The sequence below is a fragment of the Vidua chalybeata genome, chromosome 4, assembly GCF_026979565.1.
Source record: "Vidua chalybeata isolate OUT-0048 chromosome 4, bVidCha1 merged haplotype, whole genome shotgun sequence".
Lineage (NCBI taxonomy): Eukaryota > Metazoa > Chordata > Aves > Passeriformes > Viduidae > Vidua > Vidua chalybeata.
Window position 1 is genome coordinate 51,386,980 of NC_071533.1, and position 72,089 is coordinate 51,459,068.

The window sequence follows — 72,089 nt, forward strand, 5'->3', positions numbered from 1 at the left end:
CAACCTCTGCATGCATCTGAGTGGATTAACCATTTCAGATTTTTACTAGTTTAAGAATTTATGTAATACTCTGTTTCAGTGTGTGATACTTTCAGTGTGTGATCTATGGCCACAAGAAACAGCAAATCAATTTTGAGGATAACTTGTTTTCAGGCATCTGAGGAGAAGTGAGATTCCATTAACTCCATCAATCACCTCCTGAATCATTTTTCCCTTAGGAATGGTGAAATAACTTGGTGTCCTGATAGATGCTTAGGGCCAACACAGAAATAAACAGAAGGGAAAACCCAGAATGGAACATTTCTGTGTTCATTATTATTAGAGGAAAAATGACTCATTAGCTTTCTGATCCACACTTTTTTTCCCTCACATTTCTGTTGAGATCTGAGGTCATTTTTGCACATACCTCATGTCAGTTAGAATTAATAATCCAGGATTTTTTCAACCTATTTTTCTTCTCCATTATTGTTTTCTGTTAGGGAAAGGCTATTCACAAACTCTTTACAATCTACCTGATCACAGGTAGCTGTCATTGTGTGGAGAGAGGAGGAATGAAGAAACAAGAATAGTTAGGATGTCTGGAAGACATAGTCGATTCTTAATGAAAAGGCTGCTTCTGTGTCTGCATTTCAATGATTTTTTTAAATTACTGCATAGGATTGGAAAAAGTGATATATAGAGATGCTCTCAACTTCAGCTGATGACAAGAAGCAACAAAAGTGAGTGAAAGAAAAATAAGAGAAGCATTTCTTTATAATTTTATTTGTTCAGATAGCATCTTACATTGAAAGAGATTACTCAAGGAAGAAATAGTATCAATAGAAATAAATATTTCTAAGAAGGACAATTTATAGTAATTATCGAAAGGACTGGAGAGACCATGCTGACAGATTTTCTTCTACTGAATTTCATATTTTTCACTTCTGAATTAAATTTTCTCCTGCATGCCTTTCTTGCATTTTATTGATCAACCATGATTAAATTTTTCAAAGGCAAATTTACATTAATTTCAAACAATTGCTAACCCAGCAAATAGATGATAATGTCTTGCTGTAATGCTAAGACACTCACAAAAGCTTATTCTTTAAAATATAGTGCAAACTTTCATGCTATCGCTTGATAAACAGGTGAACACCGCATTTTTTACTAGGACAACTTTGACACTTTTGTTTTAATCAGAGAATTGGAGAGGAATGGAAAGTTGAAACATTGGAATGGTCAATGACTCATCAATTACTACAGAGCTTAAGCTTTTATGAATTATATAATTTGGCTTATACTCAAAGCAAAACATATAGAAATTGATAAATCAAGCTATGTGAAATTCACCCTTAACCAGAGATTTTTAGAGAGACCAGTGAAAAACTGGTTAGGAAGATGGGAATTATATATTTTTTTAATAATAACCAATTGCCTACTTTATAAAGAGGTTTTCTTTTTGGGAGCAAGCTTATATAACTGGATAAAAGACATGTCTAGGAAAAAATACTAACAAAAAAATGGAAAACAATACAGATACTAGGGAAACCCTACAGGTACTAGGGAAAACCCTACAGATACTGAAATAGGACACTGAAGCATTTTATTTGGTAGGATTATTGAAGAATTAAATTTCAATATGTCTGTGAACCAGTAAATTGCAGATACTATAAAACAAAAGCTGCAAGCTAAAGAAATTAACAGTAAACTACTGAGCTAATTTCTGTGACTGTAAAGACAAATGGACAAAAATACTATAACAACTTCCACCATTGAAATTACTCCATGCCAATTTTGTGGTAAACTATACTTCACTTTCATGTCTTTATCTTTCTCTTATGCCTTCCTTTTCTCTTCTTTACTCTGATTCTTTTTTTTTTCCATAATAATTTTTTGTCTAGTTTCTGAGTTTTTTGTATGCAACCACAAAAGAACCCTTTCATTAGAATTCCTCCTTCTGAAGCAGCCCTTCCTGCTCACAGTTAATAATACCTACAGCTCTTCCTTCTAAGCCATTTGGCCTTGATCTTGCCTGCACCTTCTCTTTAACTCAATTGAGGACAATGACCACATTTGACATGTCTTACCAGTCACAAAATGGATTCAGCAAGAGGTGGAGCCTGGATTTTAGCTGTTTGTTGATGACATTATCTGACCAGCTTTGTAGGGGTTGTTCTGTAGGAGCAAGGGGTTGCCTTACTCCAAAGGGGTAAAGATGTGTGAGGAAGATATGGTAAACAATACCTGTCTCTAACAGACCTTCTGGGGATGCTACCCAAGATGCTGCTATGAAAGGCAAAATGTTGATATTCAGTGTAAAGCATGTGTGAGTGACAAAGGAAAAGTTATTTTGCCAATAAGTGTGAATCAGAGAACACTCCTCTTGAGAGATCAAAAGAGGTCTGAAATGGTACCAATCAGAAGAATTTAGAGCATTCAGATAGAGAGCAGTGGGATGAAGATATGTACAGTACTGATGTTTGCAAAATTCGCACAGCAGCTATCTAAGCACATGCATATTTCCACAGAATGAATTCAACACATCTAAACCCTCACTGGGTCCTACTTTGCATCAGTAGGACTGTGCAAAGCATATGTCAGACGCTGACTTTGCATATGTATAATGGCTTATTCAATCTTTTACGATAGAGGGGAAGAATGAGATGGCATCTATCATGACTTAACTAAGGCTTTGTCACAATCACAGTGCTATCCTCATTAGCAATCTAGGGAAACATGGTAACTGTTTCTTAACAGAACGTAAAGCTGATTGGATGCCAACAGGCCTAGTTACTGGGGGTTGCTGTCAAAGCAGAAAATTGTATTGAATAACACTTGATCCTTGCCTTTGGAAAAAGTACGATGCAGAAGGCGTGCAGAGTGTTTCTACACCTAGATGCAGCAGTGATGACAAAGAAAAAAGCAGCAAAGGCAAAATAGCAAAAGCTGGCTATCATTAAATTCCCTCTGCAGATTTACTGTATGTTTTGTTCTTCCTCACAACAGAAGCTGACAGAGACATTTAGCTACTAGTTCACCAGCTGAAGGGAAAAAATAAAGACCCAGCATTTAATGAGTCTGTCTTCAGTATCTCTCTAGTGTACCATTAGAACATTTTGATGTTCTTTTAACTTGGTGAAATTTTTGTTCTTCATTGCAAAATTGGAGTTGAAATTAAATAAATGGAAGCATCAACAAATAGTTATTAAATTACTCTTTTCTTATTTTTGGAGTTAAGAGGAAATGAAAAATTGGTCTGAAGATTTGGAATTTTTTTCCCTGATGTAAAGATTGAACAAGTTTGGAGCTCTGCAATGTTATTGGTTTTTTTTTGTTTGTTTGTTTTTTGTTTTTTTTTACCAGTTCTAAAACATATGCACAAAACATGGTGAAATTCTGTTGTAGGTCCTGTACTTCCCACAGTTTAACAGACTTTCTATGGTCATCTTAAAATGCAGTTAGAGTTGGTTTCCAAATGTTTAATTTTATTTTGCCAGATGTATGAAAACAATTTACTGGTTGCTTACAGCATGTAAAAGTATGACGACATCCCTGTTCTCAGTTATTAGGAAGGTGGGATATGTAAGAGGAGGTATGACATGAAAAAAACCTGAGTTTTGTCATGTGACTCAATTATAAAGGTGGTTTTGACTGCTGGATACTAAATAATGATTTAAATGAAAGTGGAGCTTGATAAGAGGAAAGAAAAGACTTGGCTAAACTAGATCTGTGTAAAGATGATATTTGAGCATGGAGAAATTAACTGTCTAATTGGAATAGCAAAATAACTCATTAAAAAAGATTAAAACCACTTTTCTAATTTTCCAAGTATGACCAATGGATTATGAGATATCACAATGTTATTACTGGGATAGAAGGATGGGAAGAAAGATTTACCTGGATTACAGCAGAAAAAGGCTGAATTATATAAAATGCAATAGTTCTACAGCACTTAAATATTTTTGCCAGATATATTTTTAGTACATACTTTCTACTGTTTCAGCAGAAGTTAGTTAAAAATACAGATGCTATCACAGGTGTTTAAGTGTAACTTACTACCTTAAACTGAGTTAACAGGTTTGGGATAATATCTCAAAACTTGCAGAGCTCTGCAAACAATAACCAGATGAAATCACCTCTTGCTTAATGGAATACTGTTGAAAAAAGCACACAAAATCTCTGTACAGGCAGAATACTGCAATATATCTTACAGAAATCAGAAGGGATCTACTGGAAATCCGGTTTCAGTTATAAAATCTGTGTTTATTTATCAAGTAGTATTAAAAAAACCCTTTGTATATTTTTTACCAAAAATTTATATCTTCCTCAGAATTTTGTTTGTGCACAGGAATATTTTGAAAAAGACATTATTTTTCAACAAGCCATTAGACCAGGCTTAGATGGATCTTTGTAGAGGTGAAATAGCTCCTGGTTTTGTCTCTGGATGCATCTTGGGAGGTACCCCTAACCTAGTTGTTATATCAGTTCTTTTACTACAGAGTGAAGAATCCCAAATCTTTTGGGAAAACAGGTGACAGAGGGGAGCGGTGAGGGTAGAAATATTTTTAAACAGTCAGAAAGAAATGAAAGATGACCTGACAGTCATAGGATTTCACAGGCTGCTGGAAAGTAAGCAGTGTTTTTGTTTGGTTTGGACTTTTTGTCCCCCTTCAGCAGATAGGTAGAAAAAATGCCTGGCAAGTGCAGCTCATTTTTCTCAGAATTCATGCTATATATTGTATTACTTCATCAATTTTCCTATTTGAACTCCCAATTTAGGGGTTTAAAACTGTTCTATCTCTAGTTTAATAATGGTTTATTAATGTGTGAATGTGCCATTATTTCCAAGGCCAAGAGTAGCAAAGGCACCATCAGTTTTGTTTCTCCCCACCCCTCTTTCCCTCTGTACAGCACCATCCCCAAGGATCACCATGTGCCTGAGGGCATTGCCCAAACACTGCTTGAACTCTGTCAGTCTCGGTGCTGTGACCACTTCTCTGGGGAGCCTGTTCCAGTGCCCACTCACCCTCAGACGGATAAAACATTTTCTAATATCCAACCCAAACCTCCCCTGACACGTCAGGCCATTCCCTCATGCCCTGTCACTGGTCACCACAGAGAAGAGATCAGTATCTGCCCCTCCTCTTCCTCTCAGAAGGAAGCTGCAGACTGTAGTGAAGTCTCCCCTCAGTCTCCTTCAGGCTGAACAGACCAAGTGCCCTCAGCCACTTCTCGCACAGCTTCCCCTCAAGGTCCTTCATCATCTTTGTTGCCCTCCTTTGGACAGCCTCTAATAGCTTTATTTCCTTCTTATATTGTGGTTCCCAAAACTGTCCCCAGCACTGGAGGTAAGGCCGCCCTGGTACAGAGCACAGCAGGACAATCCCCTCCCTTGCTCAGCTGGTGATGCTGTGCCTGATGCCCCCCAGGACAGGGTTGTCCCTCCTGGCTGCCAGGGCACTGCTGACTCATGTTCAACTTGCCACCTACTGGGACCCTCTGGTCCCTTTCTATTGTGCTGCTTTCTAGCACCTCATTCCCCAGTCTGTTGAGGAACCCAAGGTTGCTCTGTCCCAGGTGCAGAATCCAGCACTTTCTCTTGTTGAGCTTTATACAGCTGATGATTACATAGATGGAGCCATTGTTTCACTATATTATTATAATTGTGTCCTAATGCTTTCACTACTTTCACTTTTCACTTTCTCAACTTTCACTATGAACTCATGCAGCCTTTCCACAGTAAAAGAATCATAGAATCACAGAATGGTCTGGGTTGGAAGGGACAGTAAAGATCATCAAGTTCCAATATCCCACCCCTGGGCAGGGACCCTTTTAACAAAACCAGGTTGCTAACAGCTCCGTCTAACCTGGCCTGTACACTTTGAGGGATGGGTCATGTGCATCACCTCTGGGCAACCTGTGCCAGTGCCTCTTCACCCTAAAAGTAAAGAATTTTTTTCCTAGCATCTAATCTAAACCTACTCTTTCAGATTAAAACCATTCCCCCTTGTCCTGTCATTACATGCCCTTGTAAAAAGTGACAGTCCTCTCTATTAGCTGTGCAGAAGAGCTTTCTTTCTGACAATCATACTGAGCAGCTCATCTTCCTGATCCCTTGAGGCAACGGTGCTCACAATATGGCTTTGTTTTCCTCATATAAGAGGTATATAAAGATTACTTATTTTCATCACTTGTAATTGGTATCTTGTAGAATTTGCTGCCTATATTCATTAGAGGAAAAAAAGTAAACAGGATTATATGCTTAAATTCCTCAAAATATTTATTAGATTTTTATTATTAGGAACTTATTAGTTCCTAATAATACAAACTTTACAAATGCCATTTTTGTTTCTGCTCTGTGTTCTAGAGCTTCTGGTATTCCATGCCTGTAAGAATTTTCTTGCTTGTCCCCCCAAATGACATATTTCTGTGGTTTATTCTTTTGTTTTTTTTTCATTAAGTGGCTATCAGTACACAGATATATGTAAATTTAACAAAGATAAACAAAAAAAAAAAGAGAATATAATATTTTTCATGTTTAGTTAATATTTTCAGTATTTAATTTTCAATTATTTGTCTTTCTTTAGACAGCTAATGTATTTTCAGTGTATTTTTTTAAGCTTTTGTCAATAATCTCTGTAGGGATTTTTTGTCCTGAATGGCATAACTTGAGAAAGACATGTTTTGAAGGGCAAAATCCTCCAAGTGTGTTTTGCAGTGTGTTGTTGTTTAATTTTATTTAGTCAGTTGTTTTATTAATGTTAGTTAGGTTTGTTCCTTGTACTCCCCCATTTTTCCCCTCACAGTGGTTTGTTTCAAGTTGTTTACCCCGAGAGTTCCCGTCACTTGGATCCCCAGGTACCTGTCAATCTCCTCACCTCTCCCTGTTTTCTCCTTGTTTGGTCCCATCAGTCAGGGTTTATTCACTCCCTGTTGGTTGTTGATCCTGTAACTACCCCAGCTTCTTCAAGAAAGTTCTGTATCAATCACCCCACCTTAGCCTTTCTATTTGTCCCAGGACTTTGTGCCCACCTCTGTTATGTTACTGTTGGTTGTTATAATCGACGTCATCCCTCTCTTGTTTGTCCCCATTGGGCGAAACAGGTTTCCACCTCTGTCCGCCCACTCCCTATTTAATCTGCTGCCATCTTTTGTTTCTCTGGCATTTGTCACTGCACCCACCCAGAGAGCACCTTTGTTCCTGCGCCGCCTGGGGGAATAAAGACTCTTTGGGCTCGCAAACAAGTGTCCTTCTCTCATCTCTTCATCTCTTCTCAGCGTGTGAAGCTACCAAAGCTGTGTAACCCATGCCGCAGCACTCAGCACTACCAGCGTGGCAGACGCCATTCCCCTGGAGTGCCCGCTCACGTGGCGGCCACCCGGCCTCGCACGGGCAGAGCTAGCCAGCGCACCTTGTCTGCTTGAGGTCATAGCAGGTAGCTGCCTCAGCAGTGCTGTTGTCTACATAAAATTAAATTTGTCATCTCATTCTTCAGTTACCTATTGTCATGATCACTGGTTGGAATTTTTCATTGGAAGACTAAAAATTATTATGTATTACTTTACAATTTTGCCATGTCACTTTTCCCTATCTTTAGTGTTTCCCTAATGTTAGATCTTTTTAAAGGTTGAAAACTACCTCTTATTTTCCTCTTCCCTCTATGTAATGTGGCCTATTAACCCAATTGGTAAACAAGTATAAGTGGCTCCATTTTGAATTTAAGGTAATTTTAAGGAATATAGTCCTTCTTGTTTTATTGACAAAAATTACAAAAAATGTTAGAATTGCCTTTAAAAATAATTTTTCCATCTAATTATACAGTTTATATATAGGAAGTATTTGGTATTGAAGTTATTGGATCCATAAACTCATTAATATCCAAGGGCTCAGTATTGGATCCTTTAATATCTTTACCAATGATCTGGACTAGGGAATTGGGTGCACCCTCAGTAAATTCACACATGACATCGAGTTGGTTGAGAGTGTTGATATTCTGGAGGACTTGGAGGCTCTGCAGAAGGACCTGGACAGGACAAACTGGTGGGCCAAGGCCAGCACTATGAGGTTCAACAAGGCCCTCTGCCAGGTTCTGCACTTGGATCACAAGGCAGTGCTACAGGCTGGGGCAGAGTGGATGGAAAACTGCCCAGCAGAAAAGGACCTGGGAGTGCTGGTCCACAGGCGGCTGAACATGAGCCAGGGTGTGCGCAGGTGGCCAAGGAGGCCAATGGCATCCTGGCCTGTGTCAGCAACAATGGGGCCAGCAGGACCAGGGCAGTGATTCCCCTGCACTTGGCACTGATGAGGCCACAACTCAAATCTGGTGTTCAGTTTTGGCCCCTCACTAGAGGAAAGATATTGAGACAGTTTTCTTCAGCACAAATTCTTGGAAATGTTATGCAGATGTATACTTTAGCATTAACATTCAAGATGCTAATACACAGTAAGAGTACAGAATATGGTTGCTGCATCTGAGAACAAGTCCAAGGAATGCCAAAGGGGAGCTTATTTTCTGTGTTACATGGGAGTGTTTCTACCATAAATTTTGACAATTCTTACAAAACTAGTCTTCCATAGATATCAGCACACATTAGTGTGAAATTGCAGACTAGTAAGTCCATTTTTAGCATGATTCACATGGCAGTAAGAGCACAGATATAGATTAACTTTAATGGTGCTTTTAAAAATATTAGAAAGCACTTATATAGGTTTTTACATGTGCGTTAGGGAATTAGATTTATTTGGTCTGACAAGTAGATAGGTGCCAAATGTAGCGAATAGTAGGTGTATAATATGTACAAAAATGATTACTTTCCCCTTTGGAATCCTTTTTCCAAATATCCTGGAAACTAGTAAACAAAAAAGTCCCCTTAGATCATAATTTAAGCACATAATTTAACATATGTACTATTTGAAGGCAGCTTGAAAGTTTTAAATTTTTATGGAAGCTGAGATCAAACTAGTTACAGAATAATCATGCAGTTCTCCATTTTACTTGCTTCTAAGACCATTATTTAAACCATCCTATGTTTTCATGGCTAATAGTGATTAACTGATTAAATGCACTGCAAAAAGAAACTATAGTTAAACCAGCTGATCATTATCTTAAAAAGTGCATAAAGAAACTCAGCAACTCCTAAAAAGCACAGTTGATTTCATAACCTCTACTTGTACTAGAAGATCCTTTTTAAATGTTGAAATCTCCAGAAATTTGCTTTGCTGGGTCTGGCAGTGATGATGTAATGGAGGGGAAAGGTACATACAATTTCCCTTTTTCTTTATCTTCTTTGTAAGCAATGTGAAGACAAATCTGAAACAGAAATACTTGGGTAAATGCATCAGCTCAACTGCAAATATTTGTCAGTTCTACTTCAGTGTGGCTCCAAATGACATCAAGACCTTGCTCTTCTCAGTGTAAATACACAAGAGGTGATGTAAGAAATGGCCCTGTCCCTAGATAATTGACATTTTACAGATAGGTTTGCAAACAAACACCACTTTCAGTGTCATTCTAACAGCAAGATGCTCTACTGAACCAGAGGTTCCATTGCTGTACTGGCTTCATGTTGTGCCTGCTGGAATAACCCTCATTGAGATCCCATCTCTGGACTCCTCTGCATTTTACCCTAAGAAGAAGACAAGAGAAAACTTTCCCCGGACAAAAACTGCCCTGTGTTCTGGAACAGCTGTAATAACCCTTGTTGATCCTAGAATGGAGCAACTATTTTATGAGGAACATGTGAGAGACTTGGGGCTGTAGTCTGGAGGAGAGGAGACTCCATGAGACACTACTGTGGCCTTTCAGCACTTTGAGAGGGACTATGAAAAAGATGGGAAAAAGTTTTTTTCAGGGCCTGTTGTTCTAAGACAAGGGGTAATGGTTTTAATCTAAAAGAAGGTCAACTTAGGTAGTGGGTTTTCTGGGGGTTTTAGGGGGTTTTTGTTTGTTTGTTTTACAATTAGTGTGGTAAGACACTGGAACAAGTTGTCCAGACAGGTTGTGGATGCCCTATCCACATCCAGTGGAGGCATTCAAGGTCAGCTTGAATGAAGGTCTAACAAACCTGATCTAATTGAAGGTGTCCCTGCTCATCACAGAAGGTTTGGACTAGATAACCTTTAAAAGGCCCTTTCAATTCAAACTAGTTTATTATTCTAGGACACAACAATTTGTTCTAGAAGCTTTTTTTTTTTTTTTTAAGTAGCTCATCAAATAGATTTTTTTCATCCGAAGATGAATCCTGCATTGATTTGTTTATATTTGTCATGAATACCTTTTTCTACTTCCAGGGAACAGAGACAATGGAGCATCTATTATTTTGCAATATCACCTGCTAAAAAGATTATTGAAAGTTTTATTTGTGTAATACAAATAGAAGTAAAAGCAGTGAATGGTTCATCAATAAGATTATACTAATCATCCTACAATCAGGAGCATAGCTCATTAAGTGTATAAAGATTAAGCACTTAGTAAAAGGTACATTCCTTAATTTTTTGCAGATGATAATGCATATTAAAAAAAAATTTCTACATAAACAAGACAAAATCACATGTCACCTTACTAATTTTGTTTCTACATCTATAGTCTGAAGAATAATTTTAAGGGAATTCAAGCTATATATAGTCTGTAGATAAGATTTAATTTTAAATTGCTTTTAGTCTACTTATCTTCACAAGCACTAGAACAACTCTTATAATAATTATGAATTCAAATATACATCAAATGATATTTATGTACCTAATTTAAAAGATTTTTAAAAGCCAAACACAGTTTAAAACTTGCATCCTAGTAAATGATGTCATCATGTGTCCATTCTAGTAATTTTTATAAGGCAGATGGTTTGTAAACTTACACTCCAGTATTCACGCTAAAATTGTAAAAGACAAGATGAAACATGATTTGAGTCCTACTGACCAGAAAAAACATACGTACTGGGAATGGATTATTTCCAAGTTATACAACACAATTTAAAATCTATGGGACAAGTGCAAGGTTCACTTATTTCTTTTACAGTGGCAGCACTTACTTCAGAAAAGTGAACATAAAATGTGATTTGTTAAATCTGCACTGCTAGGATAGCATACCTGCTGTCACCAATTTGTAACCTGCTGTCATCAATTTGTTATCTATTTCTCCTATGTTTAGGATCCTCTGCCAGCCCACGAAATATTTCCTTTTTTTTCCAAAGCAAATATATTCAATGCAATAGAGCTTTTTATCCTTCAACTCAAGCATTGGATAAATTGAAAGTAAAAATCCTCAAAAGCCAAATTACCAAAATAGTGTTTGTTTCCATTCTCAGCTTCATCTCATTCCATCCTTTTTTTTTTTCTCTTTTTTTTTTTTTCTTTTTCTTTTTTTTTGCACTTTGCCATTATCTTGTGTCTTGCAGGTTGTTTTAAAAGCCCTCTGAGAAGCATGCCAGGGAGTCCTTTATAGTATATGAAAAAAATCCTAACCAGCAGCTGAAAATATCTTTAGTTCGTGCTGTTATTTCAGTCTCATGATGTGCTATTTAAACATTACAAAAAAAAAAAAAAAAAAAAAAAAAAAAATTAGGTACTCAGTCTGATGGATCAGAAAGGGGTTACAGTCAAAATTAATTCCTGATATGTTAGTTTGGAATAAATTTTTTTAACTACTTCAGTACTTGAAAGGCAGATCCTTAAATGGACAATGGTTGCAACAGCAAACACAATCTTCATGTTATACACTGTGAAAAAAAAAAAGTAAAAGGTTTTGTGCAGGAGAGAAGGTCAAGCAATACTGAAAGAGGAGAGATATGCTTAACCCTGCCCTTACCCGGAAGAAAGAGGTGTGGCTTATGCCACCTACCAGTGTTACGGGAGTGCAATTAAAATGTTTTCCCAGTTACAAAGTTTCCCTATATATGCCCTTGTGGCTTACATTTTTCTGAACTATGCATTTTTCACAGTTTTAATGGTCTTTTTATTTAAAATATTGTCAGTTTGGGTTTTTATTTGCTGTTTTTGTTTGGGTTTAATTTTGTGTTTGTTTGTTTACTTGTTTGTGGGTGGGTTTTTTCTGTTTGTTATTTTTTGTTTATTTGCTTGTTTTATTTTGGTTGTTTCCCCAAAATATGGTACCAATTACAAAAGAAAAAGCTGGGTAATAGTAAAAGCAGATGTAGTGACATTTTTGTTAAAAACTGTAGCTTCGAGAAAAGGCCATAAATTAACTTATTAATAATAATTTTAAAAAAGATAAATTGATTAGCTTTATTAATTTTGATTTGAATGCACTTTTTCTAGCTTATATTCACACTTAGGGCAATACAACTCATTAAGGAAAAGGTAACAGCTCAAAAAAAAGAAAACCCTGCTCTTGAATTTGAAAATGGGTAGGAATTAAAACCACAAGTCTCCTCTAAGGTTATGACAGGTAGCATAGATATTTCATATGTACAGTTTATAGCATGAGGAAATTCATCAGATGGTGTAGTTGCTTCAGTGGGAAATCTGCCCCCACATACAAGCTGGTAAAATCAGGACAAGCTGCTAAAGGTGCTTCTTTCCAATATGTCATAGCATCACATCAGCCACCCTGGGAAAGATTTTTGCCTCTGTACAAAGAACTTAATTTTATTACTGCCAGATTATAAACATAAAAATGCCTCTGTTGTTTTTGTGCCCAACTTACCTCCTAAAAGACAGTTTATTTCACTGGTGTCACAGATTTCTTTCTTGTCCAAGTGGATAATGCCTTTATTTGCCTGGGTAGAATAGAAGGAAGTGTATGGAAAGGACATGCTGGTAATTTTCCAAACCAAGACATATCATAAGGAAGACTTCCTTAATTTGTATGCTAATTATGCTAATTACTTTTATTGTGGAAAAACATTTGTCAGATGCCTGTGGTGACAGAATAGAAGAAAGGACCTGTGAAGATGACATGCAGCAAGAAAGAAGTATGAAGTGGAACATAAACTGGCAATAGCAGCTGAAGATATGGAGCACCCAAAAACTGTAGAGCACGAAAAAATGGACAAGATTTATGTCTTTCTTTCAGCCATTTTATGGCATATTTTTGCTATTGTCATACACCATACACAAGAGAGTATCAGCAGCAAGTAACAGAAAGCATTTGATACTTTATCCATCTTGTACTCACTTCATGCTTTGCTATCAGTTACATGATTACATCAGCATGTCTGTCACCATTCCATACATTCAAAAGGCTATTTCTGCCTTAAAACTGATGAAGGCAGATTAGATTCTCCCGCAACTGAATCAGTTCTCTGTGGGTAAAATGGGCAATGGGACATATCTCTCCCTCACACACACCTATTGCTGTCATTACCTATCAGTAATTACCTATTACAGTGCTAGTTATACTTGCACAATGCTACAAAATATATATACTTATTTTAAGTAAAATGGCTGTAATTTTGACAGAACAGTTATTTTTTTGTGTGTTCATTATCCACATTACATATACAATCTTTCCACAATGCACAATGGTATGTCACTGAAAGTTTTTGAATTCTTTTGGCATAAAACTAGCTGGCCATGGTCTTGCCATATATATTTACCACAAGTTATAGAGCAGTTTATTAGTTAGCAAGAACTTAGGATGATCTGAAATGCTGGGTTCTATCTTCAGGTTATAGAAAAAAAATCCCCTGAAGTTGTTAGTAGGAACATTAGCTTATAGAACAATAGTCTTAAAAACTATTTGGTACAATGAGTGAGATGATAGTTTTTCAGTAAAGGAGGGTAAGGGATGTCACTCAGAAGCTAAGTGGCCCCCCAGACGGCCACTTACTGCAGTTCCCCAAGCACTCACTGGTATTGAGGGGAGCAATACTAGCATTCAAAGCAAATATTTCATCCAAATTGTAGATCCTGAAGGTCCTGTAGGTCCTGCTACTATTAAGTCTCTTGTTTTGCAAATCCCCATGGTATTATTGGGACCATGACATGCCGTCACAGATGGGAGTCAGAATTGGGTCTGATTTTTTGTAGGGGTCACTGATTTGTGCACTACCCTGAAATTGACCTGGAAAATTAATGAGCCGGTATGGGTAGGTCAGTGGCTCCTGAAAGCTGAAAAAGTGCACGCCTTACAAAACCTGGTTAATGAACAATTGCAAGCAGGACATATTGTCCCCTCCACAAGCCAGTGGAACTCTCCTGTATTTGTCATTCAGAAAAGAAGTGGTAACTGGCATTTGCTGCATGATTTCAGAGAAACAAATGCAGCCATGGAAGACATAGGAGTCCTGCAGCCAGGCCTCCCATCACCTACCATGATTCCTCAAAATTGGCATTTGACAATCATTGATTTGAAAGATTGTTTTTTCACAATTCCTCTGTACCCAGAGGAAGCACCAAAATTTGCCTTTTCAGTGCCCAGTTTAAATATGCAAGAACCTTTGCAAAGATTCCTCTGGGCAGTTTTACCCCTCAAGCCTGCAGATGTGAATTTCAGAAGGTAAATATATCACATTGGTAATATGGACATGTACTTAATTAACATGAAAATTGTACAACTCACCTTTATTTTTTGTATGTGCATATGTACATAATAAAAGCACCTTTTGTTTTAGGTTTTTTTTTTTTAAACAGACTCTTCAACAAAACACCTTTTAAAAATTTTATTTTTAAATATAATTTTTCACTGGACTAGACAGAAATATTTGCATACCTATTCAATATAGTTTACCCAGAAAATTCATAACTGGGATGCTGCATCTCATTGCAAGTCTATTTCTACAAGCAGATGATGTCACTATGTAGAAAATACTGTGCAAAATTATAATATGTATTGGCTACATTTAGTATAAACTATAATAGTAGATGGTAGAGATTTTGAGCCTTAGGCCATAAAATTCAACAAATGCAATCATTCTTCTGGTAACACTAACATTAACTCAGTTTTGGAAAGCTGAGTAACTGGGCACACTGGTCAACTCTTAAAATTCAGTATATTTTGACAGTCACCACATAATTGAATCTGAAATGTTTCATTTATTCTCCATTCTGCATGGATGAAATGTCAAATCAGAATGACTTAACTGTGCATAAATTCTGACATTTTAGGGAGAATGACTATGGAAAAGTCTCATTTAACTATATGGTATATTTCAAGTTTGGTAGTAGCCTCTTCTAGGTTTGACTACAGACCTGTGGATGGAGTAATGCCACAGCAGCAGATCAGTTGGTGGAAAAGGTGAGGAGACAGGGCATCACAATAAATTCACTGAAAATACTCCCCAAAAGGCAAAGTTTAATTGCTAGGTTGTTCTCTTGGAAGAACTTACCTCCTTTTCATACAGTCAGCCAGAAATGTAAAAGGTCACAAGTTCATAGAGAAGTGTGACTAGATTCCCTTTACTGCTACCATGGCATTTGGAGTCAGTTGTTTAAAATAATAAATAATAAATAATAAATAATAAATAATAAATAATCTTCATGTCTGGACATGAAGATGGACACCTGCTAGGATGTGTACAAAGGCACACTCTTGGTGAAGAGCTCATAGGAGAACTGCTTACCTCCTAGTTCTTTACTGGTGGCTTCAATTCCCACACTTGGACCATGTATGCGTGTCAAATGAGGGAACTGCCAGGACAAAAAAGCTGCAAAGAGAGATAAAGATCAGAGCTAGGAAAAATACATATTCCTACCTCTTCCTTCTTACTTGACAGAAAACCTGTGCTGAACAGAATTGCATGAGATGAAAAGAGAGTAGACAGAAGAAAAAATACCTCTGGACACAGCAGAGAGATTATTGTCAGGGATATGTCTATTCCAAAATGAGGACTGAAATGTGACCATGAAGGGGGCATATGTCACTGCAGTAAGGCAAATATATTTGAACATTTCCAAACATATGACCAGATAACTGGTAAACAGCTAAATATTTAAAAATAATCAAATGGCTAACTAAGGAATAAAAGGTGGAGAGTAAAAAAGTAAACATGTCCTTTTTACAAAGTGGTTTTAGTTATTTATTTAGTTATACATTTCACAAGGCTGTGAGTTCTCTGAAACACAGCAATGTGAGTTAGATGAGAGCCTACCTGGGCACTGTCAGGAGAAACCTGTGTTTTGGCAGTATCCAGCAGGTAAACAAAGGGAAGGCACTAGCACTGTATGAACTGGCTGTAACCTTTGGCAGCTGGTTGTGCAGAGTGGGCCCAGCAGCACCAATGCCACCCCCCCCCACCCCCAGACACTGCTTGCTGTGATTCAGTGCACTTACTGCAGTCATCCCTGTGTCTCAGAATGCATTAGCTGGAAGAATAGGATTTGACTCTATGACTAAGATATTTATAGTCCTGTCAAAACCCTGATTTTTTTTTTTTTTTTTTGTACTATTACGAAGAAGTAAGTATCCTTTGGGAGGGTAGAGTGCTCTATATGAAAATTATTAACTCAACAGAAAGATGCAGCAATGAAAAATGGGCAGTGAAGAGAAATTATACTGGTGAATCATAGCTTTTTGTGGTGGAAACTGATAGCTGTCAGGTTGGTCAGTGATGATGACAATGGCCACAGGTCTATGTAAAGGTCTCCCAGAGCTTGCATCACTCTCAGTATCTCAGTGACTTGACAAGTATGTGGTCTTTGATACCTCCCCATGTACAACTCTGGAGGTAATTGAACAACTTATTTGAAATATCAGTCTTTGGTGAACAGTGGGAATTATTCAGGTAGCCTAGAGAAAGAGAAGTTTTTATTTAAGCTTTCCAGATTCCTGACATAGTCCATCAAAGTTACCCTAATTTTTAACTGTCAATATATTTTAAATGTTTTATTTCACTCATATTCCTATACACAAACGAAAAACTAAAAATATTTTAATTACTCTACTTGAGAAAAATAGGCAAGACAGCATATATTTTATCTTTCTTCCTTTAACAGTATCATATTCCCAATGATCACTTTCCTATCTAATTTTTCTCAGCTTAGTAATAAAACAACAATTAACTTGCATAGTTATGAAAAATGCTGTTGGGGCCCCAATTCCACTAAGGGGTTTTCAGCTGACTAGCCCCACCGGGGGTCCCCGTATGCACCCCTGGACACCCAGTCCCTTCCAGAGCTCTGCTACAGGCATTTCTGTCCTTTACCCAGTCACCAGTCATTTCTGCCCTTGTCCTGTCCTCAGACCTCTGGTGTTGACCTGTTTCTTGCTGGTAGTCGAGGGACTGGAGTCCCTAGAAGGATCCAGAGCTCAACTCTACCTTGCCTGGGAGAGTCTGGGCCTGTCAGCAGACCTTGCTGATGGCACGGTGCCCTGCCCACTCTGCTCAGCCCCACACTGAGGAGCTGTGTGCTGGCCCGCAGGAGCACTGCCTCTGCTGTCCTTACTTCATCTCCAGGCTTGTATTCCCTCATGGAACAGCCCCATGCTTGCTGCACCTTGGCAAGGTTTTAGGCATGACAAAAAAGCAGTCTGCTGCTCTGCTGTGTTGTGCTGTTGAATTGATCTAATTTCAGTGCAAGTTAACTATGGGTTACTTTAAGTATTAGAAAATACTACATAAAATATCTATTATATTCCCATCTTTCACGTGTAAGTACTTGGAATTAAACACAGTAGTAGCTTAGGGAATTACATGGATTTTGTGAAACAGCATCTTTTTTAGATATTTAGTTTTGAATGAGGGGTACCAAATAAAAATTTATACAAAATGCAGAAGTCCAAGAAAGTTTCTGCATAATGAAGGTTAAAGAAAATATGCTGATTTGTGCAACAGAACTGTAATAATTCTTTAGCAATGCAAGTAAAATCTTCTTGGGGGTGTCTTCAGGAGTCACAGAATATTGTCTATGCTGTGGTATTTTATTATGTATCAGGAATTCTTGATGCAAAATGATGGTGTAGGAAAGACAAAAGACCTGAGAGACTCCTTTAAAGAAAGAACACATAAAATCAAAATAGAAGCAGACATATCGCTTGAGAAAGCAGGGGCCAGCTGAACTTTTAGGGATTCTGGAAATACAGCATTCCATCCTGGTGGTTCCAATACAGGGTTAGTGCTCACAGAAGTGAATTCAGCAGAGGACCCCAAGCTGGCCAGGGGCTGGAGAAGTTTTTCTGCCAATTGGGCTGAAGAGCTGGGCTTGTCCAGCATGGAAGAGAGTTTCAGGGGGACCTAAAAGCAGCCCTTCAGCATCTACATGTGGTGATCAAGAAAACAGAAAGATATACTGTGAAGAAAGTTAATTCTACCCCGGACAAAGCCAGCACACTACTGCTTGCAGAAGTTTCCTTTCCTTAGGTGCTGAAAGCTGGAGCGCTAGTGAAAAATACAGCAGAGAATTGGGGAAGGCTGAAAGTCAAAAATTGTGAAGAGAGATAGTCAGGTCAGATGCAAGGAAAATGTGGTCCCTCCTGAGGACAGCCAAGCTGCATAACAGACTGCCCAGAGAGGTTGGCAGTTTTTGAGATTGCCCTGAGCAATCTGGTCTGACCTCAGAGCTGGACATGCTGTGAGCAGGAGATTGGCCTGGAGACTTCCTGGGGTCCCATCCAACCTGGACACTGCTTTGATCACTCCTCATTTAATGCAGTAATAATGGTAGAGTTGGAAACAATATGGTTCATAATATATTGAACAAATTCATAATTATATGGCTTATATAAATCAATAAGGTGGATGTAGGTATCAGAGAAATGTTTCATTTCCAACAGAACTGACCAATGTTGCTTTAAGCCTATTAGTCTAACACAGGGACAGAGAATGGGCAGGAAGGAGATTGAATGAAAAACTAAGTACACACTCAAAATCACAGCTGGATAAAAAAAAAAAGTCTATCTTTGTTTTTTTTTGCTGGAGAAAATTTAAAAATAGTTAAAAAAAAATTGAAGTCTAAGGAGAGTACTTTTCAAGACAGATAAAATATGACTTGGAATTTTCAAAAGTCATATCCTAGATTTAAAGTGAAGTGTCTGCAGTGTCATTTTAGGTTTAAAGAACTAGAGAAGATTTTTTTTTTTTTTTTCAGAAAAGGGGTGCTTTACACATAACAAGCAGAGTGTGACAGTCTAACACTTGAAATTTCTAAGCAAATATTTCCTAAGGATTATGTCAGGGATAGCAATCAAACAATATTACTCTCCCTATAAACATTAGATATATATTTAATATATTTATAGATGTAGTGGTCTCTAAAACAGGGTTTGGGCATTAAAAAAACTTGCAGCAGTTTGTTCACTCACGACTTCTAAAAGATGGAAAGTTTTTCTTTTCCTCAGTGCCCCCAAAAAGCATTAACCTGCTGCTCTGGGTGACTTTCTAAAGCTTATAATTGGCCCATTCCCAGGAGCTGGTCAGCAATCACAGAATCCACGCAGAGGGAGGTCAGGGAGCCAAGTCCATGTCTCAAAAGCACACGTTCGAGAAACCCAGTTCCCTTTTTAAAATAACAAACCGGCAATTAAAGCCGTGCGAGCAGTTTGACGCCGTCCTCTCGGGAAGGCCTCAGGCCCCGCTCGGCCCCGCGCGGTGCCAGGGCGGCGCGAGCGCCAGGGGGCGCTGCAGCCCCGCGCACGAGGCGCGGCCGAGCCCCGCCCGCGGCCCGCGCGGCACCGCGCACCGCCCGCTGCTCCGGACAGCGCCGCACGGACACACGGACACAAACACACACACAGGCACACAGACACACGGACACACAGACACACGGACACACAGACACACACAGACACACAGACACACGGACACACAGACACACAGGCACACAGACACACGGACACACAGACACACATTCACACAGACACACAGACACACAGGCACACAGGCACACGGACACACGGACACACAGACACACGGACACGGACACACAGAGACACGGACACGGACACACAGAGACACGGACACACGGACACACGGACACACAGACACACGGACACGGACACACAGAGACACGGACACGGACACACAGAGACACGGACACACGGACACACAGACACACGGACACACACACAGGCACGCACAGACACACACAGACGGACAGGCACACGAACACACAGACATACACAGACAGGCACACACACAGACACAGACACGGACACACAGACAGACAGACACACAGACACACAGGCACACAGATACACACAGACACACAGGCACACACACAGACACAGACACACGGACACAGACACACAGAGACACAGAGACAGACGGACGCACACACAGACACACAGACACAGGGACACAAACACACAGACACACGCAGAACCCTCTGACTCCTCACACCGGCAGCAGTGGAGGGTGGGGGGAGAAGAAAAAGCACTCTGAAATCTTTATTTTTGCAGAATCTGCCCTCGAGCTTATTGCAGCTTTCTTGTCCTCCCAGTGCTCATGCCTGATGCAATTTAAGAGGCAGAATTAAGTTCAAGGCTTTTACTGTAGCTACCGCCATTAAATGGTGCAAGCTTTTCTGGAACAGGACAAAGACAAAAATTGACTTTGTCTCTTGATTTATTTCTGTCTTGATTTTAAAAATAATGTCATATTTTATTTTGGCAATGGAGTGCCATCTTTTCTGATGAGAGCACAAAGTAATATATTTTTTTTAAAGTGCCATTTGAGTGAGTGTATCATTTGGGTTACTTTCTATCTTAAGACTTTGTTAATGTAAAAAGCAAATCCTGTGCAGAAGCTGAATTGGTATGATTGACAAAAAAGCTGCTGTATTACAATCCTTTAAAAAAAACAAAACAAAACAAAACAAAACAAAAAAAACAACCTTTTTTGCAAGTACACTGCCTCCCAAAGAGGCATTGCATTTGCAAACAACTCGCAATTGCAGCCCTGAAAATAAATTGCCAATCCAGATATTCTGTTTCTTCAAACAACAGTGTATTTATTCAGTTGACAAATAGTATCACAAATTTCCTGGTGACTGTGAAACAGTAGGAGATCATCAGGATACAGAATTTGTGGCAATATTCTTTTTTTTTCCATTTTTTTCTTCATGCCAGGAGTCTTCATTTTCTTCCAAGTTTGCCTCACTGCTGTAAGATGCAACATAAGCAGCAGACATACAGTGCGGCATATTCCAGTTTGAATTTTGTATGATTCAGATTTTCATGGTTTGTTCAAACACACTGTGTTGCAAAGAATGGACATTAAACACCCACGGCTTTCAAGCAGCTCTGTACAAATTTCTTTATTCAGATCAGTAAAATAAATTAGGCTCAGTCCTGATATGTAACAATGCAGATTAATATGAAAATCAAGATTTCATCCAACCTGCCTTCCCTTTACTTGTCTTCAGCTACCCAAATGCAGTGTCAGTACATCTGCTTGTGGATTGTCTGATTCAATTTTGCAGCTTCAGTGCCTAGAGAAAGCTAATTATCCACTTGAAACTCTGTACCCCACTGAGGTGGTGCCAAGAAAGCAGAGATCTATGACACTGGTTCCACAGCCATACCATCTTGCCATGCACAAATCAAAAAGTCAGTCTTAGAGTACCTGCTGGTGTTCACCCACGCTCAGAGCAGAGAACACAAATGCTTGCTGAATGCTATGTACTAACAAATGGAGGTGAGTGCTATCTCTGATCCCAGAGTAATTACAGTGCTCTTTTTTGATTTAAGATCAGAACTGAAAACTGATTGATTAATGCACGTATTCCCTTAGCATTTAAACATAGTCATTTCCTGTGTGCTAGCACACAGTAATAAGTGTTAGGAAGTCAATGTAGTCTTTCAGAAAGGAGGTGTAACTACCATCCTTGACTTACAGTAGTTACGAGAAATTATTCAAGCTTATTTGACAGACTACTTAGATGAAAAAATACTGTCTTCACTTTCTGTGTTCAACTGAACATTCATGGGCTAATGAATACATATTCCTTCATTTATATGAAACTTTGAATGTAGGCCTGTATACCTGGGAAAACAAAGTGCCTAAGAGAGGAAACGTGATATACAATAAGGTAAAGGAGAACGGCACTGAGAGTTGTAAAATCACAGAAATTAGACCCAGAAAGGATGGTGAGTTATTTATCCTTTTCCACTTGATAAATGTTTACATCTAAGAAAGAAAATTTGCTCTGGGTGCCAGCTTGAAAGATTTTTGGTGGAATGATCAAGGAAACTGTTGTTTGCTTTCTGCAGTGGTTCAGAAGCTGCTTCATTCTTTGATAGTAAACAGATGACATCAAAGACATCTGACTCCATCACCACCTTCCTCCTCACAGAATCAATACACAGTGCCCTGAGCTTTGACCAATTACTCTGGTCAAAGACAGTAAATTTACTCTGTGAAACTTCATCTTTACCTTGATTCCACCAGATGACTATTTCGCTATTTTTCTGCCAGACAAAGGTGACTGGTCATCTTCACATCTCAGGAGAGATGTCATAGTTGCCAGTCATGGATAAATGAAAACTACAGGGTAGTGATAATTCCTGGCATTAACTAGATCCTGGCTTTGGAGCAAAATCCTTCAACTCTATCTCTCTTGCATCATCAACAGATTAGAACTGAACTATACTTTATAATGTAGTATGCAAGGATTTACTTGATGCTACTGCTTTTAGATAAGGTGACTTCTATTTGTGTAAAGAGTATGCCTCCACTAGCAATTTCAGCGGAAAATGTTAGTATGCCTCTTCATATTATAATATGTGAAATTTGTGAAACTAGTATTATAAGAATATTTCATATATGAGAAATATGTGAAGCTAGTATTCCACATGTGTTAAAAGCAGATAGCAGATGGGAAAACTTCTATCATGATTTTAATGAAAACTAGGGGAGTTAATTCTGCCTTGTCTAAAAAAAAAAAAAAAAGGAAAAAAATGCTCTTTGTTAAATAATAACTTTTCTTGATTCCATAAGACTGCTTTAAAATTAATTATTAGTTTGACAACAATCTCCTGTTTCTGTGTACACTTCTTTTTCAACAAAGCAGTTACTTGTACCAGTAATGTGCTAACCTGGTGCAGGTGGCTCAGTTTTTCATCTCTGTATTGCTTGCATAACTTCTTTCTCCTGACATAGCTGCAGTTTGGAAAATACTGGTTCATTAACTCTCCACCTCTTTTGAATATGACAGTTCCACAAGGTATCCTCATGATCTTACAGCTGTTATAATCCTTTGACTGCTGCTTTCACAGATTCATGCTATTAAATAAAGCCTACAGTAGGTGTTGTTCCTATACCCCACAACTGCATGTGTGTTATAAGAGCCTGGCTATACCTTCTGCCATACGGAGCACTGCAAGCTGTTCATGAGCAGCACTGCTGTCCGTGAAAAATCGTTTCAAAGATGCATTCTTTTGAACATATATTAAATGTTCTAGGACAGGAAAAGCATCAGATTAGAATTTCAAATTGTGGAATTGAACTGATGTACCCCAGTGGGGCATCAAATGCTGTGGGCTTTTCTTTTGTTTGTTTTTTAACATGTATCTATTCCCAATTACCTAGCAACCAAGATAAACTTACCCGAGTGTTCAGTGTCTAATAAAACTTGCAACTTCCATTACTGCCAGGAAGAAACATGGTTCTCAACTACAGTAGATCCTGGTATAAGCTGCACAGAAAATTCCTCCTTTATATTTTTTTCTAATCTGCAAAGTCTTACATCACAAAAAGTGATATTATGATTCCAAACATAAATGTAAAAATCAGCAAGCAAGTTCTAAAATGATACTGGTCTTAGTCTTCTATACTTTATGTCAGAATCAAAAGCATCGTGTTGAGGGAAAAATGGTGGGAGAGCATTCTGTAATTAATTATTAATATGATTTAAATAATGGTGACTCATGTTCTAAACTCATGTTAAAATTGTCAAATTTTAGCTTCAGGGGAGCTATTGTTTCACCTTTATTATGTATGGGCTGCCTTTCTTTTTCTTTGCTCCTATAGTATATCTTGTTTCCTTTTCTGTCTTATTTCATTTTTATGTGTGTGCAGCAAAATGAGTATAGAGGATCCAGAGATATTATATCTTCATTAATATTAAAAAGACTAAACAGTAATAAACAGAAAAATCAGGAGGATTAAATGAGAGGAAAGATAAAAAGACAATCAAATGTGTATTTTTCTAAGAAAAAATGCATGCCCAGTGGAAAAATCAATAATTACATAGAATTTAATCTTATGGTGTTATGCAAATTAGGGGAAAAAAATCTTAAGCTATATAAATTAACAAGAAAGACCAGGTGTTGAGCACTAAATAGCTAAGTCCAAAGGAACTGTGCTGATACATGCTGCAAATATCACTGAAATTTATTTTCACAGACGTATATAATTTAATTTGGTAATTAGGAAGGGCATTTGCATCGATCTGTCAGTTGCCATTGGCACAGACAGATTTTGTGATGCAGAGGGCTAAAGTTGCTTTTATTGTTGATTCTGAAAATGTGGTCTGTGTGCTAGTGAGTTGTCTGCAAGGTCGTAGTAAGTGGTCTGTATTTATTCTGTGCATGCTACTCTTCAAGAAACTTTAAAGCTGCAATTGATGCCTGTCATTTTTCAGAAAGTTTTACTGATCTAGCCTTATTTCTTTTGCATATCCTGAGCCATGATATTTCACTGACATTCATTACTTGACACGTTGTGTTAATGCATATCCTTTAAAAAGACAACAACTTTGGTTTTGAAAACTTAAACTGAAGGGCAACCATCATATCCCAAAGTCATTTGATTCAGTGTTTAATTATCCCCACAAGTAGGAACAAATCACCAAGGAAATAAACCTATGCTGTGCAGGAAGTCTATTGTGTATGTGATGAAAGGCATTACTCCCTGAGGAAATAAAGTGATCTAAGGAGAAATAAATGGAAGATGATATCTGCTTTATACAAAGTTCTTGTTCATTGGTACTTACTGATCCATGATATATTATTTACTACTACTACTATTTTCTATTATTTTATTATTATTATTATTATTATTATTATTATTATTATTTTATATTGTGTTGGACAAAATACTGTCAATGGTTGATTGTGGACATTTTAAGTAACAGCTTTCTTCAAGTTCCTAAAAGTTAGGTTAATGACTATACTTTGTTTTCCACTGAATCTTATTATTTTACAATATATGTGCAATGTGTATATTGTAGTATTATATGTATATGTTTTATTTATACTGTATAGAGGTCTTAAGAAGGGGAAGGAAGAGGGGAAGAGAGAAGGAGGGATGCTGTGTATGTTGAAGGATGACAGAGAATTCAAAGTAAAGAACAAAAGTGTTATTATGGTGTTATTAATTTCTGAATTTTTAACACAATTGTCTGAATATAACATATATCTTTGTCATTTATATGTGGCATATTTTGGAAATGAAGGAAAGGATTTAATTTGTATTTTCTTATCCAGCTTGGAAGCTAATCTCACTAATAGGACTCTTGCCATTTATTCCTAAATGAGCCAAATAAAGTTTTTAGCTATTCTTCGCTAAAATGGCTCTAAATTTCTAATAATTATGCCATTTCTTACAATAGATTCTGGAAAAACCAAATATTTTGAAATATGCACTTCATTATTAAAATAGGTTAAAAATCACCAAATGTATATTAGTATTTATTCCATGAGTGGGACCATCACTGTTTTTTCATTTGTTTACTGTCTTCTAATAAATTCCTTTGGAGTTCCTTCATACTTTTACAGCTGGTTTGTCTTTAGGTGTTAGTGGGTCAGGATGTCCAAGGGCACCTTCACAAAATAGTATAAATCTGCAATATGTGACTGTGTGGTGATAAACCAGCTTGACAGAAATCATAGTTTGGAATTAATTGTGTCACTTTGTTTGAGAATGATTTAAAACTTTATACCTTACTCTTGTGGGGAGTTCATACTCTATGCACTGGCAAATAGACACTACAAACAGAAAATCCCAGATGATGAATCCTTCGTTCTGCAAATGAATTTCATCTTGCAAAAACTCACAAACTTTTCTAAGTATCTATTTTTAAAATATTTCTTAGTAGGAATGAATGCAATAAAACTAATTTTGCCAACACTTTGAACAGTCTGTATTTATCTTTTAAAAGAAATTACTGAAATAATTGCAGTATGGTATTGCTCACATATGTTTAATTAAAGCTTTTAAATATGCCAGTCTAACTCATCCTTTCTTGCTGACCATTAGATAAGGACATAGTTTTGTTGTTTCTGAAACACTAGAAACTTATAGGAGAGAATGCACTCAGTACCTTATAAGCAATACAAAATGTCTAAAAGTCTGAAGAAGTTTTTTCATGGCTGGTCATCTGGAGAAACAGACATATTTTCCAATTTTTTTAAGTTTTTGAAATATTATAAAAACAAGTTATTGTGGCTAAAAGGATGCTGCATAGCAGCTGGGCCATGAAAATATGGATTTGCTAATGTGTGATGGTAAGTGTAAGCAATTCAAGTTTCTTTTAATCTTTCACAGTAGATTGAAGTACTTCCAATTACTTTGGGGTGTTTTTTTGTGGTGGACTGCTACTACATACCTTAAAATTTACCATTTGTAAACTGGTATTGATAAATTATTCATGTAGCTAAGCCATAAACTATGTTCAAGGTCAGATGGGGCTAGATGGGGCTTTGAGCAACCTCATCTACTGAAAGATACCCACAGCAGAGGGGCTGGACAAGATACCTCTCCCTAAAGATCCCTCCCAACCCAAATCAGTCTGTGAGTCTGTATAATGACTCTTGGTTTTAAATTAAAAAAAAATGTAAAAAAAACCACTTGTGGTTTTCATCACGCAACCCAGGCATTGTTATAGTCCTCTCCTAGTGTCTCTTAGGAAACACAGAATTAAAGCCCTGGTTTGGGTGCAAATTAGGAGACTGAAATTATTTAATATTTGTTGATTTAGGCTGCGGTAAAATTAACTGGACTTGTTTCCAGTCATGCAATCTCACAAGCCATATTAGAAGATAATGGCACACTGTCACCATTGGCTGTAGTTTAAAGCAAAAATTGGCATGTGGAGTGAGGGAGGAGGGAAATATCTTGACCATAAAAGTCAAGCTAAAAATAAAATCATAAATTAATCTAATCATACTGCACTCAGCATCTGTATGCAAAATGCAGTCAAGAGAATTTTCAATTTTGCTTTTAAGATATATTCTATTTTAAATTCATTTGATTATAAATGGAGTTTGATTAACGTGTTCTATGACATGGTACCTCATCTTGTTGTCACAGGAACTGACATGAGTTGTTGTTCAGAAGTTCTAAAATAAGACAAGGTGATTTTCCTGGAAATGAAATTTTCATTTTAATTTCATTAGCGTTTGAGTAGTGTTTATTAACCAACACTAAGCATTCCTCTATATGCTAACTACATCATCCCTCCAAAATATGTGTATTTTTGTAAAAAAAAAACTTGAGCAATGTTCTTCCCAATGGCATTCTGAGGGATTCAAGTTTTCTTTCTAAGTATTGTAGCCATTTGTAGAACAAATGGTTATTTGTTCCCTCAGATATGACAGAAAATTATTGTACACCAATCAATTCCTGTACACAAATGCATGGGGCATGGGGAACACTGACCCCATGATCTTATTGGAGTTATGGGATGTGATGGGATTGCTCCAATGACGAGAGTGTGATGGATATAAGCTCATTAGGAAGGACTGAGCAGGATGGTGAGGAGAGGGATCTACTCTTGGTGTGAGACCAGTGAAGTTGCCTGGAGTTCTGTCTGTGGGTGGATGATGAATCATCTGGGAAATTACAGTTAAAGATTAATTATCTGGGGTACAGTTTTGGTCATGTGGAATTTCCAATAACTCTATGGAATACAGTCTTTGAAAACAAAGGAGATCCAGAAGAGTTGGATGATTTTCAAGGATCACCTCCTGCAAGCTTAGTTAAACAGGGAGTTCCTGTCTAAACACCGACATGAAAAGGAAGCAAGAACAAATGACACAATAAAAAACCCAGATACTACCAAATAATGGAGGAGTGGGATCAGGAAAGTTAAAGCCCATCTGGAGTTGATGCTGAGGTGAAAGACAACAAGTAAAACTTCTACAGGTGTATCAGCAGCAAGAAAAAATATCAAAAATGTAGGTCTGCTGTTAAATGGGACAAGGCATCTAATGACAAAGGAGATGGAAAAGGACAAGATTTCTAATGTCACCTTGTCCTCTTTATCAGAGTGTATGGTCTTGAGGCCCCCTGAAACTGGAGGTGAAGTCTGGAGCAAGGAAGACTTACCCTCAGTGGAGGAGTTTGCTGATGATACAAACTGGGAGAAGTTGCTGATGCACCAGATGGCTGCCCAAAGATGTGCTGTCTCCACCCTTGAAGATATTCAAAAGCCATCTGTGCACTGCTGTGGACAACCTGCTGTCGGTGACTCTGTTGAGCAGGGAAGCTGGACTAGATGATCTCAAGAGATCCCTTCCAACTGCCACTGCTCTGTGTTTCTTTTTCAGTTAAGTTACTTTCTTATGTAGATCTTCTACTACGGGCTAATGCTGACCTTTACAGGCCTGGATTTCCATTTGAGCATCTTGTTCTTAAATGTTATGGTCAAGCAAGGTTGGTTATCTAGTTTTGCAGGAATTTTGCAATAATAAAAAACAAGCTTATTTATTCCAAAAAACTTTCTGTAAAAATCTGAGTCTGAACAGAAATTCATCCTAGGCTTATATATCAACAATTCTTAGTGTGTGATGCTACCACTCTTTGCAGTAACAGGCAGAGAAATGGGTTCATATAGAGAAAGAAATCTGCCTAAACCTCCAAGGAAAAAACCGTAATGTTTGAATAAAAAATTATTCCCTGCTACCTTAGGTTTTCAAAACCTAAGAGCACACAGATCTCAAAAGGCTGTGTCGTGGAGGTGTAGATACTTCTTCTAAAGTATCCAGTATACATGTGTAATAGAACATTTATTCTGAGGAAGCTCCATTTTGAAATATGCTGTACTACAAGTGAATTCAGACTCTTCTCTGGCAGGCTGATACTCTTTATGACTAGAAAATGCATTTAATGCACCTGCTTTACTGTCATATGACCCAGCATAATGGAGAGGCTTGAAAGAAATGGTACTAAGAATTATTTCAGAAATGAAACATCATCTGCAACTCCCTACCAAAAGTTTAATTCAACTTGAATGGCTGTAAAACCCCCTTTTCCCCAGGAATGAAACAGAAACCACTGACAGTAGTTGAAGCATGTAATAAGGATACAGAAAACAGTTACTTTTCATCATGGTTGTGATCCTTACTTTCCCATTAAAATGAATTCTGCTTAGTTCAGACTTTTTTTATGTCATTGTTCCAACTGTTTCTTAGTCTGTATATTCTCTGGTGATACAATTACTATTTTCGTAGCTGGTCAGACTGAACATTCATGTTGGACTTGTGTCATTTCAGCTAATACCTATTCTAGAGGAAAATAACATTGACCACAGGTTCATACCTTTTCTGGTGATAACCACACAAAATAGCATAATGTTCAGTGCCACTGATTTTTATTCTCTAAGCAGCCTGGACCTATGCAAAAGCCATTGGAAAACTACAAAAAGTAACATGGGTCAGCAGCTGCCTCAGATAGGAATAGAGAGGGGGAAAATAGCATAGTGCAATGGTCCCCTTTCCAAGCTTCTGCAGCTGACTGATTTTTGAGGTTATTTGATAAAAACAGACACAATTTCTTACAGTGTTATTTGATGCATGTGATACACTTGCAATTTTATTGGAACCTGATATGTTATTGTTTGTTTCACAGTTTAATATTACATCAGGTTTTGTTCTTGTTTTGCGAAACATAGAATGCAGGAATAGGACAATTGCAAATTGTAATTAGATTTTTGGCAAAAGAAACCACATCTGCTTGGTTTTTTTGTGGAATGAGAAACGATTACCGTAATTTGATAGAATATCACAATTCTCTTTCATTATGAAAAGCATCAGCGATAAAGGTTTTGGTTATTGTAACCACATTTGTTTTTGTCTTTGGGGAAGAATTTTTTAACAGATTTCACATGAAATCCCATAGCATGTGATCCAGCTTAGTTGACAAATGGAGTTTCCATAGGTCACGGCATTATCCTTTGGGATATAACTCAAGATTGACCCAGATCCTTTATGATTTTAGACTTCTGTTTCAGATCAGGTTATATTCCTTTCATATTGCAATGGCAAGGGGGAAATTCTTTTTGCACCCGATGCAGTAAATTTAGATTTCACTAAGCCCATCATACCTGAGTAATCCAGTGACTTGTTCCAATTCATTAGAAAAAAATGATGATGCTATGTGGCTGGACTTGTAATATTTTCATGCAGTTAAAAAAAATATGGTAATACAGGGAAAAATTGTATTGTGCCATTTGACACAGAACATGAATATAATAATATCAACCTGAAGCTATTTAGCAGCTTTAAGAATTGGAGATATTTGAGAAGAGCACCAGTCCTGCTTTGTCTTTCCACTGTAGGTATGAATAGACAATCTCATATGCAAAATCCCTATACCAAGACATTCAGGTCCCATTCCCAAATGGGATATAATTTGCCCAGAAGTAACAGTTTTGACTCATCTTTGCAGTATTTGTAGTAATCTTGTTTATTTTGATTGTAAACCTTTGGCAGCAAGAACTATCTGTGGAGGTAGATTATAGTCTCACTGGGGCTTAGAGGTACCATCTGTGATATAAACAACCCATAACACACTCCATTCAGAACCAGTGACTACAGGGAGATGGAAAATGAGCATATTTTGACATGGAAATCTTCCCTGATGTATTTATATCTTATGTGTGTACCACTTTGTGCAATTTGGTAAAATAGTTTTCTTTTCAAATAGACCTTGTTTTCAGAGGACTAAAAGAATGAATATGAATAAATGAATATTCATTTACTTTGAGCTTATGGAGCATTCTACTTCTATGCTTACTTGTTTGCCTAGCTGTGGTCAATTGTGTTCCAAAAAGCATGGTGAAAATTATTTTAAATACTTAGTGAGAGACAAGAAAATTAAATTCTGTGTTGATGATGATCACATCACATGATTTTGTATGGCAGATCCCTATTTAGTTATTAATAATTCGTATTCCTTTGGATTGAGGCTGGCTACCTCTAGACAAATGGATTAGATGAGTAATAACTTTTACCTAGGATTTAACCTAATTCCCTTTCACTTAGTAAAATACCCTCACCAATGACTATGCTATGTTAAAATATTTGATACTTCTAGTTTTCCAGTGAATTAGGCTAACTAGCCTATTATGTTAATACGGGAGTTATTAAGTCATTAATTCTGTCTGCAAGTATGACATCAAGGAAGCAATCTGTGGGGTTTTTTTTGTAATTGTTGTCATGTGAAAAGCCAATTTTATAAAGGAAATCATTAACACATTCACTTCCTTATAATCAATCTCATAACTGATACAATTTTCTACCTGCTTAGCCACCTCATCTCCCAGGCTGAAGATTAAATCATGCTAAGCTATCAACTAACTTCTTTCCTTGAGCTATACCTTGCCTTCTGATATTAATTCAGCTTGTAAGATACTATACCTTTTGCATGTCCTTGCCAGGCTAGATAGCATCACAATCTTAATGTTATAAAAACATAAGATCATTCAGCACCAATTAGAGTTGTAGAAGTCTGTAAGGTAGCTCTGACTGATCAATAAAGACTTTCTATTTGGAGTTGCTTGACGAAAGAAATATCTTGGCTCTTGACCATGCACTTCACACTTCATTCTGTGATATATTACTATGTCACCTATAGCAGATGGTGAGGGATGCAATGGGAGGTGAGTACATTACACCATATTCTCGACTGCCTTTGACTTTAACTGCAGCGTTTATGTTACTCTGCCTTTGCCTCATCAGCTTGAAAACTGAGATGTTTTGACTGGCTCTTTATCACCTCTGACCATATTTTTTTTTTCCAGGAGACTCATTTCCTTTTCTATCTTTATCTACCTTTTTTTTTTTTTCTTTTTTTCCCAACAAAGCATTTCCCCAATGCATTGTCTTTCTTCTGCTAAAAAATACTGCAGTGCCTTCTCCCTCAAGGGGATTTTTTTACTGTTGTGAAATTTGGTTATATTTTGGGAATCAGCTTGCTGCTTCTTCAGAGAAAAGGTTCTTAGGATGGTGAAGGGGCAAGTCACAGATTAGCGCTAGCTGTATAATCCAGCAGGAGAACCGACAGTGAAAATTAAAACAAAAAAAAAAAAACCTGAAAAAGTCTAAAATGCAGGTTTCCAGTATGCTTTGTCTCCTGCAGCTGAGAAAAGGGAACTGCAGACAGTTCACAGTCTGAACTTCAAGTTAAATGAAGGATACAGAGTAAATAGACTTTTTTCAGGAGCATATGGATTGAGCCCAGATACCCCTTTTATTTAGATTTTGAAATAAATGAAACTGCAGTTCTTAATGAAACTGAGATACTGCTATTATAGTAAAAGTGTCTGCCAAGCATGAATTGAATTAGGGGCATTTTCACAGATGATGTTATTATCACACTATTGTTTTCTAAAAACAAAGTTTGTCTCTCTTCCCATTCATCATGAGTAGTTAAGTAACCAAGTGAAATTTATTCAACCTGCTGCAGGATGTGGGTTTTCGAAACTAAGTCCCAGAATTAGGCTCTACTACCTCCAGTAACATCATGCACATGGTTAAATCCTCAATTATCACTTTGAAAATGTACCCACTTGGTGTCACACTTATGAGCATGATTATACTTGAGGTGCTGAAGAGGGAAGGTGATCATACCATTTCATAATTGGTTTTCTCTGATATGGATGGCACTGGGTTTTAAGTCACACATTAATCAAATGCCTGATGTATCCCTTTTTAAAGGGAAAGTAAATCTTCAGCAGATTGATACTCATATTGGGGCATAGTTTTTAGAAGAATTAAGAATTAGTTCTTGTGCCACTGTAAACACAGATTAGGTCTCAATATCTTAAAAGAAAAAAAAAAAAAAAAGAAAAAATCCTACTGTAAAATGACACTTTGGCCACCAAGCCAAGAGAATCCTTCAAATGTTCTCAACAAGAAAGAAGTGGAATATAGTAATATTGTAAAATGATGCAATCTGTAGGGGGAGGGCAGAAAAAAGATCCCTCTTTAACTAAGGCTTAGGAATTTGATTATGTCTGTGCATGCAAAATGGATATCAGGCTAAAACACCTGAGGGAGAATATCAGTCCACATTACATAGTTTGAAAATCACCCACTGTGCAAAATTGTGACAAATGCATAATTTCATTTGCTTTCATTCATAAATAACTAAATAGCTCATTCTTCATAAACATCCTTGCAAGTAACAGATATCTCTGAAAGCATGCATTTGTTTGCAAAAATCTGAGAATACCGGAAAATTAGGTGCAGAATTTTGAGAATAAATATCTAAGACTTTATAATCTTTAAAGAAGAAATCTCATGTATCCCATCAGAAACAGGTGCAGTTCTGTATTGCTAAAATAATGCAGAAAAAAATAGCAGAAAAGGTAAAATCCTGCCCACTGAATGTCAAGAATAAAACTCATTTTGGCTGTATTGGAACCAATACTAGCCAGTGATTATATGAAAGATACATTATGGAAAGTAAGAAACATTTGTATGTTGAAGGAGATATATAATTTGCTGACAGCATTGGCTACATGTAATCATGGCCTAATCACAGGCAAGAAATATGTATTAGAAAAGAAAGAACAAGGGGACAAAACTTGTGCATTATCCAGACAATTGGTTATATTCATAGTAAATGCTCCCTGGAACAAGGTCTGTCAGTACATAAAGGAATACACATTTCTCACTTAAAAATATATTTCCATTACAAAACATTCTGGTAAACAAGAATTTATGTTCCATGAATGTAGAAGTTCCATTTATTTCACTGGGATTATCCATAGAATATGCTGTTTCAAAAAAGTGAGTTTGAAAAAGAAAATTATATTTTAAGTATGTTTATGTATCTGAATCTCTTTTTGACTTTTTTCCTAGTAACATTTTTAATTGTCTGGACATTCAAGATTTTCTTTGAATATAGAAAGTACATTTAATGTAATGTTTTAAAAGATGAGAACAATATGTGCATAATGATGTATTTTGACCTAGAGTGCTGATACTATTCTCACAAGAGAATTAATGATTTGTTCTACACACTTGTTTGTTTGTCTGCTTTGTATTTGACCATACCTAATTAACCCTTGAAGAATATACAATCCCCAGGGCTTCTTTTAAGATGTACTTTGAACTTCTAGCTAACCTTAGCAAATTATCAGAATATTCATGGCATTTACTAACAAGCAAAATCAGAACTGCAACAGGGATGTATGTGATTCCACACAGTTCACCTTCAAGGAGTACATCACCTTTGAATGAAAGCTGACTTTTAAGTGAACCTAAGCAGCACTTGATCTTGTTTTGACAGCTTGTCTTTGATGGCAAGCACATATATATCCTTCAGGAAGCTAATATAGGGTACTTACTTTCAGGTAAGCAGTGGATTTAAAATAATGGAATTATCCTTCCTTAAGGATCTTCCTTGCAAAATTACTCTCCAGTCACTTATAAATACTTTTGCTATAGGCACTAAAATCAAGTGACCTAACAGCCAATTAAAACTTTAAAAAAATAATTAAAGAAAATGTAGCACTTCTGATTTGCAGTGAGTGCAGAAGATTTCTTATTGATTTCATTAGAAGTAAGGTTAGGTGCTTTGTGATCAGTACATGTCAAAGGGAATAAATTCCAAACTCAAATGGGAGTTATATTTCTATACATGTTTGAAGACTAAGTTATTTGGCTTGAGGTGACTCTGCTTATGACCTTATGTATATCGATTTGAGCAAACTATGCTTGAGCGAACTATGCAAAAAGTCTTTGTAACACATTTTCTTTTTGAATGAAAATATACTGAAGAGATAAAGTTACTCTGATTCATGTTACAGAAAAGTAAGTAATTGCAGATTTAACAAGACTACTGGTCCTGTTAAAGGGTTTTCAGAGAGTATATTGATGTTTTCTAAGAGTCAAGCTCTTTACGAGTCAAGTCTCTTCTCTTTTTTAGCACAGGTTTTAGTGCTAGTATTAAAAAAAAAAAAAAGTCATGGCCTCAGTTTTTTGCTGGTACTTGCTAGTTAACTTTCTGGTTAAGGATGACCACTTCAGCACATGATGCCTTATTGTACATGGCTCAAGCTTTTCAAAGTAATCATTACAGACATCTAGGAGGAGGAAAAAAAATCTCATTCTTGAAATAGTGAGCCTTTCAGAGACTGGCATGTATTACTTTAAAACACTTCTGCTTATGAAATGCAGTCCAGGGCCAAAACCAGGGTATAATAAATTGTTAATTGTGGGAAGTAGCCTTGATTTCCCTTTCACTACTCTAAACTGTTAGAGAGGGACCAATCTCTGCCCTGTTTTGCTAGTAATTTATTTTTAATAATATGAGAAATGCTACCTTAAATCTCTGATGGAGATTTTCTGAAGTCAGGGAAGAAAGTTAATTTGAACACATCTGCAGCATCAAACATAATTGCTTCATAACATACTTGCATGCTGATTCAGTACATCATTCTGTCATTCCATTTATGTGAAATAGATGGTGTTGTACTATGCAACAGCAAGCCACAGGAATGGGCATTTGCAGCAGGGGAAAATTCAGAAAGATTTATAAGTAATTACAAAGATTGATAGATAACAAACACATTTTTTGTAAAACAAACAGAAAATTTTAAAATAAATAAAATTGAATTATGATTACAAAAATAAAAGTTTAGTGAAAGTTGACTCAAGAAATGTCAACTCCTGTAAGAATACATTTTTGCTTCTATATATTTGGGGATAATATTTCAGCTGAAGGTCAGATAGGGCCCAGTTTGAGAGAAAATGTAGATACCAGAAAATATTTTTTCCTTTGAATTCCATATTATTCCTTGCCTCCCTGAATACAGATGATGATTTGCTGACCCTGAAGGGACAGGGTTATTTTCTCCTGTATGCTCCTGACATGTGCTATGGCATACAACGAGGGATGCAGCAGAGAATTTATCATGATTCGACTTCTATATAGGAAAATCCTTCCTAGGGATTCTTTTGATACAAATTCCCAGAAGAAATAATTAAGGTACACACATAAATATAACTTTTTCTTTAACTATGTTGTGGATATTTTCCTTAGATACTAATTTTTATGTTGTACACTCCTCTTGCATTTTCTGGGCATGGCATCATAACACTATTTTTTTTTTTTTTTGAAATCATGAGTTGAACTTCATTAACAGAAGATTATTGTTTCCATTAGACATAATAACAACAAATGGCACTTGGTTGCTGCACTGCTATAGAATTGTCCCTTAGAAGTGCAAGAAGTCCCGCCTGGCATCTCTGTAAATGGCACTATGATTCCCTGTTGGTTAAATAAGTCTGACAAGGATTGCTCTTCATAATTTGAAATCCTTTAAGTGCAGATGGAATAAACTGGTTCAGTGAGCATGAGTTACCTGTAACTATGTAAGCTGCTGGAAACCCATGCCTGGCTTGGTAAGTCATGGAAGTATGAGTGAAGCTGTTCAGGGTGTCAGTCCACCCAGAGAGGTCTGTACTGCTAAATGGATGCAGAGGAGTTTGACTTGCCCCCCAGTAAGTGATTTCTTTTGACTGTGCTGCTTTGTAGAAGGCAAGATATATTTTTAAAAACATAGACTTCCAGCTGGGCCCACCTATTTGAACAACAGATGTTTTTATGACTCATGTAGCCATTGTGGTTTACCAATATTTTACAGGGTTACACATAACTAAAGATCATGGAGCCATCTGTGCTTAGCACATTTTAATGGTATCTGCTGGTTCAAAGAACCTGTATACTCTATTTAAAAAGCCTCTAGGTAGTTATCTAACTAAAGGCATGACGAAAGAAATATAGAAAGGCATGTATATGGAATTCCTACCCTGTGATTTGGTTGAATACCTGAAGATCCCATTTCCTGGTTAGCTTAAATGTCAGACTAAATTTCTGAGCCATGAACTAGGTACAGAACAAAAAAAAGAAAAAAAAAAAAAGAAAAAAGAAAAAAAGAAACCCAGTAAACCTTCTTCACAAGAACAATTCAGACTAGTAGGTGGAAAAAGATTGCATCATAAAATTTCAATATTCAGCAATTTAGTAAATGTACATATAACACCTAGTTTACCATATTTTAACACTTTTTATACAAGAAATTGTCTTCTAGAGAAACAGAATTCTGAAAGATCTCTCTTAGGGAACACATATGTCTTTAGAAATACCATAGTAAAGAACTTTTCAACAATGTAGGCTTTTCCTAAATACCACAGTAGTAGGTGTTGTGGTAGCAGCAATATTTGTAGGCTGTGAGTGCTTTCTAATTCACTGAGGAGTGAAACCAATAGACTTGGTTTCACTGTGGGTGAAAACAATATACAATGCTAGTATCAACTTCCAGCAATTGGAAAAATACAGGGGGCAAGACCTCTTAGAAGTACAAAAAACAGATACAGTCATGTTGTGGTTTAACCCCAGCTGGGCACTAAGCACCATGCAGCCCCTCCCTCACTGCCCAATTTCCTCCCCTGAGGGGAGGAGAATCAGAAAGAAAAGGTAAACTTTGTGGGTTAAGATAAGAACAGTTTAATAATTACAGCAAAATAAAGCACAACAATAATATACTACTACTACTAATTGTAATGATAATGGAAAGTAGAGAGAGGAATAAAACACAAGAGAAAAAAGTGATACACCATTCAGTTGCTCAGCACATGCTGACTGATGTCTATCCCTGAGCAGGGACTGATGGCCCATCTCTTCCCCAGTTTCTATAGTGAGTGTGACATTCTATGAGATGGAACTTCCCTTTGGCCAGTTTGGGTCAGCTGTCCTGGCCATGCACCCTCCTGGCTTCTTGTGCACCTTCTTGCTGGCAGAGCGTGGGAAACTGGGAAGTCCTTGGCTTAAGTAAGCTGTACCCAGCAACATCAGTGTGTTATCAACATTATTCTCATACTAAACCCCAAAAACACAGCACTGTACCAGCTACTAGGAAGAAAATTAACTCTTTCCCAGGTAAAACTTGGATCCCAAAGCATGAAGATAAACCAGTAAATTACATTCAGCTGCCATAAAAACCCCCCAGGTGTTAGAGGATCTACCAGAGGAAACTCATTGAGCCATTGGATGAATTCATTGCAGGATCATTATTTTTTACATGGAAGAATTTAATTCCCTAAGAACAAACAGGAGCATAGAGATGATAGAACGTGATTTTTTTAGCAGCTCTTTTACCTAATTTTGCATACAGATATTCAGTACCATCTAAATCCTTGCTTTTACCTTTCACTACGTTTCAGGTGTCTTGTGATGCTGTATTGCTTGAAAATATATATCCATATATGTGTATGTATGTTTATATGATAAATTTTCACAGCCAGTGAATTATATTATGCATTATATATGCAAATTGTATAATAAATTTCACAGCCACAGTACAATGCTGTACAGTGGTATTGTAACAATTAGTATTGAGAAATAGTCTTGAAACCTAAGCACTTACTATCCACACATTTTGAAAAGTAACAGAAAAGCTGTGTAATTAAGGAAAAGTAGATTCCTTTCATCCATAATTATTCCTTTGAATAACCAGATGAGCTCTGTAAACTAAACACAGAAGGCTGAAGAAGGTGGATTATACAATAATATCTGGTCCTTATAGTTGAGTTCATTCATGTCAAAAAAACACAGTGTGGGTAATGCCACCGTTTTATGGATTGCTTTTCCTGATACCGAATTGTACTTGTGTACTCTAGGTGTAGAGCTCCACAAGCTAACACCAGCACTCACCACCACCTCTGTAACCACGTAATTTCAACTTTGAATGTCTTCACTGCAGAGTGCAAAGAAGCAAAGAGTGCATTCTACATGGCACACATTTTTTGTGTCACAGCTATTCAGTCATTTTTGTTTGCTTTTTTTTCTTGACAGAACCATGAACACTTTTCTGTTTGTCTCATGTTTTAATTTGAAATTAGGCCTGTAAAGATGCTAAAGGAAAAAAAAAAATAAATGAATCATACTAGAGGGCAAACACTCTGACAGCAATACTTTGGGTATTGTGCACTTGAATATCATGCCCTATCACTCAGATTTAATTCACTGTAACTAAATTTGTGTTCTCCTGGTTTACACTGGAGGAAAAATCAGGACCTTGGAGACAATCTAAAGCATAACAATCAATATTTGCAACTCTAAAAGTCCCCAAATGTATTCTGTGAACTTAATTTTCTTCTATAAAGCTACTGTTGGCACAGTTTGCAGCATAGCTTTCTAGCTACTGCTACATTATATTGCTGGCATGGTCCTGTAATTTTTCATTAGCTAGTGATTCAATATTCCCACTTTATACTAAAATAGAAGGGATGTTCTTCAGTTATTGCACTGAAAAATACTCTTGGGTATATTGTACCTAAAGGGAACAAATTCATTATATAGCAGCACATTATAAAACTGCAGTTACTCCAAACTGACAATTATATTTTGAAATATTAAAGTTTGCTAAGGTTTTTTTTTTTTTAATAGCCCTAGTTTGAACAGATAGAGCAACATGAACAATTTCATAATAGTATGCAAGATATTCAATTTACATTCTTCCTTGTTGAATTTACAGTGACTCTTCAACAAAAGATAAAATATAATAAAAAGATGTTAAACAATATTAAAGTTCAAACCGATTTTGGATGTTTGCTAAGTGTAATTCCACATGCTAATATTTCCAATAGAGAAGTGTCTTTTTAATTTATGATATAATCTTACACAAAAATGTACCAGATTTAAACTTGGATCTTCATGTGTTTTAATAGACAGAGGGCTTGAGGGATGAAGATGTTTTTAGAAAGCAGGAAAAAAAATACAGCAGGATGGATGAATCAGGTCAGGGTGTAAAATAGCTACAGGTGAATGTATATGTGCTGGGGGGGTTGAGGAGTGCTGCCCACCCCAGTGGGTGGCACTTCCAGTACGCTTCTATTTGGGTTAAACACTCCTCGGGTCTGCTACAGAACAGTTTATTTTGAATGAAACGTCAGCTTGTAGGAGCCACTTGCAGCTAAGTAGAAGCTAAGTACTGGCCTAATGTAAACAGATTAGTGTTTGTTATAGTGTTTACAATACCGTAACAGATTGTTGAGCCCTAAAAGATAACAGGGGAAAAATGCTTACCTTAAAATGTGTCTGTTTTATTTCCTTAAGTCCTTTCCACCTCCTTACATGAAAATACTTCCTATCATGCAGAGAGATTTGATGGAAAACTGTCTCTCCTGATGCAGCTGTTCCATTTTTTATAGGTGAGTACGCATTGACTTGGTACATAAGAATAACCTTATGCAGGTTTGTCTTATGGCTTTTATTTGAGAATCCATCTGGGGTGTAGGCCTTGCAAGGAGGGAAAAGTTTACTTTATAATAGCTGCAACAGCTACTGATTAGGATACTCTTTATGAAGCTGAAAGTCTCCAGCTCAGTCACAGTTCTGAGCAAGACATTAATAAAATCTGAGGTTCCAGCAGCCCAGCAAGCACTTAATTACTAAAAGCTAAGGTATACAGAAAGATGTCTGTTTTATCAATGGTAGTTGTCCTATTCTGAGTTTAGTGATTTTAAAAATATGTCTTTTTTCTTAAAAATACGTAACTGTGAAAAAAAATTTCAATTTGACATGCCATACTTTCCCACAATATGAGAAAACAAGCAAAATATATTTTTATCTCTTTCCAAATGTGTCAGGGACAAATTAATATCAAAGTATGTGTTAAACTCAGCATCTTCATATTGCAAACTTGAAAATAGTTTTTAAGAAATTTATGTGGTAAAATACTATCTCTTATTAGAACACTTGGCAGTGTAAGAATAGGTTTGAGACAATACCTGCCACTTCTGCTTGCTGATTGGTTGAGGGTCTGTTAAGTGCTCAGAAATACACAAGGAGTCATACATTTAGATGATGAACTTATCTTGTCATATACTTGTGTCCAAGATAGTATGACCTGCTAACTCTGGTGTATTTTATTTGGTTTTATAACCAGGTGTTATGATTTGCCTCTGAAACCTGAAGATTCAGAGAGAAGATGAAAAACATACCAGATAATGCATGAATTAGTAGTCATATTTTTAAGTCTGCTGCTGTTTATCAAAGTTATTCTTCTTATCCCCTGAATGCTCATCATAAAATGAATAAAAATATTAGAATGCAAGGATGTAGTCTTCTCTGACAGAATGGCTGGCTTGGCATATGAGGGCACTGCAGTAGATGTTGCTTATCCTTACTTTTGATACTTTGATGCTCTCTCCCACAACACCCTCACAGATAAGTTGATTAAAAATGGGCTAGTGAACAGTTAGATGAGCCAAATACTGAAAGAATTAGCAGACTGAAACTGTGAGCAACAGGACAAAGGCCACCTGAAGGCCAGTCACCAGTGGTATACCACAAGAGTCTGCATGGGTCCAGTACAGTTTGACCTCCTTATTTATAACCTGGATGATGGGGACAAAGTGCATACTCAGCAAGTTTACTGATGATACAAAACTGGAAGAAGTGTTTGATGCACAGATTGTTTTGCTGTCCATCCTTCCTGGACATCTTTGTTTTTAAGGGCTCTTTCCCAATGTAATCTCCAAATCAGCATCCTGGATGGGCTGAAGTCTGCCTTCCAAAAGTGCAAAGTAGAAATTTTCTTGATGCCCCCCCTTATTTCACTGAATATTGAGAATTGTATTCCATGATCACTGTACCCCAGAGCACCTCCCACTGCCTCATCTCCCACTATCCCTTGTTTCTTTGTAAACAGGAGGTCTAGTGGAGCCCCTACCCAGTAGCTGTGACAGGTGTGACAAGAAGCTCTCCTGCACACACTCTAAGAACTTCCTAGACTGCCACTTCTCTGCTGGGCCAAGTTTCCAGCAGATGTCTGGCAGGTTAAAGTCGCTCACAAGAAATAAAGTTGGAAATAACCTTCAGTACCCAATATTTTCAGGCAGTCTCCCATCCAAATACTAACCAGGCTCGACCCAGCTAAACTTCTGAGATCATATGAAATCAGGTGTTCTCAGGGTGGTTTGGCCATAGGCTTATACTGATATATTGATTATAACTATACCCTGGAGACATTTTTGAAGACACGTCTCAAAATACCCCTTTACTGCTGGCAGTAAGCACATGATCATTACTCTTGAGCAGTGCTGTGCAATCTGTCTTATACTGTGAGAGACTGGAGGGATTGCCTGCCGGCTCGAAACATTTCTTCATTTGCACGTGTAGGGGAAGAGGCAGATCAGGCCTTGCTTTTGGTGAGGTGAGGCACTGCCCCATACACCTTCCTCCTCTGGGCTGCTGTCCCAGCCCCCAGTGGCCACTTACCACCAGGAGACTGGAGGCAACGCTCCACACCCCACCTCTGGAGCCCCAACCCGGCTCCTAAGAGGGGTGATGACTGCAAGTCCTACATGGGGGATGGACCCAGGAGAGCCAAGGGGTGTTTAAACTGGAAAACAAGGGGAGCACATGTCTTGAGTTTACCTCCTCTTGGAACTTCCATCAGCTGAGCACTGCTGGAACCAGGAGTGGTAGTTATGTTTGTTCTTTTCTAAATCTTTTCTGTCTATTTCCCTTTCTTCTTCTAATTCCCTCTGAGAATTTTTGAGTAACTTAAAATTGAATGGGCTTAGAGTTTGCTAAGTAGAATGGGCTAAGTCAATATGTTGAGTAGTGTTTTATGTTGATTGAATGCTGCTTTAAACCTTTTGCCAAAGTTCTTTGATTTTCTGAAGTTGCAAGTAAAGTTTGTTGTTTTAACCACTTGAGAATATCTTGTCAATATTTCTCTCATGCATCTGAGAGTATGTGAACAGCCATAAACCCTTTTAAAAGTCTTGTTGAGAGGGGTTGTCTGGGGTCTTGCATATACATTACATGTAAGACATCTCTTTTTATGATTGTTCTCTTTCCAAATTTCATTTTTTTATCTTGCTTTTTCTATTTTTACCAGGATTTTATAGGGAAAGAAATACACCTCTTATACACCTCAGCAAGATCAAGAGACAACACATTGAGAAAATGCAATGTTTAGAATGTCCATCTCTCTTCTATGAATGACAATGAAACCCAATTGTATTCCAGTCTTCTACTTTTTACTGTCTGGACGCTATGCATGTAATTCCCTTGTGTTTAGACACTTTTAAACAAGACACAGGAATTACAGGAATGACAATATTTTTAACCAGAATTTTGTTTTTCAATTTAGTAAATCTAGATTCAAAATGCCCAAACTACCATCACATCTTTAATTTAAAAAGTTTCTTCCCCCTAGTTTTAAACATTACAGGGGAAAGTATTTAACTTATATATTTAACAAATTAACGTGTATAAAAATGAATTAATTGTACTGTTTTTAACATCAATCTATATCAGAAAATGTCATCTTCTCAACTGTAGTTTTTTACTTTAGTATCATTACCTAGAACTGAAAGTTTGTAGTGTGAAAGCAATGTCTCCCAATGAGGTTTTATTGCAAGCATTTGAGACATCACATTTCTAGTAGTTATATAAATTATTGATTTTCTTGAAGTCTTACCTTTCTCATACAATCTTAAGTTCATCACATAGAAGTACATTAATTTCACAAGGAAAGCACAGCAGCTGCAAAAGAACTGTGTTTTTTAAAACCTGAAATGTAAGCTTCAACTCATTAGAACATTGAAAATTCAGTTTTTATTTTTACTGCAACTCAAATCACCTTGCTATTTCTCTACTAGTCAAACATGCATCAGACATTAGCATTTCTATGTAAAATTGTTTCCTTTCACAAAAATTTAATTTTCATGCAATATGCTGGGGAAAAAAAATCTTGTTTTTCATTGTTGAAGAATATAGGCATAAAAGTGTTCTCCTGCAATGTCAAATAATCTTAGTATTTTACTTTTAAAATATTGACTACCACAGTTACTGCAATTATCACTAGTTAATAGTTTGAAACAGAGTATTTATGTTTTGTTTTTGTCTCACCAGTGGTCACTCTGGCAGACAAAAGTAGCAGCAAGTTCTGCTATACCCATATAAGAGGATATCCAAGATATGGCTGGGATGTTATTTTTTCCATAACAGTCTGTATGGTTCTATGGTCTAAATTTGTGACCAAACCCATATTGGTAACTCATCAGTGTTTCAATTGCTGGTGAGCAGTGCTTACACAGCGCCAAAGCCTTTTCTGTTTCTCACACTGCCCCCTCAGCGAGTAGCTGTGGGGGTGGGCAAGAGGCTGCAGGGGATACAGGAAGGACAGATGGACCAAAGTGACCAAAGGGATACTCCATGCCATAGGACGTTGTGTGGTGGGAGAAATGGTTCCAAAGTAGCCTTTGTTTGGAGCACAGGTGGGGGAGGATGTTTCTGCACCACAGGAAGTCCCTGTCACAGGTTTCCAGTGGGGTTTTAGGCAGAGTCTCTGTGTAGTCAAACCATACAAAAGGCATTTACACGTCAGTGTATTATTTGCTTTCTCATATTGTGAGCATGATCTGTGACAGTCTGAGGTTCTCAGTCTTGATTCTGCATCTCTTTTGAATAATCTGAAATGTGTGAATTTAGTGGGATTGACTTTTAAAGTTTTCTTTCTTCATTTGAACAAAACCAAAACATCTGTTTTTGACCCTTTCTAGTTAGTCTAGTAACTGATTGTTCTTAGGCCAATCTTTAAAGGAGCTCTGTTGAACCACTGGTTGTTCCTCAGTCTGAGCAAAATAGATCACTAAGGTGCAACAGTATTTGTGTCTTTATTGAATTCTTTATGCCAGTTCTGGCCTCTGTCCTGCTCAATGAAATTTATGAAAGTGATTATTGAAGAGTATTAAATTAATTCAAATAAATTTATAATTTTAAAAGTGAGAGAGATATCTTCAATTCAGAAGCCTAAACATGATCATGAGCTGTGAAGTAGTCTTCTTTTAAACAAAGTGAGTACTGCACTAAGGTTTGATACCATCTTGATATATACAAGACACCCTCAAAAAAAAAAAAAAAAAAGAAACATTAATTTTAGTTAGTGTTTTTTTATTGGAATTGTGGTAAAATTGCAAAAATGGTCTTTGCTACTAAGGTCTGAATTATTATTTCCTAATAGTCTATTATAATTTTGATGTTCTCTCTGTAAGCATGTGCACAGTTCGTGGTTTTTTAATTGTATGCCACTTTTTTGTATGATATATCAGGGAATTTGTGCAATAATGCTCTGTAGAAATTATCAGATTGCCATAAAAAAATTAATATCATCTGCATGCACTGTCATTATTCTTTGTACCTGCAATTGTTTTTCCTTGCAGTGCTGGTGAGTTAATGCAGTCAACTCTAACTTCTCTAGACCAACATTCACCTTTTGTCTTCCAGGTGAGTAGAGATACATACTGTACATCTTGTGATACATACTGTAAATTTAGAGATTTTTTAATGTTATATAACAAATTGCATACAAGTACAGTCAAAATAAAGCCAAAAATAGAGTAGCAGGGGTAATGCAGGAAACAGTTATTTAAGGAATATTGTACACTTAGTACACTGGATTCAATTCAGTGATGCATTATTTCATTCATGTCAATATTTAATTTAATTTTAAGATAAACTCATTTATTTAATCATAATTGATATTTTATGAGGAGAAAAGAGTAGTAAAAAACTGAACTTCAGAAAGGTATGAACAGTATAGTAAAAAAATATTATCTGGCTTAGAAATAAAGAAAAAGGGGAAAGAAACACAAGAGAAATATGTGAGACTGATTTTTAAGGTTTTCTGTAATGCATTAATAGTAGCGATTTTCTTAAAAAAGGTATGCAAGTGATTACTGCAGTCTAAACTTCCCTTATACAGAGTAATATTAAAAAGATAAACTGCTGTTCATAGGCATGATTTACGTGTTAATACATAACAAATCATAACTCAGTGTATAGTGTTTACAGTTCATTGTGTGTCATGCTAGAGCAACTTGACAATGGTGATGATTAAGTTTATGTCAACTTCTATGGTTGTCTGGATTATGCTACTGAATTTTCTGAGATTAATTAACCTGAGTAGTCTAATTACTGTCAGATGAGGATCTTATAGGGAAATATTTAGGAGGAAGAAGGAAAAAAGGTTGAATTAGAAACTGTCTGAATTTCTTTAAGTACTCTGAATATCTTCAGCAACGCTTGTCTCTTGATCTTTAATCCAGAGTAAGACCTTTCTGTGCTGCAGCTTTTAACTATATAACCACCCAATATTGAGAACTATAGCTTGGTCTTGCTGCAAAATGTCTTTCTGTAGCTAAAATATTCTATCTACTATCTCATACTTTCTAAATGTATTTATATCAGTGCATTACTCATCCCTAATCACCTGAAAAAAACTAAGTAACAAGTTGCTTTGTTCACAGCAGGCCCATTGAGATTTGCAAGTTATGTTTTGCACTGAAGAGAAAAAGGCCTCCAGTGTTAGCTCATTTACCCATTAGTGAGACTTGGGCTCCAATAATTGGTCCAATGTAAATTTAAGAACCAAAATTTAAGTATAAAAAGCACCTTAAAAGATTGAGGACAGCAAAATAACACATGGTTTTGTAGTGAAAGCATGACTGGGGAGGATGAATCTTCTATGGTTAGGTGTCTTCGTGCAAAACTTCTGTACACACTGAAAAGCTATAGCAGTCACTGTGTTACTGGAGTCCTTCTGCCACTCCTTTCCCTGTTACACCATTTAAAGGAAAAAGGCTGGTTATTGCACTGCATTTGAGAAAATATTTTGATAGTGATTCTTCACTGGAAAAGGTACCTTCCTGACCTCTGGAGTTAATGTTAGAGCCACTGGCAAATGAGTGGGCCATTAACTATACTTTGGCTTGAGGTTAAGCTAACTGTGGAAAATTATTAGATATGACATGAGAAATTGCTGACAAAAGTTACAGATAACTTGAGGAAAGGTGGGTGGATCTCAAAGGCTGTAAAGGAATTACAAGAGGAACAGCTATATGCCATGGGCAGTTGGAGGATAGCATTGAAAACCTTAAGGGGAGCATAGCATTATAAGACCAACAGGACTATGTTTCTATAATGTGAATACTATATATGACTGATACTATATCATAATGCTATGTGTGGATATCATAAATATAGGACCAGTAGGGACAAGTAATTAGAGATAGGTTGTTTATCTGGGTGAAGACTGGCACTGAGAACAAAAGATACAAGAATGTGAAGAACAACACCCAGAAAATCCAAATGTTGTGGCCAGGGTTGGGTTGTCATAGGTTACCAGTTAGGCAACCTTGTGCTTTGTTTTTGTAGCTGAAACAGGTCAATAAATCATAAGAGCTAAACCTGTGGTTTTTTTAGTTAGGAGCACTGGGGTGGAAGTGCTGGGGAACTTTTGCTTCTTAATAGGAGGTTTACATCGAGACAGAAGGAGCATCTTGGTGTCACTATGCCAGTGCCTGTTACCTGCCATCAACTACCCTCTGCTTCATAAAAGTTAAATGTATTTCTGTGACATTAATGTTATATCAGTATATCCTGCTGCATCATTTAGGCATCGCCCAGCTATGCATAAATCCAGCAACTGGCCAATCCCTCCTTCTCTGCTGGCTCTGGCTTTCAGGCATTTATTAAGCCATAACTTTATTCCATATTCTTTCTTCCATAAGAAGAATCCAGCCATCTGATCTGCACTTATGGACTCCTGCACTACTAACAGGACTTCAGGGAAATATTACATGCCTGCAAGGGAAATACTATAGAATATTCACTTTTTGGGCAATCAAAACAAAAGATGCCCATGGTGTTGAGTCCTTCCCAGGACCTCCAGTAAAAAATGACTAGGTACACTCCCTGACCTGCAGTATGAATTGCTCCTGTCTTGTGTACCATGTCCTTTCCATTTTGCCACACCTGAATCTTTATTACTGTTTCACCCGATCAGCCTATTAGTTTACTTTTTGCTTCTACTTACTTTTACTCAGTGAGCCTGCCAGTACAGTGATGGGACAACAAGGAATCTCTTTACACTGAAAAAATGTAAATTTCAATTACATATTAGGAAAAAAAAAATTACTGTGAGGGTGACTGAAGCTTGTGGCTCTCTTTAAAATGAAATTGAAAAACTTTGCCCAGAGAAGTTGTGGATGCCACAGCCCTAGTAGTGTTCAAGGCCAGGCTGGATGGGGAACATGGTCTGTGGAAGGTGTCCCTGCCCAAGGCATTGGGGATAGAACTAGACAGTCTTTAATGGCCAAAGCCATTCTGTGACTGGGCACAGCAGCCTTTAGTGCAAGCTCTTTTACTAGCTCTGGCTAAACCTTGTGGTGTATCAACAGCTTTGTCTAAACCACAGACAATTTAGCAGAGATTTCCAAGGTCACAACCTGAAACTTCAATCTTTTCTTCAACCCCACCTATGGCAGACCTTATTTTTTTATCAAACTATGTTCTCTGACTACTAATGATAATTAAGATGTGGCTATGCCACAATACGTAAATAGTATTACTACTACTATTATTATTATTCTCATTATTATTATTATTATTATTGTTATTGACAAATATTATAACAATGACAACTTCATACATAAAATTATATTTCTAGGTTGAGCTTGTATTTTTGAAAATTAGTTGGAAATGAGTAAAGTGGAACTCAAGGTAGTCCTCAAATTTACTACAAGCATCTTCTGTAGAATATCATAAAATACTCTAAGAGGGTTCTGTAAGGAATGTGGATGTAGTATGGCGCTGTTATGTTTTTCCACATCCAATCCTAAATTACTTTTTTTACACGGGTTCAGTCCTAAAAGGAATTATGGGTGTGGTTATCTTCAGCTATGAAGACATACAAATTAGTCTACTTGCTTTTCTGTCAAATGAAAACCAAATATCTCCTCAAACAGATACATCAGAAAAGCTTGTGACTCCTTATTGTTGAAGGAAATAATCCAGTAGAAAACAAGAATAAGATTGTGCGGTATGGGTTTTCGCTCTCCCCGGCTGCACGCAGCTCTTGGGAGCCCAGCTGTGGCGTAGCTTCCATGTGCTGCCGGGGTTTGCTGCCACGGGTTCCCGGACACGGCTCTGTGTCTTGGGTGCGTGGGCTGGCCAGCCTCTGTTACCGTGTGCTAGGGATCTGGTAAAGTGGTAAGGAATTTGTCCATTTACTCCGTGCTCGGCAGGAATGGTTTATTGGTCACGTGGCGCGGTTCGATGGAAAGACACAACCGCTCCCGGCACTCGCATGGGAGAAAATGGCGTCTGGGTGTCGGCGGGATAGGGTTTTATGGAGGGGCGGGGCGAGAGGATCCACGGCCTGCCGCCCAATAGGGGCGGCTGCCGTGGCAGTGACACCAGAAACAGCGACCAACCAGAGAACCCCGCAGGGGCGGGCACTGAGCCTTGGGCTGAGCGGGATTGTGTGGCTTGGGGTAGCCAGCACGGGGTTTCCCGGGGCCGGACGGCAGTGTGGTTACAGGAGCGGCACAGGGGTAAGATCCGGCAGCGGGCAGCTTGGGGCCAGAAACTGGGCGGGGGAAAACAACACAGGGGAAACGCGGGATTACAGAACTTGACTTATTTTAACATAAATTAAAAACCCTAATCTAAACCCAAACTCCAGGATGCAACAAGATTCTACATGCCAGTCAATTATCCAGGTGTCAACATACATATAGGTTGACTTTCTACCAAAATTAAGGCAAATATGAGCACTTGGTTTTCTGCTGATATTACTTTACTTGTAGAATTACCACACACTCCAGTGCTGTACCAAATCAAACCCAATGGCTAAATATACTATAAAAACCAACAACAAAAACCATTAACTGAGAAGAAATGATTTTGCACATTCCTTGAAGCAGACTGGTTTTGTAAGGTGACTGTTGTTAGCTACTGTTGTCTTGTGAGGTAATGAACCTACAGAAATCTGGTTCTTTTATTGTGGTTTTCAGAATATGTATTCTTCCGCAGGATTCACTTTAATTTCATTAAACTTTTAATGTAGCTGTAGAAAGTTTGGTATAATTTATTATTGTACAGATTAGGCAGCATATTTTTATTCTTTTGATATGGACAGAGTAAATCTCATTGTTAACTCTAAGGGTTTTTTTTCCTGATTATTTAATCAGACTCAGAATTTATTTTTTAGGGAAATTAAGTAAAAATTTTGTCTTAAAATAATTTCTGTTTATTTTAATACATTTGCAGTACATATATATTTATAATATGCCTACAGGCATATATTTGGACACAGGCTGTGTGTGCTATCTGTTGATATGCCCTTCTAAGATCTTTAATAAATTATACTATCAAATGACTACTAAGATAAATAACAAGATTGAGGGAAAATATCTCCTCCATATTCTTGGTTCCTTTCCTTATATAGAATAGATGTAGCAAAATTGTTCTTAGGAAAGTTCATTATACAAAATCAATTATTACCAAAATAGCCACACCTGATTTAACTTAAGCTGTAGTATTATATTCTTGTGGTAACCAGATGATGGTTTGCTTATCAAAATAGGCTAAAATTAGAAACTGTAGGATAGTGTGCTTCCATGAAATGTACAATAAAATGTACGACTTTCTTTAAAGACTATGGTTGAGTGATTTTTCTGCTGCAAAATGCAGAAGTGAGGTTAGCAAGTTAAGGGCACTGCATCAAGAGCTGATTAATCGACTCTGAGAGAGTGGATGTGTGTCTGCCATGCTACAGCATAGACCATATGTTACACTATCACTTTCATTCCAGCTGCATCTCAGGCGAGTGACAAGAATAATTTCTGACAAGTAAGGAATTTGACTAATACAAGAGATATCATCATTTGCAATAGCAGGATTGCTGAATGACCTGTGGCCCTAGGACTTACTCTTAGGCAACATACTAAGGCTTCCTCTAATAGTGACAGTGTTTGTCATCTCTGAAAGGAGCTGAAGAAAATGTCATTTAAAGTCAGTACTTCAGAGTGCTGAGTGCAAGACAGAAATTAATGTAGCTTCTTTTAGATAACTACGTTCATGGTAGATATCTAAGGGGCACAATAAATGATGAAAACTCCTTTCACTGCAGACAATATCATGTTGGAGAAAGTTCTGGAAACATATTACTTTTGGAACTAAATTACACATTCTAAGATGTCAATATGTTGTTTGAAGCAAGTAAAGTCTATTTATTCTATTTTGCATAGAAACTCATTGCTTCTCTTTTAAATCATACAAGTTAAAATAATCAATTTTATTTGTGAATGTGAAGTTCTCCAGATAAGTTACTTTGTTGCCTTAATGACTTCTTTCCCTAGTGACTTAATATTCAATTTAACAAATCAAATTTAATTAGTCATTCTATGGTTTTTAAAACATTAAAAACTGAAGATTCAGTTCTCCTCACTGCAGTAAGGGCAATCACTATGCTAACTGTTTCAATATCTGAAAGAACAGGAAATATATGATTTTGGGAACTGGTGTTTGGTTAAATTCAGAAACTATTTAGTGAATCCTAAAGCACTTGCATTAATTTAACCCAATAGTTTGATTCTGATCATTTTGTAGCATTAATCTGTACTGTATGCTCCATACAACTTAGCCTATTTAAAAGGTCAAAATTTCACACAAGACCTATGGCCTCTCTCAGGCTTATCTGGAAACACTGACATTAAAAATGTGAAGAATTAAGTAGACTTTCTATAGCCTCCTAACCCATATTACATGTGCCTCAGCATATATTTTACATAGATTATATAAGTCTAAAATTAGTGAGAATGCCATGGTTGGAACAGGACCTTTGGATCAGAATAAGAAGCATTTATTTATTGCATCTTTTTGTACTCATTTTGGCTACTAGATATCTTTATAAATATGCACAAAAATTTCAATATCTCTGAAAAGGCATGTGCTAACTCAAATATTACAAACTTTTGAAGAATATACAGATGCATAAGGCCATTGCTTCCCTTTGCCTCCTCTTTCTCCCTTCCCTCAGTTTTGTGGGGTAAAAAATAAAGATCATCTTTGTATCTTCAGAAGAAAAGGTTCAGATCCAGGAATCATTTGTTACTGTTTTTATTGCTGAGAACTGAAGGAAGAGATATGGCAGAAGGGAAAGGAAAATGGTCTACTGAAATTCTCCCTTCTGAGTTGAATGCCTGGGTTCCACAGAATATGTAGTCAATATTCCACCAAAAGGAAGCATAGCCTTCAGGGTGATAGGAAACTGTCAGTTAGCTAAGTATTCATTAAAAAGAAAAGAATTAGGGAGATTTAAGAGACTGACTGGAGAGAGGAAGGCATCTGCTCATGGCCAGTCAGAAGCCTCCATCTGTGTACCATCCTGGTTTTCTGAGTCTGCACTTCTCTCTACCATATGTGAAGCCAGAGTACAGCAGAACAGGTGCTATTCCCTGAACAGCTATAATGGCTATGATATATGGGATTTAACTCCCAAGCCAAGCTCTGCATGATTTGGAGAAGAAACTTTCACTATTTCTTTGTCAATTGCCATGCAGGGGACACCCTGGCAGACTGCAGTACCATTCCATGTGGCTTACAATTTAGTGATTTCTGATCAACTAGAAAAACCTTCAATGCTGCATGACACCAAGATGCCTATTGTTCAAGATATGGCACTCTCTGTGGAAATTCAGTATATCCATGGTGGATAAATTCCTCCAAGTATGTTTGAAGAGGTGGACTTCATATGTACTCCAATTCAGTCCCCATCTGTAAAAGAGAAAGTAACATTTCCCTGCTTGGATCAAAAGACCATACTTAGGATAAATTAAGCATTGTAATTCATGTTGCAATCAACAGTAAAGTGTTTCAGTGCCAATCAATAAAGGCCGAATGAAACAGAATCTATAACCTCTGAAATCATTGACAATGCAGTGCTTAGGGAATGTTAAATGCTCAGAAAGTGCAGGATTAAAGCTCTGAGCAAGAAGCCAATTGCAGTAACTCCCAGAGAAAGTTATAAGTAGAAAGTGTCTTCAATTCTGCCTGACCCTGGATTCCTTTCTGCTCTTTCTGAACTCTATACACAGGACTGAGAAACCCACTTCTCCACAGAGCACTTGCATTAAAGGTGGGAGACAGGATACTTCTAAACCAAGTATCTTACCTGTAAGGCCCCATCTTCAACAAATCAGAAACCTGGCTGTTAGAGTTATGGTATCCAGCCTAACCAGTGGAAAATCTATGTGGCTAATCAGCATTGCTGCAGGGCAGAATACATAAAAAGCTTTTGGAAATAGAACATTTCCCTGGAATCTTTGTCCAAGGAAGAATAGGAATCATGCTCACCATTTTTCTTCAAGATGCCTACTGACCCTTTCATATCTGTTATTACTAAGTCTTTTTCAGAAAACGTTATTTTCCAGGTCACATTTACACTTTATACCTTTGATAATCTAAATAATCTAAATTGACAATAGTGCTTTCATATTTCTAGGCTGTACAAGAAATATTCTTCAAAAATGATTTCCCTATTTAAGTACCTGTCATTAGATTTCATGAATGCAGAATGCATAGAAAAAAAAACTTAGAGTGAGAAGAGATGGGGAAAAGTGTCTTTATATTTAACTTTCTATTGCAGATATGTTCAGTGAAGCAGCATGAAGGATCTTATTATTATACCAAAATGAAGAATTTCCTAAGAGAGTTCTCTAATTTCATATTAGCTTATTCCCCCTCCAAAACACAGTGATTAATACACTGAGTGATATATAAAAATGGGAAAAACAGCAGGCTTCATTGGTTTTAAAGGAGTCAGCATTACTGGTGTTTCAAGTTAAGAAAATAATTGTCAGCAATGATACTGAGTAGGATAGGAAGTTTATATGTTTCATATTCATCTAGTATTTATGTACTGCACAGCTTCTTTTCAGATGATCTGTATTTTCCTTGAATGAAAATAAATTCTTTTTGTATTTTGTCTTCAAAAACCAGCCTGTAGTTAGTTTTCATCTCATCTGTAATTCTGAGTTTCAGTGCCATCAGCTAAAGTAATAAACATTTCTGCCTGGAAGTGTGCTTTAAAGAGATCCTTCTCAAAATTCATACCTTTAATTTAGCAAAGTATTGTTGAGGGTTTAAATAAATCTTTGCCAGATATGAGAAGTAGTCGTATAGACAAATTCACAACAATTCTTTGAAATTACAGAAACCAAAAGCTTTGCAGACAAAAACAAAGAACATAAAGGAAATATATGTAAAGCAGATACATTACTTGAACAGAAAACTCACATATTCCCCAAGGCATGGCAAACATTATTTAAAGCTCATTTGTTCAATCTTTTCCAAATCCTAGAATAAACAAAATGGTTGTTTGTAAGGCAGTTCATCTGAGTTTGTTCTTAGGAATGAAACATCTGAAAGAAAAAAAAAAATCAGTCACCTGGAACAAAGCTAATTTAGCAGGGCTAAGTAGAAATCAAAATTTCTGTGTGACTTTATTTTTCTTAGATAGAACTATAAGAAGGGATAAAACTAAAACACTGAAAATCATTGCTTCATTTATGACTATGATGCATTATAATTTTTAGCCATAAATCTTTAGTTCATATGAAATATACTTCATCTTGACAGCAGACAATGGGGCATTTGGTATCCATGTGGTCTAACTTTTGCTTAGGTGATACCTGTAAAAAAATGTAATTTACTGTGGAGAAGAGGAAAACAAACAAAATCCCCAATGGAACCATATAACTTGGAGAATGCTTATTTCCATTCAGCTACATATATCAGGAATATGCCTGTGTTGTACTTTGGTAAATCAAAGAAGGATGTGTTCAAATGGGTATTTTCCATTACATTTTATTTGGCTAAGCCACCTCTTTTAGTGGGAGATCTTTGCATTCTATGCTAAGGTATATTTTCCTAATAAAAGAATGTTCCTTTTCAATTTTTATGATGGATGAAGTAGCCTTCCTTACAACTTTAAAGGAACCTATTATTTTTCACATTAAAAGAAATTGGAAGAATGACACACATTTTCTACAGGCAGCTGACAGTTGGCAAAATCCAGTCTGAGACTAGCAGCCTAGATGCAAACATCTTGAACTGCTCTGAATTCCTTAAATTGCTCCAGTCACAAACAAGAGTAGTTGCATAGGAGTTTTGATGATATCAAATAAAGAAATTTAATTTAATAATTGAACTATATGTGCTAAGAAAAATAAAAAATTGAGAATAAGCACCTATATATCTTTGAGACCTTAGATGAAAAATAGGAATTTATTGTCATGTCACTCACAGACAAATTATTTTTTTATTTTCAACAATTTTAATGATTTTACTGCTATTACATACTTATTACAGAGATCCTTTCAGCATTATACACACAGGCCTTTCTCAAAAAAAATGATCATCCTGAAATAGCCTGAGTACAAAGAGGAAGTCCATCACTAGAACTGTGGAAGTAGTCACGCAAAAGTTGCCTGCCTTAATTGTTCTTCCTAACTCTTCTATCTTAATTATTTCCTACTAAAAGTATATATAGAATTATGGGTTTGATGGAAATGAAGAAATTTGATAAAAAATGAACACAATTCTGTTGTTACTTCCCTAATCATGATAATATCAAATGCTTTAGAACACCAATGATCTGCATTTCTTTTGACCTTAAGCATTCTAACCAAATAGGAAAGCCACCATTCTTCTTTGTACAAGTTTTAGAAAAGTGCAAATGGTGACCTACAGAAAGTGCCTGGTATTACAGAATCAGATCAAGCTAATCATCATTAATGGACAGTTTTTATTGATTTCAGTTAGCATTGCATCAGTGTTACAGAATTTGCTTCCTCTCACCTTCTATGAAGTGAAGCCTCACCGCTGAGGGTAACATAGTGCAAATATGACTAGATTTTTGAAAAGTCTTAGATATTGTGTAAGCATATAAAAGTTAGTTTGTACCTTTGCTACCTGTCTAAAAAATAAAAGGGTCTTCAGTGATAGGTGTAAATAGCCAAGGTAATGAAAAATTAAACTATGTTGCTGACTATTAAGTTTTGCTCTGTTACCAAAAAAATTGCTTTAATTGTTTATCTAATACTTCTCTTCTGACTTGCATTTCCTGGCCATGCTGTTAATCATGGCCATTCAAATTGTGATTTTAATAGCATTTATTTCAGCTCTGTAAATTTATAAATCCATTAGTTGTAAAGATTCCACATTGAGAAAAACTATTAAGAAATTCAAGTGTTCTTTTAGTACAATATGGATGAATATTCTGTTGCACATGTCTGCTTGTAGTGTCCTGTATTGATCAGCGTTTCATTACAAGTTAAGGTCAAATCTTGACAGAGTAGTTTGGAAGGTATTTAGTGCACTACATGCATTACTTTGAGTCACACACAGCATGACACAAGACAATTAAAATTTAATTGTTAGTTTATCACTCTCCAGAGTCAAGTAAACACCCACATTTTCTGTGTTCATGCTACTTTGTATAATTTAGGTCAGTTTTGTGGTATTGTATTGAAAGCAGCTACTGTGGCTTGCCAAAAAAAAGTAGCTTTTAGTATCCAGTATTGCAAAATTATAGCAACAAAATTGTATTCTGAGACATCACATCAAGTCAGAAAAATTGCCTGTGAGATTTGCTGGATAATGATGTCCCAACGTTTGGCTGTGTCATAGGAAACCATTAAATCCTTCACATTGAAGGAAATGTGTTTGTGATGTCTTCACAGAAATCCATCTTCATCATGATCACAACTTTCTGATTTTTTTTATTTCCTTATGGACCAAACTCTTAAAAAATGGGATTTTTTTGATGTTACGTAAGAGTTCTGATCTGACTAATTCTGATCTATGTATTTTTACAAGATCAGATACATTTTCTTACCCATGTTGCTGTTTTTTTGGATGTTCAGCTGTAGGGCTTGTGACTGAAACAAGTTTTTGTACAGATAATTTTTAATTTTTATAATTTTTTATAATTTTTAAATTATAAAGGGAGAAGATAAATTTTCTTCCTAACTTTTGCAGGCACCACATATACAGAAATTTGTAGTAAACCTAATCCTGTATCATCTTGCCATATTGGAACAAAATACTATGAAACTAAATTTTTTTCTAATTTACAGTGGTATTGAACTTTTCTAGAAGATACATACTTTTTCAGTGAATGTAAAATACATGAATGTTATTACAGTTTGTGCCAGTCACGTTGGCATGGAATAATTGCCTAGAGGAGACAGTATCTGGTCAGGGTCAAAACACTATTTCTGACTAAAAGTTTTCAAGATATGGAAATAATTTCTCATATAAAGTCTGTATAAAAAGTAAATTGAGAGTAAAAAACCCCAATCATTGAGTTGTTCCATCAGGTATTAAAAGTTTTACTTCACATTTAGTTATTTACTTTCCATTATTAAAATGCAACCAGTTTAAATCTTCAAATACAAAGTTGTTTTTACAGTAAAACTGGGTGTTTTGTTTCAAAGAGAACAAAATAAAAGTTGTTTACATGAAAAATAGCAGCCTGCTATTCTGTCAAGTTCTTAATTATTAAAAATCCAGGCAGACCCCTTTGAAGGATGCATAGTCACTGATAAAATCCACAACATTCTTTCATGTTTTTTTCAGAAGTGAGAATTATGTTAAAATTAATTTTGGTTCTTGTTTGAGAAGAATAACTTTTTTCATTAAATAATACCAGTGTGAAAATGGTGAATGTTAGACTGATATCTCTTTGCTAGTGCAGGGCATAACAATGTATCATCTGTATCTACTTTGCCATGGGATTGTAATGATTCATTATCACATACTCCTCCCTTTAACGTTTCACTGGCATCTTTGAAAAATGGGAAAAACTGTAATTGGCCAGCTTTCCTTAGTATTACAGTTAGTCTTGGAAGGTTTTATGTGAGTCAATCAATTACTCTAGATCCTAAGTGAACAAATTTAATTCTACTTCCTGCAAAGCAGAGTTAAAAGCTTTCCCTTTTCCTGCTTGTAATTTTGCAATATTAATAAAAGGAATGAGTAATTTAAGTAAATTGCTTTTTATTAAGATGTAATGTCCAAAGAGACCAATGACCACACACATTAATGTCCTGATGAGAAACAACTTTCAACATTTATCACAATGTACTTGAGTCCTCAAGAGTCACAACTCAATAAAATACTACTTGTAATTCAGAAAATTGGCTGATGGGGCAGAATGCTGAACTGTTCTGTTTATGCTTCAGACAAAGGTCAGAAAGACCATGTAACATATAAACACCCCAAAATATTTTTCAGAAAAGTTTTATGTATCTTAGAGACACATCAATGAAGAAAAAACAGAAAAAAAAAAACTTAATTTAAATTTGAAGTCCATAGAGAAAATATTTCAGGCAATGCAAATTTTTGTATATTCACCAAACTTTACTCCTTTACTCTGAGGTATAAAGCCATTGAGTGTGTTTATTGGTGAAAACTGCTTTGTTTTCCCCTACGTAAAACTCCCTAAATCCCTACAATATTTCTGAATTGAATGCAAATATTTACCTGTAGGTATGGTTCAATTCATGTTTTTCCTTTTCAGTACCATAAACCACTATTATTCTATTCAGTTCCCACAATTAATTAAAATTGTAATGAATTTTTAATCATCTTTTTATATACATTTCTTTTTTCTTTACAACATTTTCTTTTTCTGAAGTAGAAAGCAAGAAAGTATATATTTATCTGTTTATTACATGGAGAAATATAGGAAATTATGGTGAAAAACTATTGATCCTATTCCAAGCTGGAAGCAGTAAGAGACAAAAAGAGAGGAAATGAAAGAACTGGGAATGAGCGTTATGTTCATACTGGATTTTTTATCTCTACAAAACATTGATAAAGCTTCTAGCTCTAATGTTACAAGTACAAAAATATCCTTCAAGGTCTCAGATTTGTTTACATACAGTCCAGAAATACAATTCTAAAATCACTCTGATAAAATTTAGTACCATAGGAAAGAATGTGACCTTAATTTCTTAATTTTATCACTGAAGAAATATTCTTGCAAAATTAATTAGAAATAGAAAGAAATTCTATTTCAGTTTTAATTAAAATAAAGAGCAGTAAATTACTCTCATGAAATGGTCCACAGGGAATAGAAATGTTTATTATTTGCCCCTTTACAACAGTGAGTAGAAAGTAAATACAAAATGCTACAAAATCCAAACAGAAGATTAAATTCTTAAATTAACAATCTTCATGTAAGTGACAACAACCAAGAATGCAACAGTGATAACTTTTCTCCATTCATTTAAGAACTTCCAAGTAACTTAAAACTTCATTTTACATCCATTAGTCTTTCATATCTCAAAGATCTGTTTCAGCTGGCTAACTACTTTGGCTTTGCTAACTTGTAATCAGGTTGCATTAAATTAACTGCTTTTCATATAAATTCTCTAACATATTTGATTTGGTAAGGGTGAACACACCTTAGACAACTTAGGGTTTTACAGAAAACACCAAGACCTACTTCTCCATGTTTCAGAAAAAGAGCTGTAGAAGGATGCTGCCTCTCCCTTCAGAGACAAATTTTAGACAGTAGAGCAAACTTGGAGGATATTTTAGGCTGTGGTTATGCCCAGTTCTGTCATGCATTTCAGGGTGCCCCACCTATTAGGGAAAGGAATAGATACGAGATTTTTTGAATGTATCTATTTTTTATGATGCTTTCTCAAAATGACCTGTAATTCTATAGTTTAGATTATAAATCTATAATGTGTAATAGATGATAACCTGTGTCAAATAAGTAGGCTAATGCTACAAATATATGTTATGAAACATCATCACCTTTGTTAACTTTGTCTACTTCATTTAAAATTAAATAAAAATAGTTTATTTGATGCAAAATATAGGACTTGGTTCTGTTATCCTCATAGGATCCAAGGTTATTGATAGCATTTCTTGGATGGGTGAAATGATGTTTTCAGGCATATATTACAAATGCCTTTTTTTCTTTTAATAGTGTAGTGCATCTCTAAATTACTCTCACCTTAGCACCTCTCCTGAAAATTTGGATGTGGTAATTATGAATTATAATTTATTTAAACTCTTAATGTCAGAGGGGTCAAAGGCCATACAGCTTTCTACAAAGAAAGTTCCTCACTGGTTTATAGCACAAGACCTATGTGAGACCTGTGCTTTAATAGAGCAGCTCCTTGTGCCTGCCTGTCACTTTTAATGATGTGTAATTTATGGAAATAGTAGACAGTAATTTCTAATCAGCAAAGCTGCAGCTAATAATGCTGGCATATATCATATAGGATTGATGTCAGATTTTTAAAAAATGAAATTGACAGGTGAATTTGCTCCTATCAACAGCTGTAAGACAAGACTTTAGAAAAGCATTTAGTCTATTCACTAACTCATTTAAAACATTTCATCCTATTATTTTTAATAATTATTTATTAATAAAGGTAGATCTAATAATTCTAGAATGACATAACATTCAGTAAGTTATTTTTTACATTATATTTCAATACATAAAAATTTCTATTTTAGTATTTTAATTTTTGATATATGAACTATGAACCAACTTAGAGTAGGTACTTATATCTAGCAGTTGGAAAGGAAAGGTCTCTGGATTTTTATTATAGCATTGCTATTCACATTACATGGCTTTTCTGTGACAGTTGTATGTATGGAAGTTCATTTTTGAAATCACAAGGATAGGTGTCTGCATTGCCACTGATATTCCTTAAGCTGCATGAAATTATTTTATAAACATAAAATTGTGAACATAACCATGCAGTGTCACCTGCTCTTCAATGTTATCCAAATAGGTTATTTGATGGTGACTCTTTTACAAGTCAAAGTATTTGGGAGACATTATGTTTTGACATTAAAATCTTGCTTCAGCAGCTCTTACTTCTTCAGAGTAAAAAGTTTCTTACTGAATTAGGTTACTCATCAAATTTCTAATCTTCTTTTCTTTACTATTCCTTCCTTTAGAAAAAAAATCTGAGTGCCATCATAGGGGTGGGATGTGAGAAAGATTATATTTCTCTCAACAGTGTATGTTGGATGGAGATAGACAATACCTTAAATCATCTCTAGTTCTGAATTTGACCACAGTACAGAAATGTCTAGGAATATAAAGAATTCATCAGAATTTTTTGCTGTGTTTGCTAAATGTTTAGAAATATCCATATATGTTTGTGTGCAGTTTGAAATTTGTATGAATCCGCATGGAAAATGAAGTAAAACTACCTTCTAGTTTATCATAAACTCTTCATATAGATGATGTCTATATTACTACATATTCAGGATCAACATATGCACTCAAACTGTGCAAAATATGGTAAGTATTTTTAAAATTAATCATGATAGTCATTATCATTTTGGGCTACACTGAGAAGGCAACAAATGTCTTCACTGATGACAGTGGAATAGACAAATATGGCACTGATGGAATGGAGCAGATTGTTCAAGCAGCTTGACTGATTGACTGTATCAGATATCACTAGTCTGGAATAATCTGCAGAATCAACACCAGCTGAAAGGAATTCCACTATTCATCTGGTTTCTGTAGAGCTCAGCTGCTTCCTGGCAGAATGTGAAGCTTTTTAAAGTTTAAATAGAGAGGGTGATACTCATAATGAGGCATATATGTTTGTTAAGATGAAATAAACCCCACGAATCTTTCATATGTTTTTGTTCTTCCTGTTCTTGTTAGCTTGCCTGCTTCTGGGAAATGTAAATTGGCTTTATAACCAAGCATTGAGGGATGGGGAGAGTATCAGGAAGCCAAATCTGGATACCTTTTGGATAATGTACTTTTGTCATAATACAGGGGTAAACTGGATAGAGTTCTATGACTTCTATTATTGCATCTAGCAAGGTAATGTAAAATTCCATCTGGTCCTGGAATATCTTAGCATAGCTGTTTTTCTGCTTGGTTGCTTGGACTACTTACTTATATCCTTTTATTCTTCATATAGTTTTGTCTTCTAATTCTTGTGTGTTTGCATGATGTCCAAGGGCCATGAATAAGAGTGGCTGTAACTTAAATATAAGTTTCTGATATGGTATATATATAAATAAATATATATATATATATAAATTTCTGGTATGGTGTTCAATGGGACAAATGGAAATAGGAATGTAACATAAATGTCTTGCATTAGTAGATCATTCTTTTTTCTCTGCTGCTAATATCATATTCAGAATCTATACCAATACTGAAGATACAGATAGTGAGTTACCATATTATTCTTGGGCTGTAACAAAATCAATAGAAACTTTCTGACTTGAATGAGCAAAGCGTCAAATCTGCAATGAACGTCTCCAAAGGCTTCAAAAAACCCCTTGAACTTTCATCACAGAAGCTCTGTTTTAAAATATATCCTAAAAGAATAAAGCATTCTACTTTTTGTATATTGATAATCTTACATAACTCCTCAGATGAACAGAAAATTGTACCAATGAAAGGCAATTTGTAAGGGTGAAGTAAGAGGGGAAAGGTTTCATAGCAGTTACTAGCAATTGTTTAAATCAATAAAAAACCAGACATCAAACACAGCAATGTGCCCAAGATATCTTAGGTAATGAATTTCTTTACTGATTCAATTCCTTAGGGACTAATTTCAGATAGTCATACAATGTATGCCAAAACCTCTACTTAGCATATTTTGTTCTGAGATAATAACTCCTGGTTTAATATCTGGGCATGTTTTATTTTCCCTGAAGCTGAAGAAGAGTAGGATTATTCCAGCAGGAAGATGTAAAGCTTGGGAATATCTCAGGTTCTGAGCTCTGATTTATATTAGGTTTTATCTGGTGCCCACCTTCAGGAGGATATTTCTATGGTTTTGCTGGTTTTTAATATCTGCCAAAGAGCAAATGACAGATATGTCTTCTCTATACTAAGCCATCAATCAGAAATGCAGTCCTGTTGGAGCTGTAATAGTCTAGAGATATAAGTGACGTAAATTTCCAGAGGGAGATAATATCTTTAATAAAATGATGGGGAAATAGATTTTTTGAGGAAAAAAGGCCATAAAATACTTTGGTCTCTGAGTGAATAACTGCCTGTTTCTACCTCTTTCTCATAACGTCAGGGATTTATCATCTCTTCTCCTCCATTAACTAGCCTATTTTTTTGAAAGTATCTGTTTACTTAATGAAATTGAATTGAAGGTGTTTGTTCCAATGTACTTTATTTGGAACCGTGTATATTTTAGACATCTACTAAGAATTCCTTCCTCTTTTTCCAGATATTCCAATTGGTCCAATAAACTATACAATTTCTCCCTAAGAAATCTGCTTGTTAACCAACAAGATTGGTAAGTGATTGTTAGTCTCTTTCGTGGAGGAATTCATACCTCACTTGTACTTTTCACTGTACTGAAGCAAAACCCCTGTGTGAGCTTCGGTACTCAGATGATCTTCATGCAAAAGAATCTGTTAAACTGGAGATTCTATTTGTTTTTATTTTCTCATTAGTCTTTTAAGTTAAAGAAACTTCACCTACCTTAGATTACACTTAGTTTATGACATAGCGAAGAATGGAATAGTAGTGTATGCAAAGCATTTTTGTTTAGCATGCAAAATCATTATCCCGACCTTCAAGGACCTTGTTAATATGTAATCTATCTTCAGTTATGCAGATGAGGTAGTGCACTGAGACATTCCTGTTCACTCTTTTCTAATCTGTGACAGATTTGTATCACAAGAACTGTTTAGAAATTATAGTGAAAAACACATTAATATGTTGATATAATTGAACTTGTATGATGTTAGCAGAAAGGAAGATATGTGGGAGTCATTAAATGGCTTGTGCACAAGTTAGAAGGATTATGGCTATCTTAAAATGCCACTCATTGTTATAATTAATTTTTCATTCAAACATAAAAGAGTGTTTTCTGGGCACTGATTCTGATGACTTTGAAATATCTCCTAGTCCAAACAGCTATGTACAAAGATACTTGTGTTTTTATCATTTCTTACTAGATACTTTGTATATTAGTTAGAATTAATCAGAAGAAAGTATTCTCGTAGTAAATATTTTTTTACTATAGGTTGCCAAGGAAATTGCTAACAGAAACAAAAGCTAGTGCATAGACTGACATGTAGTGATAGAAAAACCTATGAACAGCCTCTGTGGGCTTAATAAGAAATAATACTTTCAGATGTGATAAAATATGGTCAGGAGTTCTCCAGAACTGAAAAGACCATGACCTGCCCTTATAGTGGCATATGAATTAGATTAGAGAAGGAAGAACACTTGATAACTTTTTATTACCCTTTGTATTTTCATTGTGTGACAGCACAACAGGGAGAATAACTTCTGCAGTGCTTCCACTTGCACTGCTAAAGGAAAGAGGGGCAAGAAGCCATCAGACCTTTCTGCTCTCAACGTCTTTCACTGATGTAATTGAAAAGCACATGACCTTCAAAGACAAAGAGGGCTGAGGTATAGAGCTGGGTTGCAAATACCATTCACTCAAGGAAGATCATGAGAGTGCAAACATTTAAAAATTGCATTATGTTAGAAAGGTATTTCAAGGGTAGATATAGCATTAATAGAAGCTGCATAAGCAGTTAAAATAGCAAGGCTATCAAAAAGGGATTGTTTATATTTGAAATGTAGCTATTTCAATGACTATCTGAAAGTTATTTTGGAAACACCATGTTGATTCAGCAAAAAACTTGCTTTGTTAGGCAGTAACCCAGTTCCTTGGTGAATAAACTTCAAGAAAATTACCTTCTTGTGAAAGTACTGTTGTTTTATGGAAAAATGTGGTAATGGTCTTCATATAACATGACATCAAATATTTGTGGTGATAAACTTTCCTGGTGCTTTAAGAAGCATTACAAAGATCTAGTTTGAAATCAGAAAGACTGCCATTTACAATTTGAATTGAGAAACCATCTAGGAAGAACACAGCATAGTCTAGGCTGAAGTGACAAAGCAGCTGTTCTGGACCCTGTGCACAGTGTGAATGGTTTGAAAACACTACAAGGAAAAATAAAAAGATATTTTAGAGCTGAGTTTTCTATAAGTGTACATAAATGTTCATGCAGAAAAAAAAATCAATCTGTTTCTTTAAAGACTGCCATTCAACATCCCCTGGAGCATAATAAAATCATGGTGAGAGTTGGTTTCTGTCTTCTTTCTTTACTGTAATGCCCCATGGCCCAAAACCCACATTTTGAAATAAGTGATTGTACAAGCAACAACTCATTTGAAAGTTCTAGAAAGAAATAAAAAAAGGAAAAGTAAATTAAAATATTATCAAAATCATTATATTTTTGGTCAGAGTAATTTTTTTTTTTGCACATTTAAAAAGCATGGAAATGTCATGGACATTAAAAAATATTTTAGACAGTGTGACAGAGATTGTCACCCTATTTTTTAATCATCCAGACTTTTGACATGTTGAACTATTGCCAGGCATAGATTTCAGGCCTTCAGAGATACAGAGCAACCTTCTCACTCCTTGCCTCTCTAGATGTGCAGTCTTTGTACGGTCTGCTTTTTGCCAAGTGCCATCTCATTGTTCTGTAAGGTTTGGCTCTAGGTCCAAAGAAAATATTTCTGATAGCATCAAGACTTACAGATAGAGATAAGCACATGTTACAAGGTCAGTCCCCATCCAGATCACCAAACAGCTGAAGTATAGCATGGCCCATCTAGATTACTTTTGGACAGAACATTACATGTAGTTTACTTTGGGAGGTAGACTGTTGAATGATGGTAGGTGAATTGTAGGTGAATGATGTGTTACAGGTTTAACCTCACTAGAGTGGTAGATCATACCCTTTCAGCTTCTCCGACATTTCAGAATCACCATTTCCAATAATTTAGATTTTCCCTTAATTTTTTTCTGTATTTTGGAATATCATCCTTCATTCTGTAAAGCAAACAACCTCTTCTCTTCTAAAAAAAATATTCTTCAAATTTTGTTCAGTCAACCTTTGAGTGTTGCTCTCTCTGCCCTTGCTACTTTAATCTTATTGCACTCCCAGGACGAGCGCTCATAGCTTTGTAGAAAGGGGCTAAATGTTGTTGCACATGCCAGGTTGCAAGTTCACGTGCTTTCTAATTTACTGCTGACAAGTATTATTTTCCCATTTGACAGCAGATGTCCCGTCAAAAGTCTGTGACAGCCAATAGGCTAAGAAATGTTGCTTCCCAGTACAACAAAAACAAAATAACAGCCAGTTTGTCACAGTATTTATTGAGTTCACCAGAGAGGTAACTGAATGGACCTAAAGAACCAGTACATCCAGGAGATAACAGTTTAGGATGCTTACTTTAAAATATCTTTCTTTTACCCTTTTTTTGTTTTAATTTGCAACACTATTATGAACTGCATAATATCTGCAACTCCTATTAGCATAAAACTGACTGATTTTTTCTTTAATATCTAAGAAAATGCTTCCTTCAACAATCTATTTTTCATTAATTACCATATTTCATAATTTGTTCTAGGCAGTATTTAGGTTCTGCTATGGATTTACACCTATTACTAATTCCTTTCATAAATGTCACTGACACTCTAATTTCAGGCTGGTGTAAATATCTAGATTTTCATCACAAACTGAGCACAAGCTAGTGTCTATAGCACTGGTAAAAGAACCAGATAAGGAAGAAAATGTTAACTCAGGGAATTACTAGCATAGTAATTAATCAGGCTAAGAGCAAGATAAACCATGTGGATATAATTTTTACTTGATTACTAATGAACAAAATATTGCATAGAATCATAGAATATACTGAATTTGAAGGAACCCATCAAGACTGAGACCAAATCCTTGCCCTGCACAGGACACCCTTAGAGTCACACCACGTGCCTGAGAGTGTTGTGCTATATATTGTATTGCATCATCAGTTTTCCTATTTGAACTCCTGAGCTAGGGATTTAAAACAGTTCTGTCCCTGAGAGAAAATCATCTAGTTTAATAATGTTTTTTTAATGTGTGAATGTGCCATTATTGCCAGGGCCAAAAGTAGCAAAGGCACCATCAATTTTTGTTTCTCCCCACCCCTCTTTCTCTCTTCACAGCACCATCCCCAAGGATCACCAAATGCTTAATGAACTCCGTCAGGCTGGTGCTGTGGCCTCTTCCCTGGGGAGCCTTTTCCAGTTCCCAGCCTTTTCCAGTTTCTTCTCTGGGTGAAGAACCTTTTCCTGATAGCCAACCTAAACCTCCTCTGACTCAATTGCATGCAGTTTCCTCTAGTCCTGTCAGTCCTGTCACTGGTCATGAGAGTGAAGGGATCAGTACCTGCCCCTCCTCTTCCCCTCACAAGGAAACTGCAGACTGCAATGAGGTGTCACTTCAGGCTGAGTGACCTCATCCACTCCTCACACAACTTCCCCTCAAGGCCCTTCACCATCTTTGTTGCCCTCCTTTGGAGACTCTCTAAAAGCTTTATTTCCTTCTTATATTGCGGTTCCCAAAACTGTCCCCAGCACTGGAGGTGAGGCCACCCCGGTGCAGAGCAGAGCAGGACAATTCCCTCCCTTGCTCAGCTGGTGATGCTGTGCCTGATGCCCCCCAGGACAGGGTTGTCCCTCCTGGCTGCCAGGGCACTGCTGGCTCATGCTCAAATTTCCATTGACCAGGACCCCAGGGTCCCTTTCTGCAGTGCTGCTTTCCATCCTCTCGTTCCCCAGTCTGTACATATATCCAGGGTTGCTCTGTCCCAGGTGTAGAATCCAGCACTTGCCTTTGTTAAACTTCATACCGTTGGTGATTGCCCATCTCTTATTTGTCAAGGTCTCTCTGTGGGGCCTCTCTGCAGTCAAGGGAGTTGGCAGCCTCTCACAATTTGTTGTCCTTTGCAAACATAGTTAGTATTTGTTCAAGTCCTGCAAACAAGCCATTAATAAAGATGTTGAAGAGAACTGGTCTGAGGATGGAGCCCTATTTCCTAGGGTAGCATTTAAAGTCAGCTTCAGATGGCAGAATATCAGTGCTGAAATTTATATTCAAAAGATAGTTTTGTTTACAAATATTTTGAAGATGAGATTATACTCATAAATATAGAACAGATAAAATAAATCTTTCGAGAACTAATATGCTTTAGGGTTGATGAATTGGTAACAATTAATACTCAAACACACTGTAATAAAATGTTCATGAAGTTTATTATTTGCCATTCTTATCAACTAATTAAAAACATCTTCAGGGTTCGATGTGTAATAAATGGGTTGGAAAGAAAGAGAGAATGGATTTAAGCACATTTCTCCCCTTGAATATTACAATGACTGTTGACTCATGGCACATTAATTCATGCTATAGAAAAGAGAAGTAAGATTAGAAAAAGAGCTATACATTATAGTGTGAACTCTGGGTATATTAGGCATTCTAGCTGTAAGTTAAATTTAAATGTTGAGATATAATTATGCTCTGCTGAATTATACTTCTAAAGTGGAGGCCACGTGAAACTACTTGGTGTCACTAGCTAGCATCAAAAAGAAAGGGTTCATTCTTCTTCCTCTCAGCAAAGCTGAGAGACTACAACACATTCTCTTTCCCACTTTTGTAAAAGACTAATGAGCTCAGAAGAAATTTCCTATCCACAGAGCTCTAATCATGTCTTTGGGAACTACTTTCTATGGACACCCTTGCCAAGTAAAAGAAGTATATTCAGGGCAAGCTTTCCATTGACCTTTAGAGTGAATCAATAGAAATGTGCAAGAGAGAATAGAGGAATAAGATATAAATTAGTAACAACATACGTTACTTCATCTAAATCACTATGAGTCAAGGCATGCACATATTCATAGAATCTATCCTAGAATGGCCTGTGTTGCAATGCACAATAAAAACCATCTAGTTACAAATCAACCCCCCCACCATGGCCAGGGACACCTTTCACTACACTAGGTTGCTTAAAGCTCCATTGAATATGGCCTTGGACACTTCCAGAGAGGGGGTATCCACAAATTCTCTGGGCAACCTCTTCCAGTGCCACACCACTGTCACAGTAAAGAATTTCTTCCTAATATACAATCCAAACCTACTCTCAGTTTGAATCCATTCCTCGTTCTGTCACTATATGCTCTTATAGTTTCTCTTCATCTTTCTTTTGGGCTCCCTTTTGGTACTGGAAATCTGCAATTAGCTTACTCAAAAACCTTCTCTTTTCCAGGCAGAGCAACCCCAATACTCTCAGCCTTTCTTCATAGGAGAGGTGCTCCATCCCTGTAATCAACTGGGGGCCTCCTTTGGACTTGCTCCAACAAGTCCCTGTCCTTCCTGTGCTGGGACCCCAGAGGTGGCTGCAGCACTGCAGGTGGGCTCTCACCAGAGCAGAGCAGAGCAGAGGGACAGAATCCCCCCCCTCCCCTGCTGCCCACAGGGTTCTGGATGCTGCCCAGGACATGTTTGGCTCTCTGGGATGTGAGTGCCCATGGCTGGGTCATGTCCAGCCTCTTACCCACTAGCATTCCCAAATCCTTCTCAGCAGGACTGCTCTGGATCTGTTCATCCCTCAGCCTGTGTTAATACTGGGAGTCACCCCAGTAGTCTCCTGATATTGCTCCCATTTCTGAAATGAATGTCTCATGAACTTTGCTGAACTTAGGTAAGGAATGAGGATTTGGTACACCTATTAAGCTATACCAGCCTATGTGTGTCAGGGATATTAGTAAAATACTAGTGGGGAGTGAGGCTTAAACTAGCAAATTGCAAATTGTTTGTAGGGAATTATTATCCAAAAAGTTTGCAACTATCTTGCTTATTTATTAAAGAAGTTTTTTTTCCTTAGTTGAAATATTGGTCAAAAATAGTAGTTATTGATGAAATATAAGAATAATATTATGTGACAATGTGTATTGAAGTAATTCTTTAAAATGTGTTCTGATACAGAAAATAATGTTTTCATGCAGGAATAAATAAGACTGAGATACTTAGAAAATATGTAAATTGATTAAAGTTCATTTTGTGGAATATCTCTTTAAAATACTCCCAAAATTATATTTCTCCTTTGACTCTCAAAGAAGTGTAGGGCATGCTTTCATTTAAAAAACACCCAAATGTCACATTTACTTTTCAGTGAATGATTAAAGAAACTTGAGGCATTTTGTAATAACTTTAGTGAGCCTTGTAAGACACAAACCAAGCAGTTACCGCTGTTAGTAGATGCTCATTTTTACTCAATTATATAAGCAGCGTGGTACAGACATCACTCCTAAATATCACCAACTCTTATTTCCAGAAGGTCATAGAGACTTCCTATTACCCTTGTGTTAGGGAAAACAAGTAGATATCTAGTGTACTTGTTACAGTCTATTTTATCTGTCCTATTCATTCTCCAAATGAGAGAAGAATGGAAGACAGGAATGTATACAGGAGACACAGTAAATTAGGGATTACTACCCATAATCTTACCCTCCAAAAAAAAGTGTGATACCATGTCCCTAAATGGACTAGATTATCATACTGCTTATACTTTCCTTCCTAATGAAAATAGGCAGAGTATTGTAAAATGCAGGTGAACCCAGTGGGAAGAAATGATGATGTCCAACTCCAGAAGGCTGAATGATTTCTTTATTATAACTGTGCTATAATACATTAATATACTATATAAAGGAAGATACTAAAACTACATACCTACTTTCTGTAACTACCATATCTAACTACCTAACAACTTGTGACCTTCTCTCGAGAGTCCAGACACAGGTGGATTTGAGTGGGTATCAGGCTCAAACAATTCTTACCAGAATCCAATCAAGCAATCACCCCAGGTAAACAATTCTCCAAACACATTCCACATGGGAAAGACAAGGAGCAGAAATAGAAATTGTTTTCTCTTTCTTTCCTTCTGTGCACCTCTATGAAAAATCCTGAGAGAGAGAGAAATGTGCTTTCCACAGCAGAGGATGTAATTAAGTTCTAAGGACAATAACTGGCAAATATAAAAATAGAGGCAATTCAAAAGATACATTGAACAGATTAGATGTATGCATTTTGATGAAGATAATCTTAGATTATGAGGATTTTGAAATTCTTTGATTCTACTTTTTAATAATAATAAAAATTCTGTTACCTGAACTAGTCCAGTAGTTACAAAAAGAATGTGAGTATGAAAAGGTTTATAAGGTCAAAATACCCTTCTGGAGATATTACCATATTGCTGAAAGGATCATTAAAAAAAAGGGATAAAAGGGGAAATGAATCAGAACTCAGAGGTAAAGTCTGTATGCTTGTTTCATTTCTTAGATTTTTTAACTCAGAAAGAAATTAATTATCTTCAAACAGTGGGAAAGGCATTAAACAAGTTTAAAAATTGCAAGGATAAGGAGCTGTATTAGCATACAGGGAGAATATCAACTTTATATCAGCTTAAGATAAAAAAATAGTGAGGGAGCAGAGGGAGCAGGAATTAACATGATGAATACTAAGGGTCTCTCTTGAATGCTGGATGAGTAGCACAGTGTGAACCTTTAGAAAGTCTGTCCTTATTGAGCTACTGTACAAAAATGCTCAAGAGAGAAACATTCATTAGAATAGAAATGAGCACATGCTGAAAGATGGTAACTGGCATTGATGACCACTGTATCCTTATACTGTGTGGTAATGCTTTTACAGAAAAATGTAATTACATTTACAATATTACATATTCTGTTCACCCTGGAGAAAATGATATTGTAAACCACTATAGCTTTGTTTCAGACAGGACAGTGGGATAAATCCTAATAAAAACTATACAACTATAAATATATAAGGTAGATCCTGTGTGTCAGGGCTCTCAATTGTTCATTGCTGGATTACAGTACAAAACATGACATTTATTAGATGAACTGATATGGCAAACTTGAGGCATACGAGAAATTTTACAGATCAGAATGAGAATCAGCAAAGCTCACAACATTTACCTAATCCAACATTTCAAGTTCCAGCTTACACTTTCAAACTATTCAGTTAGAACAATATATATCATATGTTTGACAGTAAAGGCATGATCATTCCACAGCATGTTACGGAACAGACCAGTTGTTGGTTTTTTTGTACTGCCATCATCAACATATGTGCTTGGCATTATTGGCAAGCTTAGAGGATGTGATAGATTCTGAGCTTTTTAAAGCTGTCTACATGCTGTCTACAAAGTCTGACTCCAAAAGGCTGAACATGCAGCCAGAATAATTGTGTCTACTATATTTATTAATAAGAAAATTGGCAAG

At 36.5% G+C, this 72,089-nt stretch overlaps 1 long non-coding RNA gene and 1 pseudogene across 5 annotated transcripts; both read right to left on the minus strand.

The window, feature by feature from the left end:
• Nucleotides 1-7,459: 7,459 nt before the first annotated feature.
• Nucleotides 7,460-19,466, minus strand: LOC128786969 (uncharacterized). 5 transcript variants are annotated; one of them, XR_008430524.1, is made up of 5 exons: nucleotides 19,232-19,459; nucleotides 15,499-15,582; nucleotides 12,642-12,714; nucleotides 11,257-11,492; nucleotides 7,460-9,290 (listed from the first exon to the last, which is right to left on the minus strand). It is a non-coding gene; the product is annotated as an uncharacterized LOC128786969 (long non-coding RNA). The 5 variants fall into 5 exon arrangements; XR_008430525.1 differs by lacking the exon at nucleotides 11,257-11,492 and having other exon boundaries at nucleotides 19,388-19,466; XR_008430522.1 differs by lacking the exon at nucleotides 11,257-11,492 and having other exon boundaries at nucleotides 19,232-19,453.
• Nucleotides 19,467-41,919: 22,453 nt separating this feature from the next.
• On the minus strand, nucleotides 41,920-42,038 carry LOC128787670 (5S ribosomal RNA; annotated as a pseudogene).
• Between the last annotated feature and the right edge of the window lie 30,051 nt (nucleotides 42,039-72,089).